Source organism: Gossypium arboreum, chromosome 13 (genome assembly GCF_025698485.1).
Source record: "Gossypium arboreum isolate Shixiya-1 chromosome 13, ASM2569848v2, whole genome shotgun sequence".
Lineage (NCBI taxonomy): Eukaryota > Viridiplantae > Streptophyta > Magnoliopsida > Malvales > Malvaceae > Gossypium > Gossypium arboreum.
In genome coordinates this window covers 126775003-126842662 of record NC_069082.1, presented here as the reverse complement: position 1 = coordinate 126842662, position 67660 = coordinate 126775003, and the positions used below count along the sequence as shown (strand labels likewise).

Here is a 67660-nt window from a genome sequence, read left to right as displayed (position 1 = left end):
CGATCCTTTCTTTCTTTTTGACATTTTTTACTCTCATTGGTTAACTTGCTTTGTTTGCCACATTTGAAATAGATGAATATGAAATATCATTTTTGTCCCTATCTGACCTTTTTCATGCATCTCATTATGTGTTTATTTACATGATAAATGGTGAAATGACATACTCTAAACAAAAGAAATGTTAAGCATTACCTGGATGAAAATTTGATAAGCACAAGAGTCTCAAAGTAAGAACAAAGTTCAATCGGGGGCAGAAGAGTGATATCTGAGAAACGTCGATTACTCGTGAAGCTTGAAGACAGGTACAAGGCCTGAAGAGAAAGTCGAGAATCAAAGCAATGAACACTGATCCTCAACAATCGTGGCTAAATGGATATCCGACAAACATGCTTAAGGAGCACTGCATAATCATGTAGGCATAAAAGCATTTAAGACAAACATGTGCATATCATGATAACATCATACATGGCATATACAGTACCCAATGAGAGCGAAATCTTGAATGAGAGTCGACCAATCAAAGGAAAAGACACCGAGTTCTACCAAAGGACAGGTTTTGGTATTTTGATGTTTTTAATTCATGCTTTTCAAGGGAAATCAACTCATATTGTGAGAGATGAGTTGAGCCTCAAGACACATTGAGGTATTTTTAATTTTTGTTTTCAAAATCAACTCATATTGCGAGAAGTGAGTTGAGCCTCGGGGCACGCTGAGGTATTTTTAGTTTATGTTTTAAATTGACTCATATTGCGAGAGGTGAGTTAAGCCTTTTAATTTTTGTTTTTCAAAATCAACTCATATTGCTAGAGGTGAGTTGAGCCTCGGGGCACGCTGAGGTATTTTCAATTTTTGTGTTTTAATTTCAACTCATATTGCGAGAGGTGAGTTGAACCTTTTAATTTCTACTTTTTCAAAATCAGCTCATATTGCGAGAGGTGAGTTGAGCCTCAGGTCACGCTGAGGTATTTTCAATTTCTGTTTTCAATTTACGTTGTTCAAGAATCAACTCATATTGCGAGAAGTGGGTTGGACCTTTTAATTTCTACTTTTTCAAAATCAGCTCATATTGCGAGAGGTGAGTTGAGCCTCAGGTCACGCTGAGGTATTTTCAATTTCTGTTTTCAATTTATGTTGTTCAAGAATCAACTCATATTGCGAGAGGTGGGTTGAACCTTTTAATTTCTACTTTTTCAAAATCAGCTCATATTATGAGAGGAGAGTTGAGCTTGGTTCACATCTTGAGGTATTTTCAATTTCTGTCTTTCAAAAAAAAAAAAATTCAACTCATATTGCGAGAAATGAGTTGAGCCTCAAGACACGTTGAGGTAATTTCAATTTCTGTTTCCAAAATTCAACTCATATTGCGAGAAATGAGTTGAGCCTCAAGACACGTTGAGGTAATTTCAATTTCTGTTCAAAATGAGTTGAGCCTCAAGACACGCTGAGGTAATTTCAATTTCTGTTTTCAAAATTCAACTCATATTGTGAGAAATTAGTTGAGCCTCAAGACATGCTGAGGAATTTTCAATTTCTGTTTTTCAAAAAAAAAAATCAACTCATATTGTGAGAAATGAGTTGAGCCTCAAGACATGCTGAGGTATTTTCAATTTCTTTTTCAAAAAATCAACTCATATTATGAGAGGTGAGTTGAGCCTCGTGACACGCCGAGGTAATTTCAATTTTGTTGTCAAAAAATCAACTCAGATTGTGAGAGGCGAGTTGAGCCTCAGGTCACACGCCGAGGTATTTTCAATTTCCGTTTTTCAATTTCTGCCTTTCAAAAAAAAAATCAACTCATATTGCGAGAGGTGAGTTGAGCCTTGGCTCACGCGCTGAGCTATTTTCAATTTCTATCTTTCAAAAAAATCAACTCATATTGCGAGAGGTGAGTTGAGCTTCAGATCACACACTGAAGTATTTTTTCAATTTATATTTTTCAAAAAAATCAACTCACATTGCGATATGTGAGTTGAGCCTCGTCAAACGTCGAGGAATTTTCAAAATCTGTTTTTCAAATTCTGTTTTCAAAAAGCAACTCATATTGCGAGAAGTGAGTTGAGCCTTGGCTCACGTACTGAGCTATTTTCAATTTCTTTTTTTTTTCAAAAAAATTCAACTCATATTGCGAGAGGTGAGTTGAGCTTTTTAATTTCTGCGAGAGTTGAGTCTTTTAATTTCTGTTTTTCAAAAATCAACTCATATTGCGAGAGGTGAGTTGAACCTCCAGTCACATATCGAGGTATTTTCAAAATATGCTTTTCAAGTTAAGTTTCAAAAAATCAACTCATATTGCGAGAGGTGAGTTGAGCCTTGGCTCACGCGCTGAGCTATTTTCAATTTCTGTTTTTAATGTCTGTTTTTAGAGAGTCAATTCATATTGCGAAAAATGAGTTGAGCTCAGGATCACATGCCGAGTAGAGAATAAAGATTGAAGCTGATTGAAGACGTCAGATTCTGTCTCCTTAAAGTTGCAGTGGAGTTGATCGAGGCATCGATCTTGTCTTTCCGAGTCGCAGAAGAGAAGACCAAAACCTTATCTCACCGGGCGATAGAAGAGCATATTGAAGTTGTAGATCTTATCTTTCGAGTTACAGTGAAGCGGATCGAAGCCACAAATCTCATATCCTTGAAGTTACATTGGAACAGATTGAAGCTACAAGGCATATCTCCGAATTTGCGATGGATTGAACCAAAGCTACAAGATGCGGTGGACTGAAAAGGACTAACTAAACAAGAAGAGTTCCAAAGCAAGTCAAGACCTAGCAAGACCGGGCAAGTTTGGTCTTCCTTGAAAGTCTTTGCTCTATTATCGTTGCACAACAATGAGCAAAGAGGGCAATTAGTAAGCCCAAATTGCCTGGGCCCGATTATATCAAAAGCCAACCAAACCTTTAAACCCAGTAAAACCCTTAACCCATGACCCATTTACATCTACCCAAATCCATTACAAAACCCAAATATTAAACCCAATTCAAAAGCCCATTAAGCCCTCCCTCCCCCCCCAAAAAAAAAACCTAACCAAAAAAAAAAAAGAAAAAACCTAACCCCAAAAAAAAAGAAAAAAACCTAACCCCCCCAAAAAAACCAAGAAACCCTAGCCACCTAACCACTTTCCCACTTGCCCCATTTTTCCTCCCATTTTTGATATTCATTGTCTACCACCACCATCTACAAAATAGAAAAAGAAATAATAGAAAATCATGTAAAAGATGGCTATAAAAAGCCATTCAAAATCATGTAAGAGGGGACTTTACAAAATATTGAAAAAAAAAGAGGAGACAAACACAAAAATCCCTTTAAATTTTGAACACAAAAGAAACATCAATAAAAAGGTTACATTTTTTCTTTTTTTCCTCTTCTTTCGAATCTTTTTCCTTTCTTTTTTTTGTGTTGTTTTTTTTTTCTTTCTTTATATATACATATATTGTTAAATTTTTTTTTTTACCTTTTCCGGCCACCGTGGGCGGTGGCCGGCGATGGGCGGCGACCGACGATCGACCGGTGACCGGCCCCCCTTTGGCCGGATTTCCTTTCCCCCCTCCCTTCTCTCTTCTTTCCCCTTCTTTTTAGGTATTTTATATATATTATGTATATATTTTTAATGCCATTAGTTATATATTTTTATGTATATATTCTTAAATACTATTATATATACATATATATATATTTTAAATACCATATTGTGTATATATTATTATTACAAATTATTACTATTGCTAGTATTATTATAACTATTATTATTTTAGTGTATATTTTATGTACATATGTATATATATATGTATATATATATATATATATATATATATTTGTACATATCATTATTTTATATTATTGTTGTAAATTTTTATGTATATATTTTTTATGTACGTTTCCTAATATTTTCTTTTATTGTAGATATTAGTATTATTATTACATACTTTTATTATATGCATATATATATATGTATTTTTATGTACATATTATTATTTTATATTATTATTACCAAATATATCATTTTTCCTATTTTATTATTAGTACATGATTTGTTTTTATTTTGTAAATATCATTATTATTGTTATTCTAATATTCTAGTATTCCATGTTAATATTTTTCATTAATGATATCATTTTTTTTAAGTCCTTTATCTATTTTTAATTTCTCACTTTAGGAATATTTTTATTATGTTTTAATTAATTTCAAAAATAAGGCAAAGTACCGATTTAATATTAAGCCATCGATTTCATCGCTATGTTGGGTGAAATTAAATGGCTTGTGTTAAAAAACAGGACACCCTTTCTAAAAAAATCGAAAACTAAAATTCTCATTTTTCTATCGGATCACGATTAAATATTATATTGAACTCGTATTTTTGAAAATCAAGTCAACACATGTTTATGAGATACCAATTTTGGGCGTCGCGAGGTGCTAATACCTTCTTCGCGCGTAACTGACTCTCGAACCCCAATTTTTCTCTGGACTTTCACGTAGACCTAAATTTGGCCTTCTTTTTGTTTTAAAATAATTAGGTGTCCGATCACACCTATAAAAAAGGATCGGCGGCGACTCCCTTTGTTAATAAAATCGAAAGTTAGTTTTCAAATGTTTAATAAATCGCCACAATTAGCGACCAAGCGAAATTTTTTTTTTTACGTCGCTACAGATTTAACTTTTTTTGATAGGTTAATGGTCAAATTCTGACTCTTTTTAAAATGTTGAGGTCAAATTTAACTAAAAAAAGAAGGCTTAAATGAAAAATTAGCCCTTAAACTATAGGACTGATAAAAAGTGGTACCTAAACTTTGATTTCGTTACCACTTTTGATCCAATTACTTGCTTCAATCAAAAAAATTTCGTAACCAAGCAGAATATGAAATGTCACATGTGGTATATTTAGTTATTTTTATTTTATTCACTGTTTTTTTTTCTTTCATCCACTCTTTTTCTCCCTCAGCCGACTTCTTCAATCTCTTTTCAAACCAAACAATTTTCTAGTTTCGTTACACAATTTTGCTCATATCGGTTCAGCGTTAGGGGAAACTCATCACACAATCTCAAACAATCTGGAAATTTTCCAATCTTATCGCACGAAAATATAAAGTTGCACTTACTATAAAATATATATTTAATGGAATTTAAGAATATAAAGAGAATGGAAAAGTAAAAGTAAAAGTTGCCATAAATCTTTGACACAGCCAAAAAGTCACCACAGTGCACACATGTTTTGACAAATGCCGGTATTAATTTCAATGAATGTGGTAACAAATTTCATACGCTTGTTTAATCAAAATTGGAGGCTCAAACTTTTGTTTGTTATATATATATCACGATACATGGACCTACCTCCATTGAAATCAATTTGCATAAATTAATTGTTGTTCATCGAGTCAAGGGTGAATTTACACGGAAGGCTATGCAAGCAAGAACTGATACTGTTCTTTTCCTCACTTGATAAATGTTACTGCCACACGTAATTTGATTAATTTAGCGCACACTAATTATTCTTGATCGAGTTTAGAACCTTTTCATTGAGTGTGGATTGACATGTAAAGCCATGCAAGTTCTAAGTAATATTAGTATACTCATCGCTCTTTATAATAGATTTATTTGTCTATTAAGAGTGGAGGATAGGCAATCAAAATTAAGGGTGGATTTATGCCTAAGGTCATGCAAGTAAAAATTTAACATTATTTTTTTTTGTCTATTGATAAATGTCATATAATTAGATTAATCTAGTGCATACTAATTGTCATTATTGGGTTATGCAAGCAAAAAATATTTATTTGATTCGATTTTCACAAATTATTAATAATATTATCGAAGAAACTTAATTTTGCATTTATATATTGCATGCTCAAACAATTATATTAATCTAATATAAAAATAAATATATGCTTTCATTTTCTAATTGTGTACAATTGAATTAAAATTAAAATTTTATGTGTATATATAAACTACAATTCAAATTTCATATGTATGATTACACTAAACAAAAATTTATTTATCAAATTGCATATTAAAATAAAATTCCTATATAAATATTTATCCATTAAATTTTCTTTTGAGCAGTGCACTCCTCCTTTATTTTTCATTAGTTATTATTATTTCTTTTCTTGCACGTTGTTATATTCATGTGAAATAAACTAATATTTTTTACATAGAATCAAATATTTTAAAATATCTTTGTTAAAATTAGTAAATTTGAATAGTCATGATTTCTTTTTCAACATTCTGCACCTTTTGAGGAAAATCAAAGGTGTAGGGAACATTGACGAAGTAAGAATTTTCTTGGTGTAGGGAACATTGACGAAGTAAGAATTTTCTTACTCCTAAATATTTTAAAATTAAGTGAACTTAATCTTTATTTAAATAAAATATAGTGATAAAATAAAATAAAAAAATCTATATAGAATTACACTTCTTTTATTTTATTTTAGAATAAGGTTTTTAAAACTTATTAAATTCTATCTATTTTATATTGATTAGAATAAGGTGTTTCAGTCTTACTAGAATATGACTTTATAAGCCAATAAATAGACATAATCTATTCCTTTTGTTAATATTTTCGAATTCGATATAGTGAATTTTCTTCTTCTCTACCTGTGATTTTTTTCCCGAAAGAATTTTCACATAAAATTTTGTGTGTTCTTTATTTTATTATTTTATTTTATTTTTATTTTTTTCACAAATACTTTTCCGTTTTGAGGGGCCAAGTTCCTATCAATCCTCCACTTGCACTGCCTCTATGTGTCCCTATCGTAAAAAGTAATTCCTTTGACGAGTGCAGTGCACCTCTCAATACATAATCTTCATGCAGAAACAAAAATTTGAATATTCAACCACTTCTAAGTGTTTATATAACTTAAGTACCGTAAACTACATCATATAATTGTGTATGATGTATTTTGAACATGATTACTTAAGACTTTAGGTTTTTATCTCTGTCAATTGAGTCAGTTCAAATTAGACTTTTGAATATTAATTATTATATAATAGTGTTTTTTTTAATTTATGTAATTTGAATATTCTTCATCTGCTACTCCTTGATATTTTTGGAGTTCACAATAATTGTTTTGTATATTCAACCACTTCATCTGCTAGAATAATCAAATTAAAGATTTTGGGAAGTTGATAGAGATGTTAATTTACAAGCTATAAATAGACCTAAATCCCTATGTAAAGAGAACCAAGTTCATTTATAGAATAATTTAGTTCAAGGAAACATTTCCTTAAAGAGTATAAAAAAAAGGTTACCAACATGAGTGTTGATGCCAAGATTGAGTTCCCAGTCATTGAGTTCCGTTCAGCGGATTTGGAGCGAGGAACCAATGGGTGGCACCAATTGTGCAAGAAAGTTCGAGAGGCTTGTGAGACTTTCGGTTGTTTTGAGGTGGTGTATGACACGATATCGTTCGAGAGGAGATGTTTAGGTTGATGAAAGAACTAGTTGAGGTCCCAGTGGAGAGGAAACAAAAAAACACTAGTCCATTGCCTTATCATGGGTGGATTGGACCATGCGCTCAAGTTTCTTTGTTGTATGAAGGCTTTGGAATTGGAGATGTCTCCAACTCTGATTCTGTTAAAGACTTTGCTCAACTTATGTGGCCTGAAGGTCACCCACGCTTTTGGTAACAACAATTCTATGACCTTTTTAATTTCTCGGGCTGAGTTGGTTTTAATAATTTCTAATTTGAGTTTGAATTCAGGTTAATTAAATTAAATTTTTTATATTTACAATTGATAAATCTAATTTTATTTATTAAAATAGATGTCTAGGATACGCTAATGAATTATAAGTCTTGATATTATATGAATAATTAGGGCAAAAGACTTAATGTCAAGTCTGACTCTGACTTTCACTTTGACTCTAACTCTAATCTCGTACCTGATATTTAATAACCCTTTAACACACAACTTAAAAAAAAAAAAAAGAGTCATGGGTTTGTTTTCTTTTCCTTCATTAATTTATTGGAAGTTTTTTTAGGAATAATTTTTTTAATGAAAGAAATTGCAGTAAGAGAATAGGAGAGGGGATTCTAATTTTTATATTAGCAGTTTCAGAGTTCATGTTCACATAACATATTTAGATTGTGAAATCGTAAAATACTTAGAATTATAGATTTTTTTCACATAATATATTTAGATTGTGAATTCATTGAATACTTAGAATTATAAATTTGGAATCTTATAAAATTTAGAATCTGACAAATCATGTCCATTATTTTGATCTTTTGTCCCAGTGACACTATACATTCCATGGGAACACAATTGGAGGTGTTACACAAGTTAATCTGGTTAATGCTAATTGATAGTTATGGATTAGGAGAGGACTCATTAAAGATGAACTATACAATGTCAATGCGGATGATGAAATACATGGCCCCTCCACTGGGGGAGTCTGAAACAGGACTCTTTGCTCATACTGATAAACCGGTTAGCACAATAATTTGCGAGGATCAAATTCCAGGGTTGGAAATTGAGGTCAATGATGGTCAATGGATGAAGTTGACTAATTTATCTCCTTCTTCCTTTGTCTTTATGGTTGGAGATCCTCTCAAGGTATGTTTATACATATGGTTAATATTCAAATTTTAATTTTATTAAAGAAATTAATTTGTATGATGTTTATGAATAAAATATAAGGCTAATTTTTAAAATATAAATTACATAAAAGTCATAAAACTTAATTATTTTAGCCTTTTTTTGTGCTGTTTTAGATTTTGAGAAAATATAGATTCTTTTAAAGAATTTGATTTTTACTATTTTTCCTAAGAAACCATTCGATATTCTTAAGCTTTCCTTTTCCTTAATATTTACTTTAATCATTTAGTTGAAAATAATTAACTTTTCACAATCATTGACTTCGTTTTTTGTCTTTTTAAAAAGAAGTATTGTATTTTTCTTATTTTGATAGAGTAAGCTTTTCTTATCTAATTTGACATTCCATGAAACATATAATGATACATAATATTATATTATTGGATAAACTTATAATTTACTTGTTTTTCTCAACAAATAAAATTTTTATTAATAGATGTTTGAGTTTTAGCTTAATTAGTTGTCAATACAGGAGGATGTGAGTTTAAGTGCGCTAAAACGTATTAACCTCCTATTTATGGATTGGGGAGGGAACTATGAATAATTTTAGGCATTATATAAAAAAGACAAATATGATCATAAAATAATGAATTTATTAAAAAATATATATTAATAAAGGTGCAGGGCACCAAAAAAGAGTACAAGACTCCAAAAAGACGCAACCAAATCAAACATCAAAATAAGGGGAACAAGACTACAAAAAAGAGAACTTAGGCAGTCAATGGTAGACCCCAAGTTCCCATCAAACAAAAACACACCTCATTAGCCCCACATAAATCCATAAACATTTGCTACCAATCCATAAAATAACAACCCAAGCACGATATCATAAGTCAAGTGATGTCAACAATTACCATAAAATATTTATTGATATTTTTATATTAGATCTCGAGTTGAAATTTTGAATAATTTGTTTACCTTGCTCATAATATATATTAGATTATTGATGTTGGATGTAAATGCTTAATTGAAGGCATGGAGTAATGGGAGATTAAAATCAACAAATCACAAAGTGATGATGAGCGGAGATAAAGATCGTTTTTCTATAGCGGCCTTTATCATACCAAATGAGGGTACTGTAATCAAGACACCCAAAGAGCTTATAGATGAGGAACATCCTCAGCTTTTCAAGGACTTCGATTTCATGAAATTCTTCTTTTTTGCCTTTTCCGACCCAGCAAGGCGCATTGATAGTGGCCAGCTGCTCTATGAATTTGCTGCTGTCTCACCACCAGTTTCCAATGCCCGTATGGACAAGTAAATTCCCAGTTACAAGTAATAAATTGAGTCCTATACTCAAGGTCTGCGTTCTCGTTTTGTATTACTATGTTGTGGTTACTTATAATTGTGTGATTGTATGGTGGTAAAGGTTATTAAATCTATTGTGTAATTGAGGTCACTAATGTGTCCTTTTAACTTTTAAATTAATAAATAATAATTAAAGAGTTCAAAAACCTGTTCCATTTACTATTGTATGAAAATCTTCTAGCTGACTTTCTTTAATTGCCTATATCATTTTTCGTTTCCATTTACGATCAATGAATTCATCATCTATTTTTCATATTGATCAGGAAATGAGAAAAATTAAGATGCGAAAAATAAATCAAATCGTAGATAAAAGATTAAGATTATATTTATCAATTTATGGAGAATAAATAAGTTGTTTAGTTTGATACAGCATAGAATACAATTTTTAAAATTTTTTCAACTTTTGAATTGATGAAATTTTTAATATTCAACCTCTTAATTTTATATTAAGTACCGTACATATATTTTTTTAACCAAGTGCACCATCCTTGTTTTGCTTGTTTAATGAAAAATGTATCTTCATGTGGAAGACGATTCAAGACAGCCATCCAAGTAATAAGAGAATGTTTTGGAATTGTAGAGATTTCTTTTGATGAAGAGAGGAAGCATTGCAAATAAATAAAAGAGATGAATGAGAAGAAGGTAGAGAGGAAGATCAAGAGTAGATTCTGTAACACATAATATAAGGGCAGGTGGTTGTTGGTAAGGTGGAGAAAGGAAAAGGTGGCTGACGATAAAGCTAAACAAAGTAAATAAAGTGAGAAGCTTTTAGAGTCAGAATTCTTGTGTCAAAAGTGGTGAAAGGCTTCTATTTATAATGTCTCAAAACTAGGGGTTACAAAGTTGGCAATTAATAGACATAATGGAATAAATTTAAGTTACAATAGCATTAATGGTTAAGATGGGTGATGAAGAGTTTTAGTTTGTGATGGTAACGGTGAATAGTGAAGAAGAATTCAAACACTTAGTGTTACATGAAAATATTTAGAGAAACTTTTAACTAGCTCTGTAAATGCCCAAATTTGATCGGGACCAGTAAACCAACAACAGTCCATTACTACCCAATTAAAACCCATTACAAATTAACCCAATACCCAGGCCCAAAACTAAACCCTAGCCCAACTAATCCTAAAACTTTTCAGCCAACAAACCCTAGCCTCATTTAGCTTAACCAGCGCCGCCCGCCACCCTCGCCTCTGCAACCGCCACTCTGCTTGCCTCCACGTGCCTCTGGCACCTGCAAAATGAAGCAAACACGTAAGTAAAAGAAAATAATGGACAAGAAGACAAAGAACATTAGCAAACAACATGAAAACGACAACAACATGAAGAAAACAAGACAAGCTTGTATTCGGCTATATAGCCAAAGAGAAAAAATGTAATCGGGGGGATTTTGAAAAAAACTCATTTATTCGGAATACAATAAATCCCATAGAAATCGAAATCAAAAATAGCAAAAAGGTTGTTCCTTTTTTTTGATTACTTTGCTTTCATGCTTGTTTTTGTTAGAAGAAAGAAAATAAAAGAAAAAGAGAGTTGAAGCATTACCGTTGCTTCCGAGGACTGCCCTCTCCGATGAAAGAGCACATTTTTCGGGCTAGGGGATCGAAAAGCAAAAAAAAATGGTGACTTTTTATTTTCCCGGCCACCGTGGACGACGGCACCGTCACCGGTGATCGACGGAAGTCACGGTGGCCGATCGCCTAGACCTTGGCCGGACCTTGGGAGCTTTGAGAGAAAAGAGGGGGACCTTTTTGTTTTTCTTTGGGAAAAGGATAAAAATGAAGGTTTTTGAAATTTTTTTGGCTTTTATAGCCTAATGAAACGGCGCCGTTTCAGTGACCCCCCAACGTCCAAAACGACGTTGTTTTGGGGGCGGGAACCCGAAGACCCGACCTGAACGGAAAGGGATCTGCGTGTTTTCTTCCCTAAAAGGGATATTTACATATTTGGTCCCTCCGATTTTTTCTTCTTTTTGATTTAATCCTATTTTTTTAATTTTTCCCCATAATTTTGGGTTTCGTTTCATTTTAGTCCTCTGACTATTGGGGCCTCTTGGAATGGTGCGTTTTAAAAAGGAAGTCTGGGGATAATTTCCCATTTGACCCCTGTTCTTTTCCGCGCGTTCATATTTAGTCCCTTAGTCTGATTTTTTATTATTTTACAGGTTATTCCCTCTAATTTATTTCAGTTTCGAATCAATCCTTATTTTATTATAATTTAGATTTGAAATTCTGTTCCATTTCAAATTTAGTCTTTTATTTAATTTTAGTTTTTTTATTTTTTATTTTTGTTATTCTTTGGTATTATTCTTTATTATATATATTTATTTCTTATTGTCTCATATTTCATCTTAAAATTTATATTGCTCATATTTAGACATTTTGCTCTATCGGCATTATTACATATATATTTTAGCATGTGTTTATTTACCTACTTACTATTTTTTATGTATACGTTGTTTTTTTATTATTGTTGCTTTTATCATTTTTAAATATTCACGATTTGTTTACTTATTTTATTATTATGTACTTTCCATTTTACTTTGTTTTTAGTTTCCTTTATTTTACTATTTATTTAGTTATATCTTTTTATAATTTCAAAACTTTAGATTTTATTATTATTATTATTTTATTAATCTTTACATTTTTATCGTATTATTATTATTGTTATTATTATTATTGTTGTTGTTTGTTGATGATTATCATTATTTACATTATTGTTTCCATTATCATTATTATTATTATCCATGCATATTAATATTTTAGTTTATCGATATCAATGTTATATATTATATTGCATTATGTATGTTATGTTATTATTATGCCAAATTTGTCACACTACCATTATTCGTCAAGTATAATCCCATTCATGTTTCAAATGATTTTTCTTTAAAACATAATCAATTAAACGTATATCATTTTTAAACTATTTCATAAATTTTATCCAAATTCACCAAAAAAAACTGTTAAATATAATTTCTATTTTCAGTCAAATTTGAGAAATAATCTTTCAGTTAAACTCTGTTTACTTGTTGCAATCAAACACTGATTAGTTTAGATTATTTTATTATTATTTGACCTATGAATTTAGCCTATAAATAGGCTTTTTTACAACCTTAGAAAAATACTCCCATTAGAGATTAGAAATCATAACACATTTAGAGAATTTTGTGTTTACATTTTGTGGGTTCTTTGCTTTCGGGTTTTTGGGGTTTAGTTTTTATCTCCATCTTTTGTACTCTTCGTTCTTTTGCCATTATAGTAAAATTATATTAACCCGTGGTTTTTTATCCTCTTTGGAGGGATTTTTCCACGTTAAACTTGTGTGTTCAATTTCTCAATTTATTACGCTATTTTACTTATTCGCTGCTTAATCAGGTCGAAATCCTAACAAGTGGTATTGGAGCTAGTTCAATTTTCATAGATCAGCCCGTTCAGAGATGGCAATAACAAGGTTTGAAATTGAGAAGTTCGATGGTGAGACAAATTTCAATCTGTGGCAAGTTCGAATGATGGCAATTCTAGTTCAATCCGGTTTGAAAAAGGTTGTTACTGGGAAAAAGCCTGAGAATCTAAATAAAACAAAATGGGAAGAGCTTGATGAAAAGGCTTTGTCTGCAATCCAGTTGTGCCTCGCGAATACGGTATTGTAGGAGGTATTGATGGAGAGGACCTCATCCGCCTTGTGGAAAAGGTTATAAACTCTTTATGCGACTAAGTCTCTAGCTAATCGTTTAGTGTTGAAACAACGTCTATTTATGTTTCGCGTGAACGAGGGTGAGCCTCTTAGAGATCACATCAGTCAATTTATTACTCTTTTAAATGATTTAAAGAATGTTGAGATTCATATTGACGATGAAGATCAGACTATGCTATTATTGTGCTCTTTACCCCCTTCATACAAGTCTTTCAGGGAGACCCTGATTTATGGCAGAGACAAACTCTCGTTCGAAGATGTAAAGGGTCATTTGTTGAGTAGAGACAAACTCGACAGTGAGCTTCATTTGGATAGCAGGACAGATAGGCAAGCTTCCGTTTTGGTAGCATCAAAGAAACGAGATAAAATGTGTCACTATTGTAAAAAGTTAGGTCACATCAAAGCAGATTGTTATAAACTGCGAAATAAAAGAGTTGCTGAGAGTAACGAGAAAGATGTAGCTGGTGCTAATTTGGCCGATGAAAATGGTGATGATTTCTTGTTAGTGTCAACAAGCGATAACACCAAGCTCACGTCCGAGTGGATCCTAGATTCATGATGTTCTTTCCACATATGTCCCAATAGAGAATGATTCTCCACATACAGTTCAGTTGAAGGTGGAGTTGTGCGCATGAGAAACGATTCATCTAGTAAGGTAATTGGTATTGGTACTGTTAAAATTAAGATGCATGATGGGACGATTAGGACACTCACGAAAGAATCTCATCTTCTTAAGTATTTTAGACTTGAAAAGATGCAAAATCAACATCGAGTCGAGCGGCATTAAAGTATCTCGTGGAGCTCTCGTTTTGTTAAAAGGAAAAAGAACCGGAAGTCTTTATATTCTAGAAGGTTATATAGTGACCGGTGAAATCGGACGTCCCTCGTCTGTTACGGAGTTCAAGTCAACTTGTTTGGAGCGGAGGCAACTTGGTCATAGGAGAGAAAAAGGTATTATCGTTTCGTTGAAGAGAAGTTCTCTTTTGGATGTAGGTTTTGAAAAGTTAGGTCACTGTGTTCGTGAAAATCAGACCCGGGTTAGTTTTGATTTGGCAGTGTACAAGTCGAAGGCTAGAAGTCTTCCAGTTTCTAAGCACAAATTCGACTCAGTTAATTCTCTGCATAGTTCAAGATAGGCTCGCGGCGGGCTTTGGCAAAGATGGCGTTGTGAAAATATGAGTTAAGGTGGAGATTTGTTAAATATGACTCCTATTTTCAGTCAAATTTGAGAAATAATCTTTCAGTTAAACTCTATTTACTTGTTTCAATCAAACATTGATTAGTTTAGATTATTTTATTATTATTTGACCTATGAATTTAGCCTATAAATAGGCTCTTTTACAACATTAGAAAAATACTCCCATTAGAGATTAGAACTCATAACACATTTAGAGAATTTTGTGTTTACGTTTTGTGGGTTCTTTGCTTTCGGATTTCGGGGTTTAGTTTTTATCTCCATCTTTGTATTCTTCATTCTTTTGCCATTATAGTAAATTTATCTTTGCCCGTGGTTTTTTATCCTCTTTGGAGGGGTTTTTTCACGTTAAATTTGTGTGTTCAATTTCTCAATTTATTCCGCTATTTTACTTTTTCGCTACTTAATCGGGTCGAAATCCTAACAAAAACAATTTAAAAATAAAGGCAATCTTCTGTTTTTTGGGGATTCGAGAGATCGTGCCCTAACGTGCTGGGTTTCGATTTTTTTCATTTGACCCAAATAACCGAATAACCTTTTAAAATTAAGGCGCATGAGTTTTGAAAATCCAAAGACCGGTTTACTCTCAAGGGTTTAAGGTGTTGTGTCCTAACGTGTTGGATGTGACATTTTATTACTTCGGGACGAGAAGGTCTTTAACATCTGCTTCGATTTATCTAAACATCTTTGCAAAATTAACATTAATAAAAAGATGTAATGACCCAAAATTCACAGGCACCGGAAAAAGTTCATTATCGGGCCTCCGTCTTAGTAAATCGAGTTCGAAATAATTACTAGAAATATTTATGAGTCTAGCGATGTGTTTAATTAGGTTTAAATTAGGTGAATTTAGCTTAATTTAGAGTAATTAGTAAAAATGACTAAATTGAATAAAGGGCAAAGGTTCAATTATAGATCAATAGAAAATAAAAGGACCAAACTAGCAATTTTACCAATTAGCATAGATGAGGCGGCATAAACGTAAAAAATCTAAGGCTTTTCTTAGATATTTGTTATTGATTGATTAAATTAAATTATAATATATTATTAGCAACTAAAACAAATAAAAGAAAGAAAATAAAGTAAAGAACAAAGAAAAGAAACAAAATAGGCAAACGAAAAGCAGGGAAGGAAAGAAAGAAAGAAGAAAGAAAAGAAAAAGGAGAATTAGGGTTTGAAGGTTTGAAAGTTTAATAGGTAAGTTAATTTAGCCCTTTTATTTAATTTTAATGTTTTAAAAGCTTTAGAACAAAGTTTTGATGAATTTAAATTAATATTTTGAAAGTTATTAGAATTCTAAATATTGTTCATGTTGAATAAAAAAAAATGAAATAGGGCTTAATTGAATGAAATTCAAATTAAAATAGATATAAGGATTGAATTGCAAAGTAAGCTATAAGTTTTGTGTTTTAGGGACTAAATTGAGGAAAATTTCAGAATTAAGAAAATATGTTGAAAATTTAATAGTTAAATTTGAGTTTAAATGAAATTTGAATAGACATAAGGTGTGAATTGGTGTTATAAATTTGGTTATTAACATTTTACATCAAAACAGTTTTGGGAAGTAGCAATGGTTTGACTATGAAAATTCACTAAAAATTGTATAAATTGAACTAGAGGATGAAAAAAATATGTAATTAAAGCTTATTGAGTCTAGTTTCTTATAGTATAAATATTGTAAGCAATGAATTGATGAATCAAGAGCTTTTTGAAATTTTGTAAGACTGGTTTGGGGTGATTTCGAGATGCCCTGTTTTAAATTTGGAAAATCATTATAAATTGTACAAAAATTATTATGGAGTGTAATTTATATGTGTGAACTCCTTAATGAATCTAGTTTCAAAAATAAGTAAACAAGAACCTTATTCGAGTTCTGTACAATGAGATAATTTATTTTTAGTAGAGAGAGGTCAGAACTATCGAATGAAATAACAGATGAGTATTTAATGAATAAACTGTACTAATTGGCTAGACCAAAAATTCTGAAAATCTTATGGTGAGAAGATATATGAGTCTAGTTTTAAGAAAAAATTATGGATATTAATTTGGAGTTTCGTAGCTCAAGATATAAATAATTTAGTAACAATGACTCAAGTAGACAACTTAATGGTGAAATTATATGTATACATTAAAATGGTTAAATTTGCATGTTTAGGCTCATGGATTAAATTGAATTGTGTTATATTGATGATTATAAATTATTATTATTTTCGTAGTTAACAAAGAACCCAAGACATCGGCACAAAGGAAAGGAGAAAGCTATCGAGGATTAAAACTAGAAATTCACGGTTTGTATTACTATAATTCAAATTACTTTTTATTAAATGTTTTATATCAATTCTATATTTAATAAGTGAATTATAAGGTAAGTATTGATATTTGAGTTGAATGAGAATTGAATTGAATGGTGAATGTGTATGTATAATTGAATTGTAAATTGATTTGAATGTGAAAGTTTTAATTGAAAAGTAATCTTGGAATGGAAATGAAAGTGAATTGAGAATAGAAATATCCTATTAACTAGTCGGGCTGAGTCGGATATAATTGGCATGCCATAGGATATGGAAGTGTACGGGATTTTCCGGCTTTACTGATCAGGCACTTTATGTGTCGTATTTCAGGCACCTCATGTGTCGTATCAGGCACCTCGTGTGTCGTATCAGGCACCTCGTGTGTCGTTTTAGGCACTTTATGTGTTGTATACTGATCAGGTACTATGTACCGTTTTAGGCACAATGTGCCTTAATGGTGTGTTGGGTTGGAATCCGTGTATCCGTCAAAGTCCGGATTTGTTAATAGGGTGAATATCTAAGATGAGAAATTTAAAATAAATTGATTGATTATATTATTGAATATTGAAAGAAACGAAAAAGTTGAATAGTGGATTGAAATTGAGATTGAAAATGAAAGGCATGAACTTAATGTTCATGCAGTGATTGAAATTGTTACATGTAATATGTGATGGAAACTGAAGAATAGATAAAAAAAATTGTATCGTTATTATTAATTAATGAAAGTTTAAGAATGAATTGATATTTGTGAAATTAGATAGTTACATGTTTGATAATTAAAATTCTTTATTGCTATTATAATTTGAATTATGGTAATACCACTGAGTACGGAATACTCAACGTGCGGTTGTTTCCGTGCGCAGGTTAATAGAGTCGATACCGGTCCAAAGATCTGAACGATCCCGACTCCAGCAAATTTTGGGTGATGTTTTCTTTCTTAGTTGAAAGTGGCATGTACTAGGTGTTGTATAAGTTATATAGATGTACTTGTAAAGTTAGTTATAAGAATGGTATACCATATTTTGTTATTAGTTTGATAAAATGGTAAATATTATATTATATAATTTAGTATAAGTTGGAATGAAAAAAAATGAATGAAGTTATTAGTTAATTTGGATTAATATTATGAATGTTTAGTTATTAAATGACTATGTTAATGAATTGGTTATGATTTAGATATATTTAGGTTTAAATTGTTTTTGATTGTGCCATTGGTTTTGGATTAGGTGGTTTTTGGTTTGAATTTGCAGGGGGTTTTATGTAAAAATTAAGAAGAAATGCTGTCGAAATTTTTGTAAAAAAAAATATATATATATATTTCCCTGAATACTCGAACAAGTCCCGTTTCATTCCACTTTAATACTTGTGTTGGGCTTCGAAAGTCCATTATAGGGACATAATTCTTCAATTATACTATGAATGTTATAATAATTGTAAAATATCCATAAGTTGTTTGATATATTTGGTAATGCCTCGTAGCCCTGTTCCGGCGACGGTTTGGGGTTAGGGGGTGTTACAAAAGAGGGATCGTATTCTAAACTCTTCTAGAGTTTTTTAAATTTCGACATTAAGACATTAATTAATTAATTAGGTACCAATTTTGGGCGTTACGAGGGTGCTAATCCTTCCTCGTACGTAATCGACTCCCGAACCTGTTTTCTCAAATTTCGTAGACTAAAATCGTTGTTTTGGTAAATCGAAATGTTTTATTAAAATGACCAAATTTCTAGGTGATCCGATCACACTTAAACAAAAAAGATTGGTGGCGACTCCACACTTTGTTTTAAAAGTTGATCCCCGTCATTTTTTAAATCCAAAAATAAAAATGGGTTCGACAGGTTGGCGATTCCACACTTTGTTTTAAAATTCGATCCCCTTCGTTTTTTAAATCCAAAAATAAAAATGGTTTCGACAAGCTCCATATCTGATTCACCAAGTCAAACTCTCCCAAATATCGTAACAGTGAAGATAACTCAAGAACCCTACTATATTTCGAGATTACTTCTGTACAAGCCCAATTTGCGGGCCCAAATTAAACCAAAAAATAAAACTACCCAAACCTAAGCCCAAACCCTAGCCCAATACCTAAAACAAAAACAAAAAACCCTAGTCTAACCTCCCATGCCAAGGTCTTCTGACTCCATGCCTGTCATGTCCACCGTCAGCCACCATACCTCCACTCCATCGCCAACCACTCTGCAAAATAAAGCAGACACGCAAACAGTAAAAACGGATTAAAAAAAGGGGCAATGGAAACAACTATAAGAACAGAACAAAACGTTGTAAACAAGGGCCTTTATTTTCTTTTCCCTTTTTCTTCTTTTAATTGTTATACTATTTTTAAGAGAAAAGAATATTGTTAAACTTGAATATTGAAAATCAAAAAGCAAAACAATAGAAGATAAAAAGGTTGTTTTTAATCTCCTTTCTCTCTTTCATTTAGTTCTTTTTTTTTGATTCATCTCATTGTTTTCATTATAAACCGTTTTTAAATAAAAACATAAAAGAAAGAAACTCACCTGGATCCTTGTGGTCTCGGCCCCTGTCTACGGTGGAGGCTCCGGTGGTTTCAAGGAACAACGATGTCGGCAACAAGGGTGGTTTTGAAACCCTAACCGAAAAAGAAAAAAGGTGGGGGGGAGAGTCCTCTGTTTTTTTAAAAACAAGAATGAAGCAAATAATAATAAAAAAATAAAAAATGACTTAAATACTATGGGTCAAACGGTGCCGTTTTGCACCTGGGCATCTATCGCCGAAACGGCGTCATTTGGATGGAACCCGTGCGCGACCCGACCCAGATCAAGGGGGATCCGCGTGTTTGGCATCAGATGGGATATTTATTACCGCGGTCCCTCCGCTTTTATTTACTCTTTTATTTTGATCCTTTTTATCTTCCTTTCTTTTTAATTCGACCAAGTAATTTTACCTCTGTTGCAACTTAGTCCTCGGACCATTTGAAGGGGTATACCGATGAAACGCAGCGTATAAGGCCTGGGAATATTTTCCCAATTGGTCCCTTAATTCTCAAGCATGTTTCAAATCCATCCTCTGCCCCTGTTTTTTATTCGAACTTTCCCCTTCAAATTTTATTGAAATTTTGATTTTTTGTTCCTACTTTTGCAATTTTAATTTAAAGATAGTTAATTTAACATATTATTAGTATCGTTGTTTTACTTGCTTTCATATTCATCTTATTTTTCTAATACTATTATCATTATATTACTACTATTATTGTTTCCATATTTTTGTATTTTTCTATTATGTATAACTCATATATTATTATTGTTATTATTATTATTATTATTATTATCACCACTATTGTTCATATTATTACTATTATTTCTATTATATTCTTTATTCCTCTATTATGTATTACCAATATATTATTACTACCATTGTCATTATTTTACTATTGTATTTTAATGTATTATTAATATTGTTATTATTATTATTATTACTATTATTATTGCTATTATTCTTTATTGTCATGGTTAATATTTTTAGCCATTATTTTTATTACTAATATCACTATTGTTATGTTTAGTATCATTTTACTTTCATTATAACTACTACTATTATTATTACGGTTTCTCTTTTATACATTTGTGTTTTTTATATAATACATTGATTTTATTATTTATTTGTTTATACTTTTATGTAATTTCAAACTTTAATTTTTATTTTTATTTTTATATCATTATTTTGTTTCATATGATACTTATTTACATTTGTACCATTATTATTTTATCATTTTTATTATAAGTTTGTTTACTTATTCATATGTTTATTCCCTTACCCCCGATTTAAAATTAATACGTCATAATTTGCTTTGTTATTTCCTTTATCGTTGTATTTATTTCATTTTTATTTCGTTTTGTTCTCATTATCATTATTTCATTATGTTTATTCGTTTATTCATACATGTCTCAATATATCTGCAAATTCATATTATTCGTCATTACTATTGTTGTTTATATCCTCACCTTTGTTATTATTATGCATGTTAATGCTGCGACTTGTTTTCTCATTCCACCATGCGATTATAATTACATTAGTCTTTTACTCGACACATACAATCGTGTTTTCTAAAATAAAACAAGCTTCGTATTTAGAAAATTCGAGAAAATTGTGCCCTAACTTACTGGGTCTCGATTTTTTCTCGTTTAACCTAAATAACGGAATACTCTTTTAAATCGTAATACGAGTTTTAAAAAATGCTTATTCTCGGAGATACGAGGTGTTGTGCCCTAACTCACCGGGTATGACATTTTGTTACCTTGAAATAAGATTTTTTGCAAGTAAAGGCAATATTCGATGTTTGGAAATTCGAGGCGACGTGCCCTAACTTACTGGGTTTCGATTTTCCTCGTTCACCCTAACTAACCGAATATCCTTCCGAAATACACTAATTTTTAGGTAAAAGACAAGCTCATTCTCAAAAGTTCGAGATGTTGTGTCCTAACTCACTGGATATGACATTTTGTTGCTTCGAGACGAGAAGGTCTTTAATGTTCGAATGCCTTTTACAAAAAGAAGGATTGTATTTCAAAGTCTTTCAAGTTTTTTTATTTTCGACACTAAAACACTAATTAATCAACTAGGTACCAATTTTTGGGCGTATCGAGGGTGTTAATCCTTCCTCGTGCGTAACCGACTCCTGGACTCATTTTCTGATTTTCGTAGACCAAAAATTAACGTTTTAGTAAATCTTAACTTTTATTAAAATGATTAATTTGAGGTGACTCGATCACACTTTAACAAAAAGGATTGGTGGCGACTGCTCTATTCATTTTCAAAATTCAAGTCGATTTCGTTTTTCAAAAAAAAGGTTACGACAGCTTGGCGACTCCACTGGGGAATACGAATAAGAGACTGGGGAATACGAATAAGAGAGTTAAGCCACAAGTTGCTTAAATTTTGTCTTTTTATCGAAAATTGAAAATTTGGTTTTGAAATAAGATCATTTCATTGCATTTCATCAGCTATTTTTGTGGTTTATGATATAATATCTGTTGCGTTGGTTTGAGTCTTTAAATAAGTTTTGCATATTGCATTACATGACCGCTGTGGTCACACCCTTTTAAGTGGGAGTGAGAAACTACTCCTTCGTGAGGTTTTCACCTCCGTGCAGGATAGTGGATCACTTCCGGGATACATCCGTACCTATGTCTTCGTGAGATTTTCATCTCCGTGCAGCCATAGGGAAATGTATTCCCCTGAACTAAACTCGGTCTGTATGAGCCTATAATGAGTAAAGATCGAGGAATCTGCTGGTTCAAGTACCTTTACTCTAGAACCGAACCCCATGTAGCGAGCCTTAAGAGCCCACCCTAGGTAGAGCCACTCTGAAACCCTAGTGGTTACCTGAGCAGGTGCTAAATTTATTATTCTTTGTTTGCTTTAAACTGCGTATGAAATACTGACTTGCTTTGTTTTACTTTGATTATATTTGCATGGCATTTTTATCACAAAAGGTGTTGATTAAAAGGGGTTTTTTGATAAAGTAGAGGATAATGCGGCTGTTCGGATATGGGCTGAGACAACACAACAAGAGAAAGGTGACAGTCTTACCAAGGGGTACGTGTCAGAGTTGTGGGATTTTACTCGGATCAGCGTGACTCAGAATAATCTCCAAGAGATGAAAGAAATTTGGGGTCAGTGGGATGATGAGATCAAACAACTATTTTATTGTCATTATGGCGATTTGCCTTATCTGCTCGATGTCAAGGTAGACGAACACCTATTTCGATCCCTCACCCAATATTGGAATTCTACTTACAGTTGTTTCACTTTCGGGAAGGTAGATTTGGTACCTACTATAGAAGAGTATATGGTCTTGCTCCATTGCCCGAAGATTCAGGTTGACAGAATTTATTCCAGACCTGTCAGTGTCCTAGCATTTTCAAAAAAGCTGATGAACATCACAGGGATGAGCGAACAGTGGGTTACAACCCGGATCAAGCAAAAAGGAGATTGTAAATGCATTCCTTGGAAGAACCTTAGAGATCTAATCTTAGCGTACCCCAATGTGAAGAAAAATGTAGATGTCTTCGCCCTGAGCATTTATGCACTGGTTATCTTCCCCAAAGCTTTGGGGCATGTAGACAAGGCGGTTTCCGATCTTTTTGACAGACTTGGTAAAGGGACCACACCTGTACCCACAATCTTGGCTGAAACTTTCAGATCATTGAATGCTTGTCGAAGAGCAGGTGAAGGGAGATTTATTGGATGTGCACAGCTCTTGCTATCTTGGTTTCACAACCACTTTTTGAAAGTGAAAAATGTCTCGTATCGTATCTTCTCTGAAAATTACACTCCATTGAAAGAGTTAGCAGCTACACTGAGGAGAGATGATATTACAGAAGAAAATTAGATGACGGTTCTCTAAAATTTGCAAGAGGAAGACGTTGAATGGAGAGCCCCGTGGATGGTTCCTGATGAAATATTATACCGATGCAGAGATTTCGATTGGGTTCCATTGTTAGGAGTATGGGGAGCCGTCGGGTATGCACCTCTGTTTGCATTAAGACAGTACAGATCCAGACATTTTACACCACCAACATACGGGTTAGCTCAGTGCGAGTTCGTATTCACGGGGAATAATTATAAAAAGAAAGTTCGCGAGATATCAAATGCCTAGAACCAGACTCGTAGAATGAAAAAGTTTACTGCCAATCCTATAACTACCCCTGAGTATGACCGATAGTGGAATAAGAGGATTAACGACAATATCCCCACGTCAGATCAAGGGAATCCTCGGTCGGTAAAAGAACACTTGAAAGTAATCCCATCTGAGCTAGAAATCATCAGCCAAGATTTCGAGAGAAAGAGTCTGGAGTTAGAGAAAAGGATCGAGCAATTGAAGAAAGAAAAAATACAGCTGGGGTTAGATGTCGATGTCCAGAAACTAGAAGCTGAAAGACTCAGAAAAGGAGAAAACAAGGCTGAAGAGGACTTGGACAGTTTGAAAACGGACTATAAGAAGCTGCGTAGGTCAATGAGAACTGCTGGGTTAGGAAAAACATCTGAACAGTGGCGACAGGAAGTTAAAGAAGGGAAAAGCAAAGCCAACCAATGGGAAGAAAAATTTTGCGATGCTCAAGCTCGAGAAGGTGCTCTGAAAAGAAGTTTGGTAGAAAGCCAGAATGAGAAGAAGGGGTTAAAGATTCGGGTATCAGAGTTAGAAAGGTCCTTGTATCAGTATCGTTCGCGTAACTCTGTAGTCGAGTTGAAAGCTAGTCAGAGTAGAATCAAAGAATTAAAAGAGAATATAGAAGAACATAAGACGGTGCTGTAAAATCGCGAACTTCAGATTGAACTTTTCAAGGTAAACAACGAGCGATGGAAGGAGCAACTTCATCAATCTCAAGATCAAGTCCGAGTAGCTGATCACTTGCAAACATTAGCAGTACAGGCCGATGCGCTGAGTTTAAAATACGAGTCAGAATCGGACCGAGGCCGAGAGCTAGCTTGGCTTCTTAGGTAGGTCAAGGCCTTAAGTATCAGGACCAAGCCTTATATGTAATCTATTTTATGTAAAGAAACTTGTTTTCTAGAAAAGTTACTCTAATGAAATCGAATTGGAATCAACTTTTTTTGTTGCATTCATTGCATCCATTGCATTCATACATCAGCATTGCATCATACGCACTAAAACTCACAAGAAACCCTAAAAATCATGGCTGTTACCCTGGAACATCATTACGGTACAAGAGGAAAAACAAGAGCAATGGACCAAAGGTTGGAAAGATTAGAACAAATGCAAAAAAAGATACAGGATCAATTACAAACACGTATGCAAGAACAGCTTGCCAAAATCCAGCAAGATATAAGAGACTAGATGCTGGAGTCCTAGAAAAGCATGATGGACCAATTAACTCGTCTATTGGCTGGCGGATTAGAAAAAAGGAAAAGCCCTTTGATCAATGCGGGAGATGATAATGAAGATCCTACCTACCCTCCGGGTTTTACCCCAGCAGACGTTCAGACACAACCTGATATGTACCTAAGAAGGCCATCGGTCACTATTAGGCCCCAACCATTTCAGGCCGGTGTTTTGGCACTGATGAATTATCATGCTGGCTCGGGCTCCAATCTGGGGGATAACTCGACTAACCCTGTGGTCATCAATCTCGATGAAGTAACAGAAATAGAAAAGGCAAGGGCAGAACTCCCGAGAGAGCTTGAAGAAAGGTGTAGATGGTTAGAAGAAAAATTTAAAGAAATGGAAAGCACTGACTATCGTGGTGGAATTGATGCTAAGGAATTAAGTTTGGTTCCGAACCTGGTATTCCCTCCCAAGTTCAAAACTCCGGAATTTGAGAAGTACAATAGGACTAGCTGTCCCGAAGCTCACATCACTATGTTCTGCAAACGAATGGTAGGCCATGTTAATAATGACCAACTGTTAATTCACTGCTTCCAAGAAAGTCTGGTTGGGGCCGCTTCTAGATGGTACAACCAACTGAGTCGCACCCAGATCAGTTCATGGAAAGATCTAGCACAAGCTTTCATGAAGCAGTACGGTCATGTGGCAGACATGGCCCCTGATAGAATCACTTTATAGAATATGGAGAAAAAGCATAATGAAAGCTTTAGGCAGTATGCCCAACGATGGAGAGAGGTGGCAACACAAGTCCAAATCTTTATATATATATATTTTTACCATTGGACTTTATAAGGCCAAATCTTTGTTAATTACATATTAATTCTGATATAAATTGGGTTATGGATCAACAATTAAGTCACCCATTTTTCTTAATGTCTTAAATCCCCACACACATACCATGAATCTTGGACACAGCCAAAAAGTCACCATAGTGCACATATTTTTCAACAATGTGTAACATCCCATAATTTCAATGAGTGTGATAACATGTACTAAAGGAAAGAGAAAAAAATTACAGTTAGAGCTAAATTTTCGTAAAACAAATCACTCTAGTATAACATGCCAATTTTATCTGGTTTAGAGATAAACAAACAAAATAGATAAATTGAAAGAAATAAACAAGTTCATATATAAGCCTAAACCAAGCCCAAAATATATCACTTAACTAAAACTTTAAAAGCCCAATACTGCATCAACCCAAGCCCAAAACCTTAAAAACTGACAGAAACTGTAGTGTCACCCTAAAGCCATCTGCACCACAGCTTCCGCCTCATCAACAAGCTCGTCGCCCAACGTCTGACGCCTCATTTGCCTCTTTCATCGATATGGCAAGGCGCAGCTCCCCAACGCCGTTGACCTTGCCATGGACACCTGCAAAAAAGAAAAAACAAAATGACAGAAGCGCAGCACGCAAAGAACAACAGCAAAGAAAAAATGAAAAATAATAGTATAATATAACACATTCAACTATAAAAGCCACAACAACCATGTAACATTTTTGGATACGGAGAAAATCGAATACAAAGAACAAAAACATTAAAAGAAAAAATGAAGGTGATTCTTTTTTATTTTATTTTATTTTTTATTTCAAACAGTATTCGAAAAGTATAATAAATAAAAAAATAAAGTTTATTTTTTACCTATGTCGCTTCGTTAATAAATAAAATAAAGTTTGTTTTTTACCTATGTCGCTTCGTTTCCCTCCGTCATCGGAGGTCTTCTCTGACATCGAAAACCCCAGAACCCATTAGGCTTTGGCCTGGGCTGCGACGTAACAAGACGTGAAAGGTGTGCATTCAAAAAAGAGAAGGGTCGAAAGTTTTTTTTAGTTTTTTTTAAGAAGGCATCGCCTTCAAATTTGGGTCAAGAGGGCTAAAAAGGGCATTTTTTTTGCAACTCCGACCACTGGAGGCAGCAGCTACCGACGCTGATGACCGATGGCCATGGCGGAGCACCGAAGGCCCTATGGCTAGACAGGGAAATACCCTCAAAAAAAGAAAAGAGAGAAAGTCTAATTTTTTTAAAAAAAAAAACTGAATAGAAATGAATTATTTAAATTATTTTTGACATTAATAGGCATCACCAAACGGCATCGTTTTGGTCAAGTTTCAGGAGTTCCAATATGGCGCCGTTTCAAAGCTTGACCCATCGACCCGACCTGGATCCGCTAGGATCCACGTGTTTTCTTGGGAAGGGTCTAATTGCTACCCTAGTCCTTCCGCCTTTTAAGTGCTTTTCAATATAGTCCTACTTTCGGTCTTTTTCCTTTTTAAAAATTATACCACTTAATTTTTGATTTTTTTTTTATTTTGGTCCTTTGGCCATTGGTCACTCCTAGAAATGACGCGTATACTGTGGTTGGGAATAATTTTCCATTTGGTCCCTGTTCCTTTTCGCGTGTTCTTATTTAGTCCTTTATTTTGCCTTATTTATTTTTTTATTTTATATAATCTATACTTTAAATTTCATCTAAATTTCAATTTAATCATTCCTTTATTTAATTTCATTACTGTTTTTTATTTTATTTTTAGCAATTACAATTTATGCGGTTTATATTCTTTTTTATTTCTTTTTATTTTATGCATTTTTAGGTGGTTATTACATATTTTATTTTTATTTATTTTGGTATTATGATAATAATATGATTTTTATTAGTATTATGAATTAATATTTTCTTTATTATTATGGTTGCATTATTATTGTTATTATGGTATTTATGCATTTATTTATTATTTATCATTTTAATATAGATATTTTACCCACATGACTATTTTATGTTATTTTGTTATCACTATATCATGTATCAAGTTTAAATATATTTGTCCATTTTCATACTATGCCCAAATAACTTAAATACACACCACTTTAAATGTTACATTCATTTTTACTCGATGCATAAAAAAGGAATTTTTTTAAAACCGATGCAATGTTCTTTATTTAGAGATTCGAGAAGTTATGCCCTAACTTACGGGGTTCGACTTTCTCTTTGAACCTAAATAGCTGTAAAAACACATGAGATTTAAATAATAATAAATAATAAGCAATCTTATTTTCGAGGATTCGAGATGTCATTCCCTAACTTACAGGACATGACATTTAAATTTTGGTTACCTTGAGATAAGAAGGTTGTCGTAACCATTTTTTGAAAAACTGGAATCGACTTAAATTTTGAAAATTAAAATGAATAGAGTAGTCGCCACCAATCTTTTTTGATGAGGTGTGATCGGGTCACCTCGTAAAAGTGGTTGTTTTTAATAAATGGTTTGATTTATTTAAACAACGATTTTGGTCCACGCAAATCAAGAAAACAGGTTCGGGAGTCGGTTACGCACGAGGAAGGATTAGCACCCTCGATACGCCCAAAATTGGTACCTAGTTAATTAATTAGTGTCTCAGTGTCGAAGATTTGAAAACTTGAAAGAATTTGAAATACGGCCCCTCTTTAAAAAACATTCGAATGCTAAAGACCTTCTCGCCTCGAAGTAACAAAATATCATATCCAGTGAGTTAGGACACGACATCTCGAACTTTTGAGAATGAGCTTGCCTTTTACTTAAAAATCTGTGTATTTTAACTTCTTTTAAAAGGATATTCGGTTAGTTAGAGTGAATGAGGAAAATCAAAACCCAGTAAGTTAGGGCACACTTCCTCGAATTTCCGAACACCGAATATTGCCTTTATTCGCGAAAAATCTTATTTCGAGGTAGCAAAATGTCATGCCCGGTAAGTTAGGGCACCACACCTCGAATTTCCGAAAATAAGCATTTTTTAAAACTCGTATTATGATTTAAAAGAATATTCTATTATTTTGGTAAAATGAGAAGAATCGAAACCCAGTAAGTTAGGGCACGATTTTCTCAAAATTCCAAACACGGAGTATCGCTTTTTATGAAAAAAAATTGTTTTCTTCAGGGCAAGGTTAATAACATAAAACAAATGCATAAGGGAAATGAAATAAACTAATACATAAGTAAATAAAAAAATATAAAACATGACAACACAAAATTAACAATAATGATGAAAACGATGATAATAATAATGTTGATAATAATAGTGGTGGTAAAACAATAATATTAATAATAATAATAAAAGTAGTAATAAGAATATCAATATTTATATTAATAATAATAATAGTAATAGAAAATAATAAAGAAATGATAATAGTAATAGTAATAAAAGTGAAAATAATAGTAATAATAATGGTAAATACAAATATAATAACAATAATACAAATAATAAGTAAATTAAAATTTAAAATTATTTAAAAGGATATAAATAAAATAAATAATGAAATATTAATAATAAGGGTAATGACATATAAATAAAATAAGTGTGCTAAAATATATGTATTAAATTAGTTAATATAAAAAATAACAAAAAAAGGAAATATAATAACAATAATAGTAAGAATACAATAATAATAATAGTAAAAGATATAATAACATAATAATATGATAGTAATAGTAACAATATAACAATAATAGTAACGATAGTAATAAAAATAATATATTAAATAATAGTAATAAAAATAGTTCTAATAGTAATAATAGTGATAATAATAATAATAATAAGAATAATAATAACAAAAAAACAATACTAATCTATTAAGTTACAATGAAAATAATGATAATGATGATATATTTAATAATACTAAAATAATAAGTAACAATAATAAAGTACAATAATAGTGATGAGTATAATAACAAGTGATAATAATAATAACAGTAACAATGGTAGTAATAATATATTGGTAATACATAATAGAGGAGTAAAAAATATAGTAGTTATAGTAGTAATAATATAAACAGAGCGTATTAGACGTATGAAAAATAATGGTAGTAAAATATAATAATAGTAATAACAATAGAAGTGGTAATAAATAAAAAATACAATAGTAATAATATATTAAACAACAAATAATAATAATAATAATTAAAAAATGATGATAGTAAAAAATAAAAATAAAAATAATAGTAATGATAATACATTAAGAATAATAATATGTTAATAACAAGAAAATATTAATGAACTAATAACCAAACAGTAAGTAAATAAACACCAAAAGTAAAATATAATAATAATAATATTAACAAAACAATGATAATAATAATAAGAGATAACGATAATATATTACCTTAGTTAATTTAATTACAATATTGAAAATAACACAAAAAGGCTAAATTGAAATTAGAGTAAAAGTTAGGGGACCAATTTGAAAATAAACAAAGAAGAAAGGGACCGATTTAAAATCTCAGAAAAACATGGAGGGCCTAAAACGGGAAATAACCCCACCCTCTAAAGCGCGCGTCTAAAAGGAGGATTAAATTGAAATTCGAAGTAAGTTTCTGGGTCAAAATTAGGAATTAAAAGGGATTTGATTGCGAATTGATAAAAAAACGGAAGGACCGCGCGCATAAATATCCCAGAAACCCAAAAACACGTGGATCCTTGAAGCGGGTCGGGTCAAGGCGCGGGTCCTGTGCTTGAAACGACGTCGTTTTGGCATTAAGAAGGCCGGCCAAAACGACGTCGTTTTGACCTGTTATTTAAGGCAGATTTTTTTTAAAAAAAATTCACTTTTCATTTTATTCTTCAAAAAATTCTCTTTCTTCTCCTATTTCTCTCTGCAGGTACCTTCTCCGGTGAGGAGCTCGGCCAATCGCCACCGTGGTCCGCCGCCGGCCACCGCGTTTCGAGAAAGGTGTATTTTTTATATTTTTTCTTTATTTTAATAGCATATATGCATGTCCATGTAGACAGGAAAAGAAAAGTAAAAAAAGAAAGAAACGGATTCGAAAATTTAAAACACCTCTTGATTTCTGATTTTTGATTTCTTCTTTGGGCTTCTTTTTTTGCTTCTTGCGATTTGTTGATATTTTTAGTCTCTGTTCTTGATGTTGAATCTGCTTTTTAATATTGTGGTTGAAATCTAGTATATTTTTTGTCGTAAAAATTGTCAATCCCGTTTACAAAGTCTTAAATCAGCTTTTATAGCCATTGTACAAGCTTTTCTCCCATTTGTTGTCTTTTCTCCTTTTTTTTCCTTGCAGGAGGTTGAGCGGTGCTGACACGGGCGGTGGAGTAGGTGGTGGCAGAGGGCAGTTGGCCCTAGGGGCGGCGGCTAGGTTTTTTTTTAGGTTTCTTTTTCTGGTTTTTTTTTTAGAATTTTGGGCTCATTAGGTTTGGGCTAGGGTTTTTTTTTTAATTTTGGGTTTAGGTAGTTTTAATTTGGACCAGGCAATTTTGGGCCTTCTACAAAGGCCTTTTACCTACGTTTTAATTTAGTTAAGTGATATTAAAAGAACATCATGGAAAGAGGGATCGTATTTTAATTCGAATTTTTAACTTTCAACACTAAGACATCAAGTAATCAATTAGGAAATAATTTTTGGAGTTATGAGGGTGCTAATCGTTCCTCATACGTAACTGATTTCCGAACCCATTTCCTGAATTTTTGTAGACCAAAAATAATTTTAATCAATCTAATATTTTATTAAAATGAAAAAATCTTTAGGGTGGTCTGATCACACCTAATTAAAAAAGATTGGTGGCGACTCCATTTTTGTTTTTTAAAATAAAAGTTGATTTAAAAAAAAAGTTTATACAGCTTGGCGACTCCACTGGGGATCGAACCTAGAATCACAATTAGACCCCTTCCCACGAAAACACGAGGATCCTAGATTGTAACACACCTAACCCGTATTCGTCGCTGAAACAGGGTTACGGAGCATTACCGAAATTTACTGAACAAATAGACAGAAATTTCATTTCATATAGTATTCATATCAAAAGCCAATCAAAATCATACATATTGTCTCTTATATGAGCCCTTGAGGCCCAAAATATACTTTAGAAACAAGTCGAGACTAAGATGAGTATTAAACTCAAGTGTGACATGTTGAGAAAATAAGTATATATCAATGTTGAATTTATATGAAATATGTGCAAGTACACTAACAAGTGTTGTTGTTTGATGCTTAGACAAGTGCCAAGCTACTGGTTAAATGGTAATATGTTTATTTATATGTGGCGTTGAAAGGGTAAGTGCTCAAATGAAAATATACTTGTGCTCATGAAAGAGTGGTAAGATTTAAATTGTGCAACTTCTTAGGAAATGACTTATCATGTGATCAGTTCGAAAAAGGCTTTGTGTGTTTATGACTTGTGACTATGGTTGAATGGTTGAATGGCATGTTTATGACTCAAAATTTCCCTTTTTTTCATTTTATTTCCTTATGTTACTACGTCAAGGATAATATCTTACTTTCTTACTGTAGAAATTTTCGGGGTATTACATAGGGGATCCGGGTCAGGTCGACAGGTCAAGCTTTGAAACGGCGCCGTTTTGGGACTCCTGAAACTTGGCCAAAATGACGCTGTTAATTTGTTGATGCCTATCAATGTCAAAATTTTTTTAAAAAATTCTTTTCTATTCAGTTTTTTTTTTTTAACTTAGACTTTCTCTCTTTTTTTTAGGGCATCTCCCTGTTTGACCATAGGGCCGTCAATGCTCCGCCATGGGCACCAGTCATCAATGACGACAGTCGTCGCCTCCGATGGCCGGAGTTGTAAAAAGAAAAATCCTTTTTAGCCCTCTTGACCCCGATTTGAAGGCGATGCCTTCTAAAAAAACTAAAAAAACTTTTGGCCCTTCTCTTTTTTGATTAATTTAGTGCACAGCACTAATTATTCTTGATCGAGTTTAGAACTTTTTCATTGAGTGTGGATTGACATGTAAAGCCATGCAAGTTCTAAGTAATATTAGTATACTCATTGCTCTTTATAATATATTTATTTGTCTATTAAGAGTGGAGGATAGGCAATCAAAATTAAGGGTGGAATTTGTGCCTAAGGTCATGCAAGTAAAAATTTAACATTATTTTTTTTTTGTCTATTGATAAATGTCATATAATTAGATTAATCTAGTGCACACTAATTGTCATTGATTGGGTTATGCAAGCAAAAATATTTATTTAATTCGATTTTCACCAACCATTAATAATATTATCGAAGAAACACTATTTTACGTTTATATATTGCATACTCAAACAATTATATTAATCTAATATGAAAATAAATATATGCTTTCATTTTTCTAATTGTATACAATTGAATCAAAATTAAAATTTTATGGATATATATAAACTACAATTCAAGATTCATGTGTTTGATTACACTAAATCAACATTTATTTATTAAATTACATATTAAAACAAAATTATATAAATATTTTTTAGTAGTTATTGTTATTTCTTTTCTTGCACGTTGTTATATTCATTGAAATAAACTATTTTTTTACATAAAATTAAATCTTTTAAAATATCATTGTTGAAATCAGTAAATTTGAATTGGTCATGATTTCTTTTTTCAACATTCTGCAGCTTTTGAGGAAAACCAAAGCTTTAGGGATAAACCGACGAAGTAAGAAGTTTCTTCTCCTAAATACTTTTCCGTTTTGAGTGGCCAATTGTTCCAATCTATCCCCAACTTGCACTGCCTCTCTTTGTCCCTATCGTAAAAACTAAATCCTTTGACCAGTGCAGTGCACCTCTCAATACGTAATCTTCACGCAGAAACAAAAATTTGAATATTCAACCACTTCTAAGTGTTTATATAAACTTAAGTACCGTAATCTACATCATATAATTGTGTATGATGTATTTTGAACATGAGTACTTAAGACTTTCGGTTTTTACCTTTGTTAATTGAGCCGAAACATTGTTAATCAGTTCAAATTCGATTTTGAATATTCAACATCTGCTAGGATAGTCAAATTAAAGATTTTGGGAATGAAGTTGATAGAGATGTTAATTTACAAGCTATAAATAGACCTAAATCCCTATGCAAAGAGAACCAAGTTCATTTATAGAATAATTTAGTTCAAAGAAACATTTCCTTAAAGAGTATTAAAAAAAAAAGGCTACCAACATGACTGTTGATGCCAAGATTGAGTTGCCGGTCATTGAGTTCCGTTCATCGGATTTGGAGCGAGGAACCAATGGGTGGCACCAATTGTGCAAGAAAGTTCGAGAGGCTTGTGAGACTTTCGGTTGTTTTGAGGTGGTGTATGACACGATATCGACGGAAGTTCGAGAGGAGATGTTTAGGTTGATGAAAGAACTGGTTGAGGTCCCAGTGGAGAGAAAACAAAAGAACATTCTTCCCCCGCCTAGCCCAGGCTGGGTTGGACCAGGCAGTCACGTTTCTCCGTTGTATGAAGGCTTTGGACTTGGAGATGTCTCCAATTATGATTCTGTTAAAAACTTTGCTGAACTTATGTGGCCTGAAGGTCACCCACGCTTTTGGTAATAACAATTCTTTGACTTTTCTAATTTCACAGGCTGTATTGGTTTCGATAATTTTTAGTTTGAGTTAAGTGAATTTGAGTTTTTGACTTTTTATAGTCAAATTGAGTCGAGTTTAAATTTGAGTTAATTAATTAATTTGTTTATATTTAGAATTGACAAATTTATTTTAATGTATTAAATAGATGTACAAGATACGTTAAGGGGTTATAAGTATTGATATTATATGAATAATTAGGTTAAATTTTGAGTCGTCGGCTAAATCACACTGGATTAACTAAAGACTTGTGATTAAGTTTGAATTTGAGTTTGATTTTGACTCTGACTCTGATTTTGACTTTAATCTCATATTCAGTATTTGAATAACCCTTACCACCTACAACTTAAAAAGAAATTTCATGGGTTTGTTTCCTTTCCTTTCATTAATTTGTTAGACACTTTTTTAGCAAATGGTTTTTTTAGTGAAAGAAATTGTAGTAAGAAAATAGGAGAGAGGATTCTAATTTTTATATACGTTACCTCTTAAGAGTGGTCACGTGTATTAGCTCTAGAGTCAAGTTTTTATCTTTTTCACATAACAAATTTGGATTTGAACTCATAACTCGGTGTGAAGCTAGAACATTCTTTTAGGGCTTGAATGAAATTTTAATTTTTTATAGTATATATATTTATAATTTTTAAAAGATTAAATTGAATTTTTATAATTTTGGGGGCCAAAGTATAATTTTACCTTTACCAATTTAAAATTTAAAATTTTTTAAAAGGCTTAAATAATAATTTTCCATTTTAGGGGGTTGTGCCCCCAGCCAGCCCCCTAGATTCGGCTCAACTCATAATATACTTAGAATCATGGATTTGGAATCTTACAAAATTTAGAATCTAACAAATCATTTCCGTTGTTTGATCTTTTGTCCCAGTGACACTGCACATACCATGGGAACACAATTGGAGGTGCTAAACAAGTTAATCTGGTTAATGCTAATTGATAGTTATGGATTAGGAGATGATTCACTGAAGATGAACTACACAACGTTTATGCGGATGATGAAATACATGCCCCCTCCACCAGGGGAGAATGAGATAGGATTCTTTGCTCATACTGATAAACTTGTGAGCACATTAATTTGTGAGAATCAAATTCCAGGGTTGGAAATTGAGGTCAACGATGGCCAATGGATCAGGATGACTAATTTATCTCCTTCTTCTTTTGTCTTCGTGGTTGGAGATGCTCTCATGGTATGTTTATATTGTTTATATTCAATTTTTAATTTACTAAAAACTTAATTTATATGATTCATATGAATAAAATTTGAAATACAACTACTAATTTATTAAAATATCAATTATATAAAATTCATCAAACTTATCTAGTTTTTAGTTTTTTTTTTGTGTTGTTTCAAATTTTGAGAAAGAAAACTGAATATAGATTCTTTTAATAACCTGACCCTTGGTATGGATACCTTGGGTCAATTTTGCTCAAAAACATTTGAAAATTTTGTTAAAAACCCTATAAGGAATTTGAATAATTTCAACATTTAAAATCAATTCAATTCAATTCAAAACATTCCAATTTTCACCACAATTACCACAAAATCATATCACAAATACATGGATTTTTAAACTCATAATAATAAACTCAATTCAATAGTATTAAAGTGTTTCACTTGTGCACCAAACTAACTCAACTTCTCAAAGTCTGCATATTAGTCACTTAAGCAAAAACTTATACCAAGTACCTGTTTGCATGCCATTCTAACTCCAAAATTGATATATACCCTCTTGTCACTTGGGGGTGGTATTGAGATGGGATGCCCTCGACCTTGATAATAGCCTAATAGGATCAACTGTACCTCCTCGTTGGAAAACTAACGCGTTAAATCTGTAAATACTTAGTAAATACATCGATATATATATATGTGAAAATCTACAACCAATAAAAATAAATAATATTTATTATATAAATACATACTTCATATGAATTTAATCCCTAATATTCAATACATTTACCAAGTTGTACTTATCGTTACTTACTGTAGTCCTTTATTGGTTTTAAGCAAATTTATGATATTACAGCCCAATGTAGACTAGCTGAACACTTAGGATATACAGAAGGGATAAATTAATGCATTTTTATGCATTTCATGTAACAATAAGCACATAGTGCAATTTTATATATAATGATAAGAATCGAAGGACAAATTAATACGATAAGCGCACTAGATTTCCTTTATGGCATGCCATCTATATCCTAATAATTCGGGACTCATCTACATGGGATTTATTTATCATCAGACCATTACATTTATTCATTTAATAGAAACTGTTACAACTTTATTCTTTTCACAATTTAGTCCTTATTGCAAGAATTATAACTTATAAATCTTATTCACACTTATCACACACAACACCACAACTTTCACATTCTTTAATCTAAAACTATTTTTTCTTCTAGAAATATCATATCATATTTTAATTTCATTAGAAATTAGTCATTTTTCCATTTTAACCACAACTACCAAAATTGCACAACATATATTAAGATTATAATATTTACATTACTTTCCTCTAATAATTAATTCACATAACATTATGATTTTAGTAATTAAACCACTTAATTTACATAACTTCCTAATTAACATAGCTTAAACAAGGTTAAATACTTGAAGTACATACAACCAAAAATTTGGATGATAGATTCTTCTTCCTTCTTACTCTTTAGCCAACTCTTTCCCCTTCAATTTGATCTTCAATCTTCTTCTCTTCCTTTAAAGTTTTGATGGAGAGGAATTTGGGGTGACGGTTTGCTTGTGGAGAAAGATGATAATTTTTTCATTTTTCTCTTCCTTTCTACACAATTCTACTAAAAAATCTAATGACTTTTATTTAAAAATGGTCAAATTACTATCTAGTCCCCTAGCTATTCATCTTTACACTAAGACTCCTAATCATAATGCCTATAAATATCTACTTGACCAATTACCATTTTACCCTCAATCATATTTACAATTCCATGTACGAGTCATATTTTTACTTGGTAAGATTTCCTATTAGTCTTTCCTTGTTTTTCCACCTTTTCCTTATATTCTCATAACTTTCTAATTTCATGCTTTCACCACAACAATTTTTTTACTCTTTCAATTTAGTCAATGCTTTTATTTAAAGTTTTCCTATTTAAGGAGTATTTTCTAATTTCCTATCGGGTCTACAAACTTTCTAATTTCATACTCAAAGTGCCTATTTGTTCTATTTAAAAAATTCTCCACTAATTCCAAACCCGATCCATCACTGTACCTAGTTTCGAGTCAAAACATGGTCGTTACAAAAATAATGTAAATGAATATTATTCGATAAACTTATGACTCCAAAAAGATGCAACAAACTCAAACACCAAAACAAGGGGAACAAACTCCAAAAAAGAAAACTCAGGCAGTCAATGCTAGACCCCAAGTCCCCATCAAACAAAAACACACCCCATTGATCTGACAGCTTCATGAAGAACTCATCTCCATCTTAGCTTCATGAAGCAACTCATCTCCAATTCACGAAACAAGCCTTTAAAACCAAACTCCAACATAAGCCCGCATAAATCCATAAACATTTGCCCACCAATCCATAAAAGAACAACCCAAGCAAGAAATCATAAGTAGTGTGATGTCAACAATTACCATGCTCATAATATAATTAGACTATTGACATTGAATGTGAATGCTTATCAATATTGATTTTGGAAATTGAAGGCATGGAGTAATGGGAGATTGAAAGCAGCGAAGCATAGAGTACTGATTAAAGGAGACAAAGATCGTTTTTCTATGGCAGCTTTTATCTTACCAAATAAGGGTACCATAATCAAGATACCCAAGGAGCTAATAGATGAGCAACATCCTCGGATTTTCAAGGACTTAGATTTCATGGAATTCTACTCTCTTGCTTTTTCCGACCCAACAAAGAGCAGAGATAGTGGCCAGCTGCTCCATAAATTTGCTGCTCTCTCACCACCAGTTTCCAATTAAAATCTTGCCCATTTCGACAAGTACAATCCCAGTTACAAATAATAAATTGAGTCCTATATTCAAGATCTGCATTCTCGTGTTGTATTATTATGTTGTGGTTAGTTATAATTGTGTGATTGTATGGTGCTAAGGTCCCTAAATCTATCGTGTAATTTAGTTCACTTATGTGTTCTTTTATCTTTTAAATAAATAAATAATAAATAAAGTGTCCAAAAAACTGTTCCATTTACTATTGTATGAAAATCTTCTAGCTGACTTTCTTTATATTATTTTTTGTTTCCATTTACAACAAATGAATTCATCATTTATTTTTCATACTGAGGAAACGAGAAAAATTAAGATGCGAAAAATAAATCAAATCATAGATACCGTCGGAGAATGAATAAGCTGTTTGGTTTGATACATAATAGAAAATAGATTTTTAATTTTTTTCCAATTTTTTAATTGACGAAACTTTAATATTCAACCTCTTAATTTTATATTAAGTACCGTCTATATATATATATATATATATTTTGTTTAACCAAGTGCACCATCCTTGTTTTGCTTGGTTAATTATATATTTATCTGCATGTGGAAGACGATTGAAGGTAGCCATGCATCCAAGTAATAGGACAATGTCTTGGAATTATAAAGAGTTGTTTTGATGGAGAGAGGAAGCGTTATAAGTAAGTGAATGATGTGTACTGGAAGAAGGCAAATAAGAAGATCGGAGCAAATGTGGTTGTAAGTACCCAAATTTACCCGGGCCCATTAATACCCAACTTACCCTAGCCCAAACCATCAGCAGAAAAAAACAAGCAGCAAACCCTAGGTGCCTCCACTTGCACCGCCTCTCCTCCACCTGCTCCCATCACCTCCTTGAAGACCTGCAAACATGACGGAAGCAGCAACAGAAGCAGAAACGCAGCAAACAGTAACAAAACAACAATAGGACTTTGCATAATCGGCTATAAAGAGCCATTCATTTTCAATGTAAAAAGGGGGGAGAACGATTTGTATTTTGAAAGGGGGATTTTGGAAATAAAAAAACCATTGTATAAAACACAAAAAAGAGCAATCGAAAAGGGGGACATCAAGGTGTTCCTTCATTCTGTTTTTTTGTTATTTCCTTTGCAAGTTCATTTCTGAATATAGTGCATACATATAGATATTAAAAGAAAACAAACACAAAAAAAAGAAGAGAAAGGTTACCTTTTTGAGGTCGGGGAAGGGAACCTACCCGCGGTTTCGACCATCGGAGACCCTTTCAACGGCATGGATTTGGACCAAGGGATGCCTCTCGTCTCCTTTGTTCCTGAGCCATGAGCCACGATAGGTGGAGGCGCATGGGACGCCGATGAAACCCATGATCGGCCAAGGAGAGAAGCAAAAGGGACGATTGAATGATGAGCCCTTTTTTTTGGTTCAGCCGAATGAGAAGGGAAGGAAGTTTTGTTTTGTTTTGTTTTGATTTTTTTTTAAGTGATTGAGTGTTTAGTTTAGGGTTTCTTAATTTTGTTTTTGTAGAGAACATGAAATGGTGCCGCATAGGCCAAGACCAGTGTGTTTCGCCATAATGGGTTATTTTCAGATCTAGTCCCTCCGATATTTCGCCTTCCTTTAATTCAATCCTATTCATTTCTTTTATTTTTCTTGATTTTGCCCCCATGTATTTTGCCCTTGACTCATCTGGATCTGCATCAAAGTGTCGCGTTTTGAGGGCTTGGGTTTATTTCCCAATCAGTCCCCTTCTTTTGCGTGTGCATTCAATTGGGATCCTTATGCGGTTTTAACATTTAGATTTTATACCTTTAATTCTGTTTTGATTTCAACTTAGTCCTTTCCTTGTTATTCTCTTTATTTATTTATTAAATGAATTAACTTGATATTATTATCACTATTTTTCTGTTATTTTTCGCATTTAACTAATTGCTTTATTATCATGCTATTAAATCAATCGTTATTGCGATATATTGCTATTATTTTATATATAGATACATATTTATCTAATATATATGTATTTTCGTTTATCATTTATCTATATCTCTAGATACAATTTCAAAACTATTTTATTTTTAAGTTCAACCCTCTTTACTTTATTCTATTTTCATATTTATTGATTTTAGATTTTTTATCAAATCTTTTTAGTTTTCACTTCAATTTCTTATTTTTCAATATTGTTTCTTATTATGCGTTTGCTTTTATTTTACTTTACAATATATTTGTTTACTTATTTATTTATTTATTTATTATTTTTCGACCCTTCTTTAATAATTTAAGTTCCTTTGTTTACATTATTTTATATATTTCTATATTTTACTTCTATTATGATTATTATTATTTATTCACGTGGTTGATTTTAAATTTCATCCATGATTTCGTTTCTATTTCCATTTGTTTATTTATTTTCAATCTTTTACAAATTATTTCCTTATTTATTTATTTGTGTATCTTAAACTCTTTATACATTATTTATTTTCATATATATTATTTATATTAAAATATTTTTATTTTATGTATATTATTTACTTTAATATTTTTTTCTATATTATTTATTTTAGACCTTTTATATGTTATTTTAAATTGTCATATGTTATTTATTTTAAATCGCTTTATTTTACTTTAAATTGTTTTGTATGTTAATGATTTTAAATTATTTTATACTATTTACTTAAAATTATATTTTATAATATCTATTTTGAACTCATTTTATATATTATTTAGTCAAAATTGTTTCATTATTTATTTCAAATTGTTTTATATTATTTCATTCTTTTGATTATTAGTGTTGGTCTTTTAAATGATGTATGTTGTGAGATTATTGTCATTATGTGTTCTTTAATTTATTTATTCATGTTTATATTATTGTCATTCACTTGTAATATTTTTATTCATGTATTATTATTCCATGCCCATTATTACATTTTTATTCCATGGCATCGCATTGTGAATTAAGCCCTAATACATTCCTCCAACTTAGATCGCTTTATTTTATTTCAAACAAAATAAGCATCCTTTGTTTAAATATTGAATTCTCTATTATTTAATAATAAAAAAATTCAAAATAAGGTAATATTTCGCGTTTTGGAACGTCGAAGAATCGTGCCCTAACTTACGGGGTTTTGGTTTTTTCGTTGATTCTAAATAGCCAAATATCCTTTCGATTTTCTTTTTATATACACGAAATTTCAATAAAATCAAAGACAAGTTTGCGCTTGGGACTTCAAGATGTTGCGTCCTAACTTACTGGATGTGACATTCTATTATTTCGAGACGAGAAGGTTTTTAACATTCAAGCGTTTCTATAAAAGAGGGATCATATTTTTAGAGTCTTTCAAGTTTTTAAAGTTTCGACACTAAGACACTAATTAATCAACTAGGTAACAATTTTTGGGCGTCACGAGGGTGCTAATCTTTCCTCGTACGTAACAAACTCCCGAACTCATTTTCTGATTTTCATAGACCAAAAAAAAATTATCGTTTTAGTAAATCTTAACTTTTATTAAAATGATTAATTTAAGGTGACCCGATCGCACCTCATAAAAAATGATTGGTGGCGACTCTCGTTTTTTCGTTTTCATTTCCAAAATCCAAGTCGGTTCCTGTTTTTCAAAAAAATGGTTACGACATTGGTAACACTAAACTCAGTGATAGGTGGTGATTGGTATCGTGGAGAATGGGAAAAGTGGTTGAAGATAAAGCTAAGCAAAGTAAATAAACTGGGGGAATTTTAAAGAGAACTTTCAAATGTCATACTTTCACGACAACAATTTCTATGCTCTTTCAATGTAACACCCTTAACCCTTATCCATCACCGGAATAGGGTTACGGAGCATTACTAAACTTTATGAACTAAGTACGAATATTTCATTACTTTTATTATACAAATCAAGAATCGATCATATAACACTCATATTGTCCCTTAGATGGGCACTCGAGGCTCAAAATACACCTTAGAAGTGAATCGAGATTAAACTAGACTCTCAAGAAATTTTTCCCAAAATTTTAAAATTTTGTTAAGAGTAGGGGACACACGCCCGTGTGGCTCACATGGCCAGGAGATGTCTTAGGCTGTGTGGGCTTTAGATGTGAGGCACACGGCTGTGTCCCAGCCTGTGTCCAAATTAGGGTGCTTACTAACTTGGGTCACACGGCCAACCACATGCCCGTGTACTAGGTCATGTGCAGGGTGCAGAGGTCACACGGCCAAGCCACAAGTCTGTGTGCTAGGCTGTGTGCAAAAACCTAGGCATTCTGTTTTGAAATTTAAGTGTAGGTGACACACGGCCAGAACACATGCCCAAGTGTCAGGCCGTGTGTCACACACGGCTGAGACACACTCTCTGCCGGTATGGGCAAATTTAAGGCCATTTTTCTCACCCTTTTATTATCCACTGGCACACAACATTGAAATACACATATATATCTCAACCAAGCAACCAATTCAAGCCAAAACATGTATTTAACATAATATGTTAACACAAAAATCAATTGTCTAAATTTGCCAAACTAACTTCTTTCATTGATTTACCAAAACCTACTCCTAATTATATACATACAAACACACACACACACACACATATATATATATATATATATATATATATATATATATATATATAATTGTCATTCATAATTATACTTCAAGGTTAATCCTTTTCAATCCATCCCTATACATGCCATATAAACCATAAAATGTACAACAAAATCTACCGGAGTAATCTGGATAGTGTGACTAGATGTGTTGTTCCGATCCTTCGAACTTCTTGAAAATCTACAAAGAATATTGAACAACACAAGTAAGCTTAATGAAGCTTAGTAAGTCCGTTGGCTTTATATATAAATCTTACCGAACATACTGTAACAATTCATTTAAGTAAATCATTCATTACACATTTCCTGCCAATCACAACTTTAATCAATGAATGCGCTTATTTGAGCTCGATATCAATAATAACTTAAATTCTTCCACATTAATTCCATATAGCACTTACCAATTTTTCTCAATCAAAAAACATCTTATGGATTTGAGTACATTGTAAACAGAAGCCCGAAGGCTGCACAGAAGCACAGAAGTGCTAAACGAAAACTCATAAGGGTTGAACGGAAGCTCATAGGAGCTAAACGGAAACCCATAAGGGTTAATCTAAAGCTCGGAAGAGCTAAACTGAAACCCAGAAGAGTTATACTAAAGCTCAAAGAGCTAAACGAAAACCCATTAGGGTTAAACAGAAACTCATATGAGTTAACTGAAGCTCATGAAAGCTAAACGGAAAGCAAACACGAGTGTTTGCAACAAATGCTGAACCTCGATTTATGTGGGAAATTTTTTCCATCAATTCCCTTTTTACACTGAACAATTGTACTCAATCCTGCGTTCCATTCACTTCGAACACTTGATTCAATTCTGTAAATTTAAAAATAATTTTATTTTAAAAAAATGCTACAAATAAATACAAAATACCATTTATAAATTAACATCTAACATTAAAATTTAACCGTACGAACTTACCTGGGTTATATGGTGGAATTTGTAATAGTTTTAGGGACTATTCTGCTATTTTCTCTTTTTCACGTTTGTCAACGGGCTCTTGATTTATAGCAAAAATATGAAAAACCAGCTTAGAGAGACTCTTCTATGGTTGTTTTTGGCTGAAGATTGATGATGAAATGTCTAGAAAATCTTTTAATTATTGTTTTGTTTGTTTATTTTACAAAATTTCCAATTTTTCCCTTATTTCATCAAATTTCTTGATTTTTCTACACCAATGCCATCCAAGCCTTCTATTTTAGGCTAATTTTCCCTTTTAGTCCTCCCTTATTAAACACTTAAGCAATTTAATCACTTTAGCAAATTTTACACCTTATTCAATTTAGTCCTTTTTAACTAATTAACTATCAAAACGTTAAAATTTTCTAACGAAACTTTAATACTAGCTTATTGACACTCTGTAAGTATTTATAAAAATATTTATGGCTCGGTTTATAAAATTGAGGTCTCGAAACCTCGTTTTCGAAACTACTTTTCTTAATAAATTCTTCTAAAACAAAAACCACGAAATCAAAAATCTTTCTAAAATCACATATAACTCATATATATATATATTTTTGTTTAACCAAGTGCACCATCCTTATTTTGCTCGGTTAAGTATATATTTATCTTCATGTGGAAAACCATTCAAGACAGCCATCCTAGTAATAAGACGATGTTTGTTTTGATGGAGAGACAAAACATTATAAGTAAGTGAATGAGATGTTTCGGAAGAAAGCATATAGGAAGATTGGAGCAGATTTGGTAACACTGAACACAATGAGTGACAGGTGGTGATTGGTAAGGTGGAAAAAGGGAAAAGTGGTTAAAGATAAAGGTAAGCAAAGTAAAATAAATTGAGAGAATTTTAAAGAGAACTTTAAGAGACAGAACTCTAAGTGTCAAAAGTCCTTTCATCAATTGTGAAGGACTCCTTCTTACAATGTCTCAAAAAATAGGAGTTACAAAGTTGACAATTAATAGGAATAATGAAATTTTAATTACGATGACAATAATGGTTAAGATGTGATGATGAAGAGTTTTTGTTGGTGATGATAATGGTGAATAGTGAAGAAGAATTCGCTATATTTCTAAAAGAACAGAAAAACAGCCAATGTTAGAGGAAAACTTTTAACTACCTCCATATCTGATCTACCAAGGTAAGCTCTCCACATATCCCAACAGTGAAGATAATCCAAGAATCTTATCATATTCCGAGGTTACCTCTACTTCTACTTTGGTGAAGCGGTACCATGTTGATGCGGTCGTTGAGAGCACCAAAAATATCCTATTCCCTGTAAAATAATGAAAAAGAAATAGTAAAGGGGAAGTAGGGTCGAATCCTCAAGGATCGGATTATACGAATGCTTGTCTCTCGAAATCCTGGGCAAAATCGTGCCTAAGAAAACCTGCGTTCCTGGAAAAAAAATAAAAAACAGAATTTAAGAATTGATTTTGAAAGCGAAAATAAAATAAAAATAGAATTTAAAGTTTACTGAAATTATGATTACGAAAATAATAAAAATAATAAAGAGAGTTTTAAGAGAAAAGAAATTCTTATGGGAAAGTTCCAGCCTCCGGTTGTCTCATTCCGCCTTGGGCTCAATCCTTGGCTTTTGGATGATCCTTTTCGAATCAAGTAAGCCAGTTATAGTGGAAGAGAACGCCTACGACCACCAGCTCCAAAGATTAGATTTACGATTTTTAGGGAACCTGACTCTAGCCAGTAATCTATGCTAGATCAACGCTTCTCAATGGCGAATCCCACGCCATTTTGTCTTTTTGGCTCGCCAACCTCTGACGCAGTAAGTTAACGAACCGACTATGCAGTCCTTCCAAAACATACAGAGCGGCTGCCTTTGCATATGCTGAAAAGCTTACTTCTTAAGGGCCATGGACGGAAGTGTCAGCCCGTAGTGCCGAGAAATGATGAATACTTGGCGAGAAGGCTAAGTACGGATTCTAGGCCTCAAGAACCCTTTTTGGGGAAATATTGACAACTTTTGGCTAGAAGGGTATTTTAGTGACTCATGATAATGGAGGAAAAGCAAATAAATAAAAATATGGAAAAAGAAATTTTATTGAAAAGAAATATGAAAGAACAAAAGACTTTTGGGGGAGAGTGTTTACAGAAAAAGATGCCCCCAAATAGAGCCACTTCACCCCCTATTTATAGTGTTAGGGAGATAGTCTAATTGAACTTAAATTCTAAAAAGATAAATACATTTAATTAAAGATAAACAAAGATAATTAAAATAAAATCCTAAATTTGAATAATCCTAATAATTATCTTAATATTAATTATCCTAATAGAATAAAATAAAATAGAGTCTTCCAAAATAAAATCTCTTCTATTAGCTTTTAAGTCCTTGTGCCTTCCATGTTCACACTTTTGGCACCATATTTGTCCCACGTTGCATATTGGCCCATTTAATCTCCAAATTGACGCTTTTTCCTTGAATTTACTTTTTCGCCTCCAATTTAGTCCCTAAAAGATAAAAAGACATAAATAGCTCAAATTAGTAGGCTCAAGCTCAAAATAAACACATGATTAATATATAAAACACGTCATTTTAGAGTATTATCAAATTCCCCTACTTAGCCCATGCTTGCCCTCAAGTATGGTTCCTATCGATCGTGAAAGCTAGATTCGCCATAAAAGAAATACCACTCCAAAGTTTCATAAAATTAGTTAAAAATGCATATGAAAAATAAAGAGACCTCTAAGCTTGCTTTAAGTAAAACAGAAAAAGTATTCCAATTATTTCACACAAAATTAAGATCGACTTGAGTTATGCCATTTAGGTAAATTACCAAACCTACTAAGACACCTTAATTATTTCCTCCTTTAGTCCCCAAGTGCAACTTTATTAGTACTTATTTTTTCTTCTTTTTTTTCCTTTTTAATTTTTGATTTTTTAAAATTTTATTATTATTTATTTACTTAGGAATATATTAAACCTTTTGACGCTAAGAGAGATGACAACCCAAGCACCCCACCCCGGTTACTCATTAACATACTCCTAAAATTATTTATTTCCGGTTAGCGGAGTTTTACCCAACACGTCACACAACCTTTTGACACGAAGTAGAATGACAACCCAAGCACCCTACCCAGTTACTCGATCACCACGATTTGAGCCATACTCATAACCTCGGCTAGCGAGTTTTACTTGTCACGTCACACAACCTTTTGATGCAAGTAGAATAACAACCCAAGCACCCTACCCTTACTACTCGATCACGATCTAAGTCATACTCATAACCATGGAAAACATTTATTAAAAATTAAACGATATTTAAAATTCTTGAGAACTCAGGGGAAAGAAAAAAATTTAAGTGTCAAAAATAAGTTTCAATAATCACCTAATAGCCATGAACATTAATTAAGCATGCAATCATTTTAAGTGTTCACTTTATATTAAACTTGATCAATTTTACGAAAAGCAAGATAGAATTAACCCTATTAATCACAATTATTTTTAGCCTAATAAAAATAAAACAGTGGAGATGGAATGAATTATGGGAAAAATCATAACTTCCTTAGAAGGTAAGAATCATGCATGAAAGTCAAACAGTAGGCAATTCCTGGTAAAATCTTGGGCATGAAAAGCAGCAGGATATTCTTAAAATAAATGGCAGAAACGAGCACAAAACAACAGAAACAACAATATGACAGCAAGAATAGCAGATAATAACAGTAACAACGAAGAATGCCTCCCCCCACTTAAAACACATAGTCTTCGATGTGAAAGTAAAAGGAAAACAAATAGGTGGAGAAAAAAAAAGTTTAGAAAAACTCCCCATGTAGTTATCGTCAGTTGGCGCACACGGTGGAGAAGAAGATGGCGAAGCGGCAAGAGGTGGAGACGGGGTGGGTAACGTGTGCAATGTTGGTTCGGCTTCGGGCTCTCATCATAGTGGCTAAGAAATCGGCGGTGGGTGGTGGAGGAGAAAAGAGTCGGCAGTTATGGAGAAATTTGGGGGAAAAAATGTAAGGTTTGGGGGTTTTATTTGCTGAAAAGGGGTGTTTGGCTGCAGGTTTTGGGGATTCTAAGGCTGGAATAGGACTATTTGGCTGCAGAGATATGGCATTCTGAGCTGGAATAGAACTGTTTGGCAGCATGGGTAAGGTTGTTTTGGTGCACACTTTCTGTCTTTTTTTTTCTTCGTATTTTCGCTTCATTTCACCTAGATGGAAAAAGAGGAATTTATTAATATTTAACTAAAATAAAATAAAAATAAAAGAAAATAATAAATAAAAAAATAAAAAAATAAAAATAAAGATTGGGTTGCCTTCCAACAAGCGCTTGTTTAACGCTGTTAGCTCGACGCCTTGAACGGTTTTATGGTGGTTCTAATTGAATTTTCTCGACCGTGGGCTCGAAATTCTCGTAAAATGGCTTCACCGTTGACCATTGATTGTGAACCGCTTTCGATTCTTCACTCTCTATTTCAACTGCGCCATTTGTAAATACTTCAGTCACAATAAAAGGTCCTTGCCACCGAGATTGAAGCTTACCTGGGAATAGCTTTAATACGGAGTTATAAAGCAAAACTCTTTGTCCTACTGAGAAATGCTTCTGAACTATATTTTTGTCATAAACCATCTTTGTTTTGTCCTTATAAATTCGAGCATTCTCGTAGGCATCATTGCTAATTTCCTCTAATTCTTAAATGCCCAATTTCCTTGCCTTCCCCGCGGGCTCTAACTCCATGTTACATTGTCGAATAGCCCAATAAGCTTTATGCTCCAACTCTACTGGTAGATGACATGCTTTGGCAAAAACAAGTCGATACGGGGTCATGCCAATTGGTCCCTTATACGCCGTCGATAGGCCCAAAGCGTCATTGAGTCGAAGACTCAATCCTTACGGTTGGGTCGAACTGTTTTTCCAAAATTGACTTGATCTCCTGTTTGAAACCTCTCGCTAGGCCGTTCGTTTGGGGATAGTAGGTTGTTGCTATACGATGATGAACCCCATATTTTGATAATAGTGCCTCCATGACCTTGTTGCAAAAGTGGGTACCACGATCACTGATCAAAGCTCGAGGTGTTCCAAACCTAGAAAAAATAGTTCGTTTTAGAAACTCCACAACAGTATTAGCATTATCATTACGAGTAGGCTTTGCTTCTATCCACTTAGAAACATAGTCTACTGCAAGAAGTATATATACGTTTCCAAACGAAGAAATAAAGAGGCCCATGAAATCAATGCCCCATACATCAAAAATCTCACATACATGAATTGGGGATAGGGGCATTTGATTTCATCTAATGATATTACCTGTATGCTGACATTTATCGCAAGACTTATAGAAGTTAAACGCGTCGCGAAAGATTGTAGGCCAATATAGCCCACACTCCAATACCTTGTGAGCTGTCCGCTTAGGGCCAAAGTGACCTCCACAAGCTTCTGTGTGACAAAAAGTAAGGATAGAGGTTACCTCAGTTTCTGGAGCACATCGTCGTATTATCTGATTTGAGCAATGTTTCCACAAGTATGGATCGTCCCATATGTAATTCCGAGCTTCGCGTCTAAGCTTGTTTTTTACGGATTGAGCTAACTCAGTGGGCAGCGATCCCGTGGTTAAGAGATTAACTATGTCTGCATACCACGAATAGTAAGCCTCGGTTGAGAATAAGCTTTTGTTGGGGAACTCATCCTTTATGGGATCATCATCAAATGGAGTTTTTATCCTACTCAAGTGGTCGGCCACTAGGTTTTCACACTCTTTTTTGTCACGAATCTCGATGTCAAATTCTTGGAGCAGTAAAATCCACCTAATGAGCCTTGGCTTTGCTTTCTTCTTTGCGATTAAGTACCTAAGAGCTACATGGTCAGAAAAAATAATCACCTTAGATCCCAGTAAATATGATCAAAATTTATCTAAAGCAAATACAGTAGCTAAACGTTCTTTTTCTGTGGTTGTGTAGTTGCTTTGTGCAGCATCTAGGGTCTTTGAGGCGTAACAGATGACATGAGGCTCTTTCGCTATCTTTTGTCCCAATACGGCTCCCACGCTACGTTCGCTTGCATCGCACAGAATTTCAAAGGGATAGTTCCAGTTTGGTGCTTGTACTATAGGGGCGGTTACCAACTTTTGCTTAAGTGTATCAAAAGCCTCATTGCATTTTGAGTCAAACTCAAATTTTTGTCTTTTGCAACAAATTCGCACAATGGTTCGATTATTTTGAGAAGTTTTTATAAAACGCCTATAAAATCTGCATGGCCAAGAAAAGAACGTATCTCTCTAACAAGAGAGGATATGGCAAAGAATTTATAATGTCAATTTTGGCCTTATCAACCTCAATTCCTTAGATGAGACTATATGACCTAGAATCAAACCTTTGTCTACCATAAAATGACACTTTTCATAGTTCGAGACAAGATTAAATTCTATGCACTGCTCAAAATTATCATAAGGTTTTCAAGGCATTCAAGAAAACAGTTTCCATACACGGTAAAATCATCCATAAAACTTCAATAATTTTTTCTACATATTCGAAAATATACTCATCATGCATCTCGGAAGGTAGTGGTGCGTTGCAAAGTCCAAATGGCATCCTCCTCAGTATGCAAACGCGTTTAACGGGTATGTAAAAGTGGTCTTTTCACGGTCTTCAGCGCAACAGGATCCGGAAGAAACACGAATATCCATCAAGACAACAAAAGTGAGTTTTACCAGCTAAACGTTCAAGCATTTGATCTATAAAAGGAAGAGGGAAATGATCTTTTCTAGTATAAGCGTTCAACTTTCTGTAATCGATGCAGACACGCCACCCGTTCTGTACTTGAACCGGTACTAAGTCGCCCTCAGCATTTTTCTTTACTGTCACGCCCTTTTTTTGGGTACAACTTGTACCGGACTTACCCATCTGCTGTCAGAAATAGGGAAAATGATGTCAGTATCCAGTAGCTTAATTATTCTTTTTTCACCACCTCCATCATATTCGGGTTTAAGCGTCTTTGTGCCTCTCTCCTTGGTTTCGTGTTCTCCTCCAAGTAAATCTTGTGGGTGCATGTCAAGGGGCTTATCCCCTTCAAGACAGCAATGGTCCAGCCAATCACCTCCTTATGACTCTTTAGTACCTGGATCAAACTTTCCTCCTCGGGTTTAGAGAGTTTATTTGAAATTATAATGGGTAAGGTATTACCTTTTCTTAAAAATGCATACTTGAGATGCGCGGGAAGTGGTTTCAATTCCAAATCTGGAGCCTGCACAACAGAAGGTAGAAGTTTAGTTTCTGATGGTAATAATAATGTCTTAACAAATTCATAATCATCATATCTATATTCAGATTCGTCTTCATAAGTTGACTCAAAAGTCTCGTCCACTAATGAGTCAATCAGGTCGACGCGGTTTATGCTCAAGATTTCACTTGAATGGCTAATGGCATCGTAAACATTGAATTTCACGATCTCCCCATTAAATTCCATCGTAAGAGTGCTGCTTCGGACATCGATCTTGGTGCTAGCAGTACTAAGGAAGGGTCGGCCCAACAGGAGGTCTGAAGATCCAGCAGTGTTGTCGTCCTCCATCTTAATTACGTAGAAATCTGCAGGGAAAATAAGTTCATTAACTTTTACCAAGACATCCTCGAGGACTCCTTCAGGATGCACAATAGACCTGTCTGCCAATTGAATAATAACACCTGTTTTTGTCAAAAAATCCGCGTTAAGTGATTCATAAATAGAATAAGGCATTGCATTTATTGAGGCCCCTAGATCACACATAGCCTTCTGAATTACCAAATGGCCAATTTTGCATGGAATAGCGAACATACCCCTATCTTTGCATTTAACCGGCATTTTTCGTTGTAGAACTGCGGAAACATTCTCACAAACACTTACCTTTTCATTACCTGCTAATTTTCGTTTGTTGGTGCAAAGTTCTTTGAGGAACTTGGCATACCGCGGAATCTGTCTAATGGCATCTAACAGTGGTAAGTTGATCTCAACATTCCTGAATGTTTCGAGGATCTCCTTGTCTTCCTTAATTTTTCTACACTGATTTAATCGTCCTGGGAATAGAGGTTGGATTTTCGGCAGTGGGGGTTTCGCTCGGATCTGTTCGTCGTTTCCTGGAGTTTCCTGGGCGATTTCTTGACCAAGATTCTTGCCAAGAACTGGTTCTAGGATCTTTCCGCTTCGTAACGTTACTGCATTCGTATTCTGCCTCAGGTTTGGTTTTGTTTGTGATGGCAGTTTTTCTTGAGAGTTTAATTTCTCAATTGATGTGGTCAACTCCCTTATGGATGCTTCAATTTTCTGCTGAAAACCCTTCATTTCTCTTTGGAAATTGAGAGTTTGCTGTTGAAAATCAAAGACATTAGTTGCTAATTTATTGACCAAAATTTCTAAAGAATTACCTGAATCTTGCGAATGTTGTGGGGCTCGATTTTGGTATGGCTAGTTATATCATGGATTAGCCCCATAACTAAAATTAGGGTGGTCCCTCCATCCTGGGTTGTAGGTATTAGCGTAAGGGTCGTATCGTCTTTGTGGTGGCCCAAAAAAATTTCCCATAGCATCTAAATGGGCCATAGAATCGTTACACAGACTAGGACACGCATCAGTCGTATGTTCAGGTGTAGCACATATTCCACATACTCGGGCTGGTTTCGATTTTTCTGTAACAAGGGAATTCACAATATTAGTAAGTCTATCAACTCTATCTTCAATGGTAGAATTACTTAGCTGGTGAACCCTTCTAAGGGGTTCAGGATTGGCTCGAAATTGCTGGGAATTCACAGCCATTGTGGAGATTAAGTCTCTTGCTTGTTGTGGAGTCATGTTGACTAAAGCTCCTCCACTCGCGGCATCTACCATATTCATCTCCATGGGTTTCAAGCCTTCATAAAAGTACTGGAGTAAAGACTGTTCTGTTATACCGTGTTGTGGGCAACTTGCACACAACTTCTTAAATCGCTCCCAATATTCGTATAGAGTCTCTGCGTCTTTTTGCCTTATGCCCATGATTTCTCTTCTTACCTGTTAAGGAATAAACGAGATAGATCAGTCCAAGTTGTAATGGATCCAGGAGGTAAATAAAATAACCATTCCCTGGCTGAATCTGCTAGAGAAAAAGGGAAAGCGCGCAATTTAATTCGATCCTCAGTTACCCCCTGAGGTTTCATACTCAAACAAACCATATGGAATTCTTTTAAATGCTTCTGGGGGTTTTCATTTTGTAATCCACGGAAAGTTAGCAGTAGCTGAATCAAGCCTGACTTTAATTCAAAATCAGTATCCATAGTAGGATATGCGATGCATAATGGCGGTTGTTCTGTCGGCGCTTCGGCCAGTTGCCGAATTGTCTGAGCCATAAGTTGAGGTGTTAAATTAGGGTTTTCGTCAACCCTAGTGTTTAGCACTTCTTTAGGGGAATCGACTTCTTCTTCTTTACTTTCTAACGTTTGAGTAGGGTTTTCGTTAACCCTAGACTCTACTTTGTCGTTGATTCTAATTTCTGGCGGTGGATTGCTTTGAGTTCCAACCACCACTGACTACTTTTTCCTTAGTTTTGTTTCCTTTAGATTAGCTTTCGCAGTCTTTTCGATTTCTGAGTCGAATGCAAGATTACCTAGAGCAGATCTGGTCATAGAAAACAAAGAAAAATAAGATTAGTATGTTGCCGATCCCCGGCAACGGTGCCAAAATTTGATGCGGTCATTGAGAGCACCAAAAATATCCTATTCCCTATAAAATAATGAAAAAGAAATAGTAAAGGGGAAGTAGGGTCGAATCCTCAGGGACCGGATTATACGAATGCTTGTCTCTCGAAATCCTGGGCAGAATCGTGCCTAAGAAAACCTGCGTTCCTGGAAAAAAATAAAAAACAGAATTTAAGAATTGATTTTGGAAGCGAAAATAAAATAAAAACAGAATTTAAAGTTTACTGAAATTATGATTACGAAAATAATAAAAATAATAAAGTGAGTTTTAAGAGAAAAGAAATTCTTATGGGAAAGTTCCAGCCTCTGGTTGTCTCATTCCGCCTTGGGCTCAATCCTTGGCTTTTGGATGATCCTTTTCGACTCAAGTAAGCCAGTTATAGTGGAAGAGGACGCCTACGACCACCAGCTCCAAAGATTAGATTTACGATTTTAGGAACCCGACTCTAGCCAATAATCTATGCTAGATCAACGCTTCTCAATGGCGAATCCCACGCCATTTTGTCTCTTTGGCTCGCCAACCTCTGACGCAGTAAGTTAACGAACCGACTATGCAGTCCTTCCAAAACATACAAAGTGGCCGCCTTTGCATATGCTGAAAAGCTTACTTCTTAAGGGCCATGGACGGAGCGTCCACCGTAGTGTGGAGAAACGATGAATACTTGGCGAGAAGGCTAAGTCACGATTCTAGGCCTCAAAAACCCTTTTGGGGAAATATTGGCAACTTTTGGCTAGAAGGGTTTTTAGTGGCTCATGATAATGGAGGAAAGCAAATAAATAAAAATATGGAAAAAGAAATTTTATTGAAAAGAAATATGAAAGAACAAAAGGCTTTTGGGGAAAGTGTTTACGTAAAAAGATGCCCCAAATAGAGTCACTTCACCCCTATTTATAGTGCTAGGAGATAGTCTAATTGAACTTAAATTCTAAAAAGATAAATACATTTAATTAAAGATAAACAAAGATAATTAAAATAAAATCCTAAATTTGAATAATCCTAATAATTATCTTAATATTAATTATCCTAATAGAATAAAATAAAATAGAGTCTTCCAAAATAAAATCTCTTCTATTTGCTTTTAAGTCTTTGTGCCTTCCATGTTCGCACTTTTGGCATCATATTTGTCCCACGTTGCATATTGGCCCATTTAATCTCCAAATTGACGCTTTTTCCCTTGAATTTACTTTTCGCCTCCAATTTAGTCCCTAAAAGATAAAAAGACATAAATAGCTCAAATTAGTAGGCTCAAGCTCAAAATAAACACATGATTAATATATAAAAACACGTCATTTTAGAGTACTATCACATGTGAAACATTTTTCGTGAAACATCTGTTGAAACACAAGATGGTGGTTGTTTTTGGATGGGAGTTGTTCCTGGATAATAGTTATTTTGACTTGTTCCAAACATAAATTATTCTCAACATAGTTGTTCTCAATTAGAGGTTATTCTGCGTAACCCTTTTTTTGAAAACGGGGATCGACTTGGATTTGAAAACGAAAACGAAAAATGGAAGTCGCCACCAATCCTTTTTGATGAGGTGTGATCGGATCACCTTAAATTAATCATTTTAATAAAAGTTAAGATTTAGTAAAACGATAATTTTTTTGCTCTACGAAAATCAGAAAATGAGTTCGGGAGTCAGTTACGCACAAGGAAGGGTTAGCACCCTCGCTACGCCCAAAATTGGTACTTAGTTGATTAATTAGTGTCTTAATTGTCGAAAATTGAGTACTTGAAAGACTTTGAAATAAGATCCCTCTTTTGTAAAATAAACATTAAAATGTTAAAGACATTCTCGTCTCGAGGCAACGATACGTCATATCCAGTAAGTTAGGATACGGCATCTTGAACTTTTGAGAATGAGCTTGCCTTTTATTTAAAATCGATGTATTTTAACTTCTTTTAAAAGGATATTCGGTTAGTTAGGGTGAACGAGGAAAATTGAAACCCAGTAAGTTAGGGCACGTTTCCTCGAATTTCCGAACACTGAACATTGCATTTATTTGCAAAAGATCTTATTTCGAGGTATCAAAATGTCATACCCGATAAGTTAGGGCACCACACCTCGAAGCTCTGAAAATAAGCATTTTTTTAGACTCATATTTAAAAGAATATTCCGTTTATTTAGGTTGAATGAGACAAGTCGAGACCCAGTAAGTTAGGGCACGATTGTCTCGAATTACTAAATACGAAATATTTGCTTTTGTGAGAAAATTATTAATGTTTTGAGTAAAATCGTGATTTATAGTAAACATAAAAGCAAATTAATATGAATAATAACATAATGACGGGTGCGATAGTGTCAAAAGCAATAATATGAACAGTTGTAAAAGATGATATAATGACTATGTGGAATTAATTAGTTTAACAAAAAGAGGGTAATAATATTCAAAATGTTTGTATATAAAAATAATAACAAAAGGATATGTATATATATATGCAATACTAATAATAGTGGGAATAATAATAAAATGACGTTAGAATAAATACAAGTATGAATATAATAATGATGATAATAAGAATAATAATACATTAAAATATGTTCTTATCAATAATATTAGTGAGTAAAAAAAACGGGATGATGATAGTGTAGTAAAAATAATAATAATATGTAAATAGAGATAATGGTAGTGAATAAATTTAATAGTAACAATGTTAATAATAATATTAGTAATAAAACAAAAACAAACAATAAAAGTAATAATAATAACTACTGTAATAATGACAAGATAAAATTAATGATACAAGAATATAAAAATAATAATACAAGTAAATAAGTATGAAAAGGAAATGTAACTTTAATGGTAATAATAAGGAAAATAATAACAATAACTTAATAATAATAAAGTGGTAACGAAAGTAAAAAGAAAATAATAATAACTATAATAGTAAAGCATAATAATACAAGAAATTAATAAAGTTAATTAATTTAATAATAAAGGAGTCAAATATCCAAACTAGGGACTAAATTGAACTTAAAAAAGAATTTGGGGCCAATTCGAAAATATACAAAGAAGAAAGGGACCGATTTGAAGGTGCGAATAGCATACAGGGTCCAAAAATGAAATAATCCCCGCCCTCCTAAACGACGTCGTTCGAATGGGGGCCAAAATGAAACCAAAGTAAATTTTAAGGTATAATTGAAATAAATAAAAACTTAATTGCGAGAACAGGGAAAAGCAGAGGGACTTATTGAGAAAATATCCCATTAGGACAAAAACACGCGGATCCCCTAGCGGGTCGGGTCGCCTGCGCAGGTCAAGGGCCAAATGGCACCGTTTTGAGGTCTCCATAATCCCCTTAAAACTAGGCCAAATGGCGCCGTTTTGAGGTCTCCATAATCCCCTTAAAATTATGTCGTTTTATACTTCTATATAAACTAAAATTTTTTTAAAAAATTTCATTCTTCCCTTTTGTTTTTCAAAAAAATGCTTCTTTTTTCTCTGTGCAGGTTCTCCTGGTCCGGTCTAGGCTCTGGCGAATAGCCACCGTCCTCCGCCACGGGCGCCATCGCTGGCCACCGCTTTCGAAAAAGGTGTATTTTTTATTTTATTTTTTTATTTTCCTCTTTATTTTAATAATATATATATGCACAACCATGTAATCAGGAAAAGAAAAGTAAAAAAAAGAAAAAAGAAAAAAGAACCGATTCGAAACTTAGAAAATTTAAACACCTTTCGATCTCTGGTTTTGATTTCTTCCTTGGGCTTCGTTTTTCCTGCTTTTGATGTTGATGAAATCTCTGTTACTTGTTTTGTGTTCTTTAAGATCTAATAATGTTTTTCATTTCAAGAAGAACCGAACGTAAAATGGTCCTTAATTTGGCTTTTAAATAGCCATTTACATGCCCCTTTTTTTAATATCTGTCTATTCTCCTCTTTTAATGTTGAATGCGCAAGTGGGGCGGTGGCACAGTGACGGTGCTTGCAGGCGTCGATGGAGGATGGGATAGGGAGGCAACAGCTAAGGTTTTTGGTTCTTTTTGTTTTAGGGTTTGAATTGGGCTGCTATTGGGTTTTGGATTTAGTGGGTTTTGGGCTCATCTGTTTAGTGGGTTTTGGGCTAGGTTTTGGTTAGTTTGGATTTGGAATTATTTGGGAGTTATTTGGGCCTAAAATTGGGCTGTACAATGACTCTTCTGAAAAACCACAATTATTCTAAATACAAATTATTCTAAACAATAAATTTTCTAAACATAATTATTTTTGAAACGTCATTATTCTAAACAATAGTTATTATGAACTTTAGCTGTTATGGACTGTTGTTAATGGACTATACTATTTTTATTTATTTATTTTTGTATATTTGTCTGGGCCAGATAGAATTGGGCCATTACATCTGCACTTGCTTGTTTGGAAAATAGTTTTTTTATCTTCTCTCTCTGATTTAGTTTATATTAATTATCGTCCCCTTTTCGAAAAAAAAAAAAGTGGAGGCGCAAATTTTTGGAAATTCAATCCTTTGTCTGCTATGATTGTGTTTTTTTTTTTTTTTTTTTTTTTGTAATTGATGAACTTTGAATATTCAACCTTTCATCTGCAAAGTTTTGATTTTGTTTTGAATACGCAACCACTTCATCTTCTATGCTTCGATAATCAAATTAAAAATTTGGGAAATTGATAGCGGTGTTAAATTACAAGCTATGAATAGACCTAAATCCCTATGTAAAGAGAACCAAGTTAATTTACAGACTAATTTAGTTCAAGGAAACATTTCCTTAAGAGTATTAAAAAAAGGTTAACAACATGAGTGTTGATGCTAAGATTGAGTTTCCGGTCATTGAGTTTCGTCTATCAGATTCGGAGTGACACCGTGTCCAAAAAAGTTTGAGAAGCTTGTGATACTTTCGGTTATTTTGAAGTGATGTATGATAATATATCGACGAAAGTTGGGAAAGGAAATATGTAAATCGATAAAAGCACAGGTTGAAGTTGTAGTGGAAAGGAAACAAAAGAACACTAGTCCCATGCCTTACCATGACTAGATTACACCATTCGCTCATACGAAGGTTTTGAACTTAAAGATGCCTCCAACTTTGATTTTATTAAAAACTTTGCTCAATTTATTTTTCAACAAAAAATTCAATTGTAAAGACAATTTTAATTTTGAATTACTTTTAATGCTCTATTAATCAATTAATAAATCTCTATTTCGTTTTGTTGGAAATAGACTTTTACCCATTTAAACTAATAATATCAAATTAATAGCTAAATGAAATTCTCATTCGATGCATCGAGTCAAAGAGGCTGCATACAATTATTCAAAAGTTTGGTTCGAGTAACTATTAATCAATTGATTAAATTTATCACTCCATTATTAAATGATAAATAAGACTAATAATAAGGTGAAGTACAATTTATTTTTGAGGTAGAAATTAAATTGTATATTTTTATGATATTAAGAAGTAATTTTACTATTTTAATAGCTTATATTTTTACAATTTTAAAAGATTAAATTAAATTTTATAATTCTAGAACCAAAGTTAATTATTATTATTATTAATTTAAAATTTTATAAATTATAAATGAGTTAAAAGGAAAATTTTTATTTTAGGGTTCCCTTGCCAGCCCTTGATTAATGGTGCATTTCGACGTTAATCACTCTAAAATTAAGACAAACAACTCATTAATCACTCCAAATAGGGGGCGTTCATATTTTAGTCACCGTAAATTTTTTCGTTTAAATGCACCATTAAACTTCCGTTACCATTTAATGATAGAGTGATTAATTTGATCAATTTCTTTTTTGAGTGACCAAATTAACAAAAAAATTAGGGTGACCAAAATAAGTTTGTTTGTTTATGAATTGATTGTTGTGTTTATTATTATATGATACATACATATATATATATATATATATATATATATATATAAAGGCATAATGATGAATTAGTTCTTAATATTTATATGTTTTGTCAATTTAACCCTTATTTTTTAGTTAAATTTGATCATCAACTTTTTAAAAGTAATTAAATCATTTTTTAACAAAATGTTGATTAAAATATCAATTTTTCAATGATATTAGCGGGTACCTTTGTGGTACTCTAGGTATGCTTCATGCTAAAATGATATCATTTGTCTTATATGTCACGTCAATAATAATTTAATAATTATAAAATATTTAAAAATAAAATTAGTCATAATTCAAAAAATAATATAAAAATTTAAAAAATTAGCATGAAGTAGATGTAGCTTGCCATATAAGCTACTGTGTTTAAAAGTTTAATATTTTAGCCAATATTTCAGTTAAAAAAATAGCAAATTCGACTCTTTTTAAAAGATTGATAGTCAAATTCGACTCTTTTTAAAATTTGAGATTAAATTTATCTAAAAAAAAGGCTTAAATGAAAAATTAGCCCTTAAACTATAGGGCTTTTCCCACTTGGCGGCCAAAAAGTTTTTTTTTAGTAAAAGTATCACCAAAACTTTGATTTCGTTACCACTTTTGACATAAGGTATATTTAGATATTTTTAATTTTTTCACCGTTTTTTCTTTCTTTCATCTACTCTTCTTCTGCTTCACAACCCTAGCCAACTTCTTCAATCTCTCTTCAAAGCAGAATATTTTATAATTTCATCACACAATTTTCCTCATATCGCTTCAGTTTTAAGGGAAACTCGTCACACAATTTCAAACATCTAGAAAATTTCCAATTTCATTACCTCTCACTTACGATCTGATTCAACCATTTTGTAGACTAAAATATAAATAGTAATTTTTCCAGGAAAAATTCAAAGCTAGCTTTTCATCCCCACTTTTTTGAACAATAAAAAAGAAAAAACCCATTTATGTGTTGATTTTATTTACCCTCTATATATTTAATTTTTTTATTTAATAAAAAAATATCGCATATCACAATACACTTGGTTAAGGTTTTTTTTTTTTTACAAAAGATTAACAGTTGAATAATCGAGTACTTTTTCAATTGATGACATTTGAATATTCAACCACTTCAACTGCTTCTTCCTTGGGATTTTTGGAGTTTTGCTTTTGTTTTGAATGTTCAACCACATGTGCAATGCTTGGATGATCAAATTAAAACTTTGGGAAGTTGATAGAGACCTTATTACCAAGCTATAAATAGACCTAAACTCCTATGTAAAGAGAGTCAAGTTAATTTACAGAATAATTTAGTTCAAGGAAACACTTCCTTAAGAGTATAAAAAAAAAGGTTACCAACATGAGTGCTGCTGCTAAGATTGAGTTCCCAGTCATTGAATTCCGTTCATCGGATTTGGAGCGAGGAACTAATGGGTGGCACCGATTGTGCAAGAAAGTTCGAGAGGCTTGTGAGACTTTCGGTTGTTTTGAGGTGGTGTATGACACGATATCGACGGAAGTTCGAGAGGAGATGTTTAGGTTGATGAAAGAACTGGTTGAGGTCCCAGTGGAGAGAAAACAAAAGAACGTTCTTCCCCCGCCTACCCATGGCTGGGTTGGACCAAGCAGTCACGTTTCTCCGTTGTATGAAGGCTTTGGACTTGGAGATGTCTCCAATTATGATTCTGTTAAAAACTTTGCTCAACTTATGTGGCCTGAAGGTCACCCACGCTTTTGGTAACAACAATTCTTTGACTTTTCTAATTTCACAGGCTGTATTGGCTTTGATAATTTCTAATTTGAGTTAAGTGAATTTGAATTATTTACTTTTTTATAGTTAAATTGAGTCGAGGTTAATCAAATTAATTTGTTTATATTTAGAATTGATAATGTATTAAAATAGATGTCCAAGATACGCTAAGGGATTATAAGTATTGATATTATATGAATAGTTAGGTTAAATTTTGAGTCCTCGGCTAAATCACACTGGATTAACTAAAGACTTGACTCTGACTCTGATTTTGACTTTAATCTCATATTCAGAATTTGATTAACCCCTACCACCTACAACTTAAAAAGAAATTTCTTAGGTTTGTTTCCTTTTCTTTCATTAATTTATTGGACATTTTTTTAGGAATGATTTTTTTTAGTGAAAGAAATTGTAGTAAGAAAATAGAAGAGAGAATTCTAATTTTTATATACGTTACCTCTTAAGAGTGGCTACGTGTATTAGCTCCAGAGTCAAGTTTTTATCTTTTTCACATAATATATTTGGATTTGAACTCATAACCAGGTGTGAAGCTAGAACAATCTTTTAAGAGCTTGAATGAAATTTTAATTTTTTATAGTTTATATCTTTATAATTTTACCTTTACTAATTTTAAATTTTAAATTTTTTTAAAGGGCCTAAATAACAATTTTCTATTTTAGGGGGGTTGGGCCCCTTTCCACCCCTAGATTTGCCTCAGCTCATAATAAACTTAGAATCATAAATTTGAAATCTTACAAAATTTAGAATCTAACAAATCATTTCCGTTGCTTGATCTTTTGTCCCAGTGATACTACACATACCATGGGAACACAATTGGAGGTGCTAAACAAGTTAATTTGGTTAATGCTAATTGATAGTTATGGATTAGGAGATGATTCACTGAAGATGAACTACACAACGGTTATGCGGATGATGAAATACATGCCCCCTTCACCAGGGGAGAATGAGATAGGATTCTTTGCTCATACTGATAAACCTGCTAGCACATTAATTTGTGAGAATCAAATTCCAGGGTTGGAAATTGAGGTCAATGATGGCCAATGGATCAGGCTGACTAATTTATCTTCTTCTTCTTTTGTCTTCGTGGTTGGAGATCCTCTCATGGTATGTTTATATTGTTTATATTCAATTTTTAATTTACTAAGAACTTAATTTATATGATCTATATGAAAAAATTGAAATACAACTGCTACTTTATTAAAATATCAATTATATAAAAATTCATCAAACTTAACTAATTTTTAGTTTTTATTTTTTTATTTTTGTGTTGTTTGAGATTTTGAGAAAGAAAACTAAATATAGATTCTTTTAATAACCTACCCTTGGTATGATACCTTTGGTCAATTTTGTTCCAAAACATTTGAAAATTTTGTTAAAAACCCCTATAAGGAATTTGAATTATTTCAACATTTAAAATCAATTCAATTCAATCTAAAACATTCCAATTTCCACCACTATTACTACAGAATCATATCACAAATACATGAATTTTTAAACTCATAATGATAAACTCAATTCAATAGTATTAAAGTATTTCATTTGCGCACCAAACTAACTCAACTTCTCAAAGTCTGCATATTAGTCATTTTAGCAAAAACTTACACCAAGTACCTATGTACATGCCATAGTAACTCCAAAATTTATATAAACCCTCTTGTCACGAGGGGGTGATGATGAGATGGGATGCTCTCGACCTCGATAATAGCCCAATAAGATCAACTGTACCTACTTGTTGGAAAACTAACGCGTTAAGTCTGTAAAAACTTAATAAATACTTCAATATGTGAAAATCTACAACCAATAAAAATAAACAATATTTATTATATAATTATATACATACTTTATATGAATTTAATCCCTAATATTCAATACATTTACCAAGGTTGTACTTATCGTTACTTACCATAATCCTTTATTTATTTTAAGTGAATTTATGATATTATAGCCTAATGTAGACTAGCTAAACATTTAGGATATACAAAAGGGATAAATTAATGCATTTTTATGCATTTCATGTAACAATAAGCACATAGTGCAATTTTATATATAACAATAAGAATCGAAGTACAAATTAATACGATAAGCGCGCTAGATTTTCTTTATGGCATGTCATCTATATCCTAATAATTTGAAACTCATCTACATGAGATTTATTTATCATCAGACCATTACATGTATTCATTTAACAGAAACTGTTACAACTTTATTCTTTTCACAATTTAGTCTTTATTGCAAGAATTATAACTTGTAAATCTTATTCACACTTATCACACACAACACCACAAGTTTCACAATCTTTCATCTAAAACCATTTTTTTCTTCTAGAAATATCATATCATATTTTAATTCCATTACAAATTAGTCATTTTTCCATTTTCATCACAACTACCAAAATTGCACAACATAAATTAAGATTATAATATTTACATTACTTTCCTCTAATAATTACTTCACATAACATTATGATTTTAGTGATTAAACTACTTAATTTACATAATTTCCTAATTAACATAGCTTAAACAAGGTTAAATACTTGAAGTACATACAACCAAAAATTTGGATGATAGATTCTTCTTCCTTCTTACTCTTTAGCCAACTCTTTCCCTTTTCCTTCAATTTGATCTTCAATTTTCTTCTCTTCCTTTAAAGTTTTGATGGAGAGAAATTTGGGGCGACGGTTTGCTTGTGGAGAAAGATGATAATCTTTTCATTTTTCTCTTCCTTTCTACACAATTCTACTAAAAAATCTAATGATTTAAATAAAAATGGTCAAATTACTATCTAGTCCCCTAGCTATTCATCTTTACACTAAGACTCCTAATCATTATGCCTATAGATATTTACTTGGCCAATTACCATTTTACCCTCAATCATATTTACATTTCCATGTATGAGTCATATTTTTACTTGGTAAGATTTCCTATTAGTCTTTCCTTGGTTTTCCATCTTTTCCATGTATTCTCATAACTTTCTAGTTTCATACTTTCACCACAACAATTTCTTTACTCTTTCAATTTAGTCAATGCTTTTATTTAAAAATTTCCTATGTAAGGAGTATTTTCTAATTTCCTATCAGGTCTAAAAACTTTCTAATTTCATACTCAAAGTCTCTATTTGTTCTATTTCAAAAATTCTCCACTAATTCCAAACTCGATCCATCACTGTACCTAATTTCGAGTCAAAACATGGTTGTTACAATAATAATGTAAATGACTACTATTAGATAAATTTATGACTCCAAAAAGATGCAACAAAATCAAACTCCAAAACAAGGCGAACAAACTCCAAAAAAGAAAACTTAGGCAGTCAATGCTAGACCCCAAGTCCCCATCAAACAAAAACACACCCATTAATCTCACAGCTTCATGAAGAACTCATATGCATCTTAGCTTCATTAAGCAACTCATCTCCAATTCACGAAACAAGCCTTTAAAAACAAACTCCAACATAAGCCCGCATAAATCCATAAACATTTGCCACCAATCCATAAAAGAACAACCCAAGCAAGAAATCATAAGTAGAGTGATGTCAACAATTACCATAAAATATTTATGGATGTTTTTATATTAAATCTCCGGTTCAAATTTTGAATAACTTGTTTATCATGCTCATAATATATATTAGACTATTGACATTGAATGTGAATGCTTATCATAAAATTAATACTTATCAATATTGATTTTGATCATTAAAGGCATGGAGTAATGGGAGATTGAAATCAGCGAAGCACAGAGTAGTGATTAGAGGAGACAAAGATCGTTTTTCTATAGCAGCTTTTGTCTTACCAAATAAGGGTACCATAATCAAGACACCCAAGGAGCTTATGGATGAGCAACATCCTCGGGTTTTCAAGGACTTTGATTTCATGGAATTCTACTCTTTTGCCTTTTCCGACCCAGCAAGGAGCAGGGATAGTGGCCAGGTGCTCTATGATTTTGCTGCTCTCTCACCACCAGTTTCCATTTAAAATCTTGCCCATTTCGACAAGTACAATCCCAGTTACAAATAATAAATTGTGTCCTATACTCAAGATCTGCATTCTCGTGTTGTATTACTATGTTGTGGTTAGTTATAATTGTGTGATTGTATGGTGCTAAGGTTATTAAATCTATCGTGTAATTTAGTTCACTTATGTGTTCTTTTATCTTTTAAATAAATAAATAATAAATAAAGAGTCCAGAAAACTGTTCGATTTACTTTTGTATGAAAATCTCCTAGCTGACTTTCTTTATATCATCTTTTGTTTTCATTTACGACAAATGAATTCATCATTTATTTTTCATATTGAGGAAATGAGAAAAATTATAAATAAATCAAATTATAGATAAAAATTTAAGATTATATTCGTCACTTTATGGAGAATAAATAAGTTATTCGGTTTGATACATTATAGAACATAGATTTTAATTTTTTCAATTTTTAATTGATGAAATTTTGATATTCAACTTCTTAATTTTATATTAAGTAACGTATATACTGTTTTTTGTTTAACCAAGTGCACCATCCTTGTTTTGCTTGGTTAATTATATATTTATCTTCAAGTGGAAGACGATTTAAGATAGCCATCCAAGTTATAAGACAATGTTTTGGAATTGTAGAGATTTCTTTTGATGGAGAGAGGAAGCATTGCAAACAAATGAAAGAGATGTAGACATATAGGAAGATTAAAGCAGATTTGGTAACACTGAACGTAGTGAGAGGTGGTGATTGGTAAGGTGGAGAAAGGGAAAAGTGGCTGAAGATAAAGCTAAGCAAAGTAAATAAATTGGGAGAATTTTAAAGAGAACTTTGAGAGTCAGAATTCTAATTAAAGTGTCAAAAGTCCTTTCATCAATTGTGAAAAGCTCCTTCTTACAATGTCTCAAAAAATGGGAGTTACAAAGTTGGCAATTAATAGGAATAATAAAATAATTTTGAGTTATAATGACATTAATGGTTAAGATGTGATGATGAAGAGTTTTTGTTGGTGATGGTAATGGTGAATAGTGAAGAAGAATTCGCTATATTTCTAAAAGAAGGGAAAAACATTCAATGTTAGAGGAAAATTTTTAACTACCTCCATATTTGATCTACCAAGTTAAGCTCTCCAGAATATCCCAATAGTAAAGATAATCCAAGCTAAGCTTTCATATTCCAAAGTTACTTTCACTTCTTCTATTTTGGTGAAGTAATACCATGTGAAACATTTTTCATGGTTGTTTTTGGATGGGAGTTGTTCCTGGATAATTGTTATTTTGACTTGTTCCAAACATGAATTATTCTCAACATAGTTGTTTTCAATATAGAGGTTGTTCTGAATAAGAGTTGTTTCTCAACAATGGCTCTTCCAAAAAACCACAATTGTTCTAAACGTAAATTCTTCCAAACAATGGTTTTTCTAAACATAGCTATTTTTGCAACGTCATTATTCTAAACAATAGCTGTTATGAACTTTAGTTATTCTCAACAGGACGTGTTCTAAAATAACAACGGCGTTAAATGACAACTGTTCTAACTAAAACCATGTTTTAAACATAACTGTCGAAACCATTTTTTTAAAAGCGGGCATCGACTTTGTTTGAAAGCGAAGATTAAAACGGGAGTTGCCACCGATCTTTATTAGGTGTGATCGGATCACCTTTCTTTTAATAAAACATGTTAATTCACTAAAACGGTGTTTTTGGTCTACGAAACTCGAGAGAATGGGTTCGGGAGTTGGTTACGTGGAAGGAAGGATTAGCACCCTCGTCACGCCCGAAATTGGTACCGAATTGATTAGCTAGTGTCTTAATGTCGAAAGTTAAAAATCGGGAATGAACTTAAAATACTATCCTTCTTTATTAACATTCACAAAAATAAGCTTGAATTAAGTGGCAACGGGCATCAATGGCTTACTCGTCTCGAGATAGCAAAATACCACATCCCGTAAGTTAGGATGCGACGTTTGAACCCTCGAGAACAAGTTTGCCTTTAATTTTTATCGCAAATTTATATATTTTGAAACCTAAAAGGTTATTTAGCTATTTAGGTTTAACAAGAAAATTGAAACTCCATAAGTTAGGGTACGATTCCTTGAATTCCCGAAACGCGAAATATTGCCTTATTTTTAAGATTTTCTTTTTGAATAATAACGAGTGTGTCACTTCACAACGTGAGTTTATTTTGTTTGGAGTAAAATGAAACAATCTATATTGGATAAATACATTTGAGCTTAATGCGCGATATGATTTGAACTAGATAAAACAAACGTGTAAAATAGAGCATGAAATAATGAAACATAAATTAGATACAATATTAATGAATGTCATAATATGAAGATGTCAATAAATAATTTCTAGTGTATGTAATGGCTATATTCACAATGTATATTATTTTTAATACCAATCAATAATCAAGACAAAAGAAGTAAAATAATATACAAAAGGACGATTTAAAGTAAATAGGATAAAAGTTTAAAATAGATAACTAATGAAATAATTAAGATTTAAAACACATAATACCAAAGAATGGTTCAAAATGAACGACATGTGAAAAAGATTTAACATAAATAAAATATAAACAATTTTAAATAAAATAATATATAAAGCAAATTTCAAATAAATAATATGTTAAATAAATTAAATTG

The 67660-nt window shown here is 32.6% G+C and overlaps 3 protein-coding genes and 2 long non-coding RNA genes across 5 annotated transcripts; 3 read left to right on the top strand and 2 right to left on the bottom strand.

Annotated features, from left to right (window-relative positions):
- The first annotated feature begins 7158 nt into the window (after positions 1 to 7158).
- LOC108478089 (probable 2-oxoglutarate-dependent dioxygenase AOP1.2) lies at positions 7159 to 10028 on the top strand. Its single transcript, XM_053024740.1, has 3 exons — positions 7159 to 7604; positions 8217 to 8535; positions 9548 to 10028. The coding sequence occupies exons 1-3, from the start codon at positions 7399 to 7401 to the stop codon at positions 9833 to 9835; spliced, it is 813 nt and encodes a 270-aa protein (XP_052880700.1). The 5' UTR covers positions 7159 to 7398; the 3' UTR covers positions 9836 to 10028.
- An 848-nt stretch (positions 10029 to 10876) lies between these two features.
- Positions 10877 to 11659, bottom strand: LOC128286578 (uncharacterized). Its single transcript, XR_008277191.1, has 2 exons — positions 11431 to 11659; positions 10877 to 11119 (listed from the first exon to the last, which is right to left on the bottom strand). It is a non-coding gene; the product is annotated as an uncharacterized LOC128286578 (long non-coding RNA).
- Positions 11660 to 33777: 22118 nt separating this feature from the next.
- On the top strand, positions 33778 to 38487 carry LOC108478332 (probable 2-oxoglutarate-dependent dioxygenase AOP1). The gene is made up of 3 exons (XM_017780783.2): positions 33778 to 34260; positions 35178 to 35496; positions 37998 to 38487. The coding sequence occupies exons 1-3, from the start codon at positions 33884 to 33886 to the stop codon at positions 38268 to 38270; spliced, it is 969 nt and encodes a 322-aa protein (XP_017636272.1). The 5' UTR covers positions 33778 to 33883; the 3' UTR covers positions 38271 to 38487.
- Positions 38488 to 38892: 405 nt separating this feature from the next.
- LOC128286390 (uncharacterized) lies at positions 38893 to 39773 on the bottom strand. The gene is made up of 2 exons (XR_008276931.1): positions 39465 to 39773; positions 38893 to 39139 (listed from the first exon to the last, which is right to left on the bottom strand). It is a non-coding gene; the product is annotated as an uncharacterized LOC128286390 (long non-coding RNA).
- A 20794-nt stretch (positions 39774 to 60567) lies between these two features.
- LOC108478090 (probable 2-oxoglutarate-dependent dioxygenase AOP1) lies at positions 60568 to 65266 on the top strand. Its single transcript, XM_017780520.2, has 3 exons — positions 60568 to 61022; positions 61842 to 62160; positions 64751 to 65266. The coding sequence occupies exons 1-3, from the start codon at positions 60646 to 60648 to the stop codon at positions 65021 to 65023; spliced, it is 969 nt and encodes a 322-aa protein (XP_017636009.1). The 5' UTR covers positions 60568 to 60645; the 3' UTR covers positions 65024 to 65266.
- The last annotated feature ends 2394 nt before the right edge of the window (positions 65267 to 67660 follow it).

Bases quoted from the DNA above. Each gene is read 5' to 3' on its own strand.
- LOC108478089 (XM_053024740.1), top strand. From the start codon at position 7,399: ATGTTTAGGTTGATGAAAGAACTAGTTGAGGTCCCAGTGGAGAGGAAA. The intron at 7,605-8,216 runs GTAACAACAATT...CTTTTGTCCCAG, and splicing joins GAAGGTCACCCACGCTTTTG to TGACACTATACATTCCATGG. The intron at 8,536-9,547 runs GTATGTTTATAC...GCTTAATTGAAG, and splicing joins TGGTTGGAGATCCTCTCAAG to GCATGGAGTAATGGGAGATT.
- LOC108478332 (XM_017780783.2), top strand. From the start codon at position 33,884: ATGACTGTTGATGCCAAGATTGAGTTGCCGGTCATTGAGTTCCGTTCA. The intron at 34,261-35,177 runs GTAATAACAATT...CTTTTGTCCCAG, and splicing joins GAAGGTCACCCACGCTTTTG to TGACACTGCACATACCATGG. The intron at 35,497-37,997 runs GTATGTTTATAT...TGGAAATTGAAG, and splicing joins TGGTTGGAGATGCTCTCATG to GCATGGAGTAATGGGAGATT.
- LOC108478090 (XM_017780520.2), top strand. From the start codon at position 60,646: ATGAGTGCTGCTGCTAAGATTGAGTTCCCAGTCATTGAATTCCGTTCA. The intron at 61,023-61,841 runs GTAACAACAATT...CTTTTGTCCCAG, and splicing joins GAAGGTCACCCACGCTTTTG to TGATACTACACATACCATGG. The intron at 62,161-64,750 runs GTATGTTTATAT...TGATCATTAAAG, and splicing joins TGGTTGGAGATCCTCTCATG to GCATGGAGTAATGGGAGATT.